This window comes from Leptopilina heterotoma, unplaced genomic scaffold, assembly GCF_015476425.1.
Source record: "Leptopilina heterotoma isolate Lh14 unplaced genomic scaffold, ASM1547642v1 Lhet_228, whole genome shotgun sequence".
NCBI lineage: Eukaryota > Metazoa > Arthropoda > Insecta > Hymenoptera > Figitidae > Leptopilina > Leptopilina heterotoma.
This window is the reverse complement of record NW_025110946.1, coordinates 2,306,412-2,378,500: the sequence shown is the minus strand read 5'-3', so window position 1 is coordinate 2,378,500 and position 72,089 is coordinate 2,306,412. Positions and strand designations below refer to the sequence as shown.

General features: G+C 29.1%; 2 protein-coding genes across 2 annotated transcripts in view; one reads left to right on the top strand and one right to left on the bottom strand.

Moving 5' to 3' along the window:
• Nucleotides 1-8,554, top strand: part of LOC122502373 (putative mediator of RNA polymerase II transcription subunit 26) — a 10,767-nt gene extending 2,213 nt beyond the window's left edge. Inside the window, exon 4 of the mRNA XM_043612393.1 lies at nucleotides 8,238-8,554. Coding sequence (XP_043468328.1) covers nucleotides 8,238-8,554 — 317 coding nt within the window. The remainder of the gene's footprint in view (nucleotides 1-8,237) is intronic.
• Nucleotides 8,555-14,110: 5,556 nt separating this feature from the next.
• Nucleotides 14,111-47,378, bottom strand: LOC122502372 (coiled-coil domain-containing protein 1-like). The gene is made up of 6 exons (XM_043612392.1): nucleotides 47,250-47,378; nucleotides 15,794-15,847; nucleotides 15,369-15,630; nucleotides 14,636-14,869; nucleotides 14,295-14,530; nucleotides 14,111-14,116 (listed from the first exon to the last, which is right to left on the bottom strand). The coding sequence occupies exons 1-6, from the start codon at nucleotides 47,376-47,378 to the stop codon at nucleotides 14,111-14,113; spliced, it is 921 nt and encodes a 306-aa protein (XP_043468327.1).
• Between the last annotated feature and the right edge of the window lie 24,711 nt (nucleotides 47,379-72,089).

Here is a 72,089-nt window from a genome sequence, read left to right as displayed (position 1 = left end):
CTCATACATACATGTACTTACACACACACGCAGAATATACATTCATATATCATCTAAGATACTGACTGACTGACTGACTGACTAAATAACTAAATGACTGACTAGATGAGTAACTGACTAACTGATTGACTAGCTGACTAACTAACTAAAAGACTGACTAGATGAGTAACTGACTAACTGAATGAATGAATGACTGACTGACTAAATAACTAAATGACTGACTGACTAACTAACTGACTAACTGAATGAATGACTGACTGACTAACTAACTGACTAACTAAATGAATGAATGACTGACTGACTGACTGACCAACTGATTAGCTGACTAATTGACTAACTGACTAATTGACTAATTGACTAATTGACTAATTGACTAATTGACTAATTGACTAACTGAATAAATGACTGACTGACCAACTGATTAGCTGACTAATTGACTAACTGACTAATTGACTAATTGACTAATTGACTAACTGACTTACTGACTTACTGACTAACTGAATAACTGACTAACTAACTGACTAGCTCACTAACTGACTGACTGACTGACTGATTGACTAGCTGACTAACTTACTTAAAACACATGCACACAAAACTTATACATACATGTACTTACACATACGCAGAATACACATTCACATATCAACTAACAAATATACACGAAATTCAATTACACTTATATTTATACATACACACAAATCAATTACACATATAAAGCAACACGTGTATACAAGACTCATACACATAAAATACATTTACATATAAAGTTACACATATACATAAAACTCGTACATCATTATTATTAGTAATAACATCTTAAATCTGTTTTTTAGAATGGTGGACCTTATCCATTGTTCAGCAATTTGCCATGGACTCAAAACTGATCAATTGTTGAATTTAAATTTTTAATTTCTTTTAATAAATATTTATTACATAATTTAATTATCTTATATTATTCGTTAATTTTATTTTTTGTATTGAAAATGTTATTGTTTGTAAAAATAAATGAATATTTAACTTTTGTCCTATTTTGTTGGCAGCCAAACTACAGTAAATAGAATATGTTCTTTTAACAACACACTTAGAAGAAAGTTTATTTAAAACAACCAAATTTTGGTTGAATCAACCAAATAAATGCAGTGCTATACATTTTGTTGAATGTTGACATATTTCAACCAAATTTATTAATTAAATGTTTTTATTTGCATGAACCAAACACTTTATTGCACTCAACAATATTTTTGTTTTCTTAAACCTAATATTTCGTTCTATACAAGCAAAAATTTATTTGAATAAAATAATATATTTTTTAAAATTATTCAATCGGTTTAACTACATATATTATATTTCTCTGATTAAAAATCTTCTAGTGTTTTAATTTTAACTTATTATTTTATTTTATTATACATGTTACAAATTAATTTATATTAATTTATAACAAGCAATATAAATAAAGTAATTCTGATATTTCTTTATTTTGCTAGAAAATAACTTGTTTGTATTAATGATGCTTTTTAATGCTTAATAATAATAATTGCAAAAAATGTGAAAAACATTTTCTTTTTTATCTACTTTAGTAAAAATTATGCCAAAAACGACATAAATAATTCAAGGTGCCTTGCAAAAAAAGCAAACCATGTTTTCAAAACGAATCTTGACTGCTATACTTTTCTTTGCTTTGCTTTGCTTTGCTTTGCTTTGCTTTGCTTTGCTTTGCTTTGCTGATCTGTACTTTGCTTTGCTAATCGATTCTGAAATGATTCGATCAAAGTACAGTATACACTCGAATGTGTATTTAGAAAGACTTTCTTTCTCTGTAGTTATTATGCTAGGAATTGTTGATTCAGTAATAATGTAATTGATTCATTTAATCAAAAAATTCAAATTTCAGTGCTGAATAAAGATGTTTGCAAAAATTATGCAATAGTCTGTGCTGCTTTTCTGTCATGAAAAATAATTGACTTAGTATAGCATTGTTGTATATTCTTTTAGCTACAAAATAAAGATGCTTTTGAAAATAGGACTTTATTCTGATTGCAGACTTTTAAATTGCAAACTTTTTGAGTAGAGCCAATGCTAGATTGATTATGCACTGTAAAAATTTTGCAAAATATTTTGATTTTCTTTATTTGAAATGATTAACTAAAAAAAATTGCTAATATCAAAATATGTATTGTTTGCTGAAAATATTTATAGAAATTATTGTGCGTAACCGAATTTTGATTTGTATTTTATTATGTATCTTCGCCAAATACATTTGTAGAATTTATGATAAAAATAATTCTTGTCTAAAATTGTACAAAAATTAGTAAAACGTCTTGGAAAAAATTCAAAAAAGATTCTTGAAGTACTTGACTTGCCGTAAAACTCAAATATATCAATCCACTTTCCGGTTCCGATTATATTTCTCTTTGTAAAAATTTTAATTTAGTATCTCAAGCTGAATACCAATACACTTAATCTGTAACATAATTAATCTCATGTACTTACTCTTAGAATTTGTTGCAGATTTACATAATACATCACAAAAGAACTTTTAAAAAATAATATTAAAATACATTATTTTCAGTAGAATAATCCTTGGTACTAATTATTTATTTACTTCAATCTTACATGGGTTTAAAAGAAACCCTTTTGTTCAAAAGTAGTAAATTAATTTTTTTATCATAATAGATCATTAAAAAATTATTAATGGTAATCTTTATTAAATTAGTAGGTTAAGTTACATATACCTAAGTTTTAATAACCTAGGTTTGAATTTTTTTCCTTAATATAAACTCCAAGATTTAATTTTTCAAATAGCAAAGAAGAAAGAAGAAATCAAATTTGATTGTAGCATACTTACTTAGAATACTGTACACGATTTATTTCAGAAGAATGTGTCCATTTTCTTTTCTTGTATTTCGGACCACGAACCAGCACATTATAAAAAAAGAAAAAGAAATCTATCAAATTTCTTAAAATATTTGTTGTCTTCCGGGAATTTGGATATCCATGATATTTTATTGCATGGATATCCCTAGGTCGTCCAAAAAAGATATTTTATCCGCTCGAAGTCGTTTGAATATACCATGAATAAAATCCGGTAATATAAATGACACCATTTGCCAGTATTGATAATTTGCAGAAAATAATAACAATAATTATATTTTTTAATTAATTAACTAATTCATTTATAATATTTATATGGCTTACTTCCTTAAATTAAATGCAATATTATAAATATTTGAAGAATTCTTACCACACGTGGGAATCGATACCTCAACCTCACGCACCAAAGCCAAATACTTTGGTCACTCTGCTACGCTGAAGACGTGAAGTTGTAAAAGCGAAATTATTCTTTTAAATTGCACTACTGTCCGATAATCTACCATTATTGGTCCATGCTACGTTACATTTCTGGCAATAGTAATTTATTATCAAAGATACAAATTTTAGTGGCAGCAATTATTATGTGCCAATAACGATATAAAATTCTTGCCACTACTGAAAATTATATTCCGGCATTACAGATTTAACAACTTTGCCGTAAACGCGACATTACTGTGCCAAGATTTGGACCAATCTTGAAAAATTAAATTATCTGACAATCGGCACAGCTTTATAAGGGGCATTAATACTGGTCCAGTAATTTTTGCCATTTTTAGGCAAATTTTTGCAGTCTTGTCATTTGATAAAAAATGTTGCTGTAAAGGTATGTAAATTAATAAAAATCATGTAAAAAATGATTTTATTTAAAAAGTTTCTGTTTTAAAAAATAATATAAATAAATATATATATATATATATAAATATATGAACGCTATTGCTGATTAACTTAATATATTGATTCATTATAAAATAATTTCTTCATTATATGTTGCAATTTATTGTTATACATGTACGATAAAAAATTTAAAAAATTAGTTTTATTTATACTTTTAAAAACCGTCTGTACTTCACTTCAATTTTTTTAACAATAATATTGTAACTCTGAGTACAAAAGTTAATGCATACTGATGATAGAAATAATAAATAATCAAACAAAAAAATGTTTTTTATTTTTACTTTACTTTTTTTACTTTTATACGATACAAAGTTAAAAAGTATCATGCTTACTATCAATGCTTTTTCTATTTTATAAGATACAAAATAATAATAAGAAAAATTTATTCAACAGTCAAAAATGCGAAGCAAGACTGCAAATTATTATTATCATCGAATTATTCTTTAATTATTTTACATTTATTTATAATCATATTGTAAATATAAATAAAAATAATAAAGCGATATTGCTTTCAGAATTTTAGTACCATATTTTTCTTAGTGTACATTTTTATTAAATATCCTATTTTATATCTAATCTTATGTTCAGAAAGCTTTCTATGATAAATATTTATGAATAAGTATTTCTTCACGACAATTTTATTGTATAATTATTATAGATTTAATAAAGAATCAATAAATAAAATGTTTTTGCACAAAATTTACTGTTTCAGTTTTACTTTTACGTCAAACATTTATAAATAATCATTTGCTATAAAATAATATATTTGTCCCTGGTAATAACACAAAATCATTTTTCTCGCAATTTCTTTTTGACATAAAATAGTAATTCGTACAAATTTCTTAGTAAAAACAAATACAGAATTGATAAAAAATATATTCCACATGTAAATTTGCATGGAATTCTGCCTGTAATTTATACGGTAAACATTTGTGAAATTCGGGTTCAATTTTCTATCCGGACTTTTTCTGAATGGAATTACTTTCATATATTTGTTGAAATTTCTATCCAATTTCTACAACAATTTTCGAAAAATTTAATAAAAAATTTCTTCAGTAATTAGCACGAATATTGTATAACATTCGTTTGAAAATGTGGTTGAAATTTTTTAGACAAGTATCACGTAAAGAATTTGTATTGAATGTCCAGCGCAATTTTTAAAAAATTTCGTCAATAATTCGCACGAATATTGTACAAAATACGTTTAGAAAAGTAGGCAAATTTAATAGGAAATATTTTCAGCAAAAATTACGTGCGTAATTCCTTTCAGAAAACGTCCAGAATTCGTACAGCAAATTTGACAAATAGAATTATTTTTCATTCATTATTCTTGTTTACAATGTGGTTTTATCGAATTACTAAAAGAATTTTCATTTTACTTCAAGAATATACTAATTGTCATCTACAAATAATGCAAAATTTTTTTTTTTTTTAAATATTTTAAACTATATTGTGTAGTTAAAAATTATTAATTCAATTAAAGTAAATTTGTAGTTAAATTTTGTGACGACCCAGTTGGTCTAATACTTCTTTTTTACTAATAAGTCACCAGAATCATCCGCCGACGAATCGCTCAGCGACAAAACTCTCACTCAAATTTTGAGCCTGCCGTCTCGAGTCGTTTCCATCCCCGAGATTTTAAATTAAAAATACTCTAAATCCAATTCTCGCTACTGGGTTGTCACATTTTGGGCGCCAAACATGTCTTAGTCTTAGGAACTAAGACTAAACTCAAAAACTATGCCTGTGGCACATTTTTGTCAAAAACGTGTTTTTAATTTTGACTTAAAAAAATCACGTCTTCATCTTTAATTTACCGGCTTTCATCACGGAAAACTCCGACATGCTGCCGAAAATCGCATCGCCATACGGTCTTTATAAGTGTTGAAACTCCATTCCTTTTAGTGTTTTAATGTCCATTTTGACTTGCCGCACAATCAAAAAAATAAATTAATTTTTCACATAAACGCGACAAAACACCACAATTATCTTGAGTGCAGGTTCCACCGTGTGCTTTGCTACATTTTCGCTTTTTACGGTAAATTATATTTTTATTTTTATTTCGATGAATGTAAGCATAATGATAACTTCCAATGATGATCACTTCGGGAGTTAATGCTAAATTTTCCACTCAAGCCACAAAGGTTCGGAAAATTACCAAACCCTTACTCGACATGCGCAACCAAAACACAGCTGTGTTTCTATAAATTTTTTTTTCTCAATGAGTGTTTACTACTGCTCTATTTTTTTGCTTGTCTCTGGCCCAATAAGATAAATTTAATTTAATTTCCTTGAAATGAAAAATATAATTTATCACAGAATAAAATCTAATTAAAATTCTCCCAATTAAGAATTTTTAATTAAGAAACATTATTTTTTGCAATAATATTATACAAAAAAAATCTTTTTTTTGTTTTGTTTAACGATAATAATAAAAAATTTTTGTATTAACTTAAACTTTTTTCAAAAATTTTTTTCCAAAAAAATCCAAACCCTCAACTGCTCTAGGATTTACTATCAGATCACAAAGAAAATGAGCAGACATGTTTATAACACCACCACAGAACAAGGCTTCCGTGGTGGTGTTATGATTGCACAAGACTCTTAGACCGACTTCAGAATTCGACAGAGGCTACTACGACCATTACGTCAACCACCCCTCCTTTAATTTCTTTAGCGAGTCACATTGACAGAGAAAAAACCGAACATTCCTATAGCGACAGTCGAAATGATACAGGCGCAAATAATAGCGCCCTATAGATGGTTTTTTTATATTTAGGGGTTTCTCCCAAAATACCTTTAATACGGGTTCAAGCTTTAGAACGGACTCGGGTGCAATTTCTAAAGTCATACACACGCCACCACGACGGCAAATTTCACAAATCGGTTCTCCTTTTACAGAACCCAGACTTACAAACACAATAAACACCCTCCGCGCTGAACAGAAGAATCACCTCGACGAACTTAAAGAATTAATTCAATTATCATCTCTGGAGCAAACCCAAACCTCCACCAACTTAATTTCGTTATTCCATTCTAAAACTCTAAACGAAATCAACAATTTCAAAAAAGAAATTCTTAACATAATAAGCCATCACCGTATTGAAACAGCAAAAAATATAAGCGCATCTCGCCTGCAATCGAACAAAGCAATTGATATCCTATCTTACGGCCTGGCAGATATAAACAAATTAATGGTTTTCCTTACACGAAAAATCGGCGCATTGCAAATGCACCAAGATGGGCATTCGATGAGAGTGAAGACCGCTTGTTTAGTCTCACTTGTAAACCCCCTACCCTCATAACTAATACAACTACGACGTCAATAGTAGATACTAACAAAGCGACATTAACCGGAGCGACGACATACATGTACCGTTACCCCTATCACATGCAACACCCACTAGGCATATTTCTCCGCCTAATCGCACCTTATACTTTAACGATAACCTACAGTATCATGAAGCCCCACCCTCCCAACACACTGATAAGCCTTACCACTTCACACAACCAATTCCTGCACCGATTGATCCTCCACAACCGGCACCAAGAACCGCAATCCCCAATTTACACAAAATTATTAAATCTTGGGACCTTGCATTCCCTGTCATATTGGATGTCCATTATTTCATCGCCGAATTCGAGAGCAGGACGTTGTCCACTGACATCGATCCCCATGAAACTTAGGTGTTAGTAGATTCAGCTTACACTTGGTACACCACCTTCCGGTACTCATGACACATCTGGGCCGAATTTGCAACAAAATTCTGCCTCTCCTTCAGTCACCTCAATGACGACCAATCATTGACAAATAAAATCCAACGAGCGGTTCATCAATCTAATGAATACTGCTTTGAATAGAGATTGTCAAATAATTTCTTTGTCTTTAACATTTTTCGTATTTTTTAAATTTGTTTTTTAAGTATAAATAGGATTTATACAATAGTAAAGTGAGTAGAGAGGAGTATTTTTTAAATCGTCTTCTTATTCAGTATCAGCTTAAAAAAAGAAGTGAGATTTTTATTTTTTTCTCCTTATGGTTGCTGAAATAACAAACGGGAAAAGTTTCAGTGACGCACAGGAACTAAGAATTTTTTCTTCTCTATCATTAGCTGTTATAAAAAAGGGGATTATTATTATTTTTAAATGTTGAGTTACAATATTTAAAGAAGTGAGTGTTATTTATTAGTTTTTTTCTTTCGTTTTCTTTATCTTAGAGTAAAATTCTCAGCGTGAGTACCATTTGATTCCACCGTGTCGTCTTTAAATTGTTTTCGTTCCTCATCGCGGGGTATTAAGATATTACGATGCATCCATCAGACACTTATCGTCAACAATTTATTAGGCTCTTCGGAAATGAGAAAGTCAGAAAAATATGTCAAGAAATAGAGGGCATGCCGTTAACGGAAGTGGTTCAGGAGTTAGTCACGCAGCATTGTAGTACAAAAGGAAATAAGAAAATTTTACGCAAGCATCTTCTACGAGCACAAATGATGATAGTCAAGAGGAGAATATTGTTATCACCACTGTACAGTCAGGTAGTGAGATGAGAGTAACGATAACTACAGCACCTATAGTCACGTCTACAGTGTCGAATTACCACAACAGTGGTATCGTGGGCTTTACCGTGCGGCAGTATTGCAACGTTGGTGCGACAATCGCACCAACGATTTGGACCTGCAGCCCGATACAGTTGCAACAAGGATGGGGTACCAGTTTACCTCAACCGGGGTTGGAAAACCGGACGAGCGAGAGAACAGGTGCAATTCCCAAATATGGTGGATTTTAACGTACTGAAAGTGACGGTCATGGGGCAATACCAAAGAAGGGAAATTTACAATTTAAAGAAATCGAGAGAAACATGAATTTTTCGAGTCAACAGCAAAAGCATGAGAATTGGCTAAGACAAGAGATAAGAAGAATGTTAAATCTTCTAGAGCCGGAAAAGTGGGGACGAAGAAGTAGAGGGGAAGAGACACCAGTGTAGAAAGGGGAGAGACATAAGGAGGTATACAGTGCACAGAACACTGAGCATTATAAGCGTGAGAGAGGGGACAATTGAGCCTGCGCATACAATAACAGCAAGTGCGCTCGGGCTGTCTTTCCCAATCGCTGTATCTACTTCAAATTGCGAGGTGGGGACAAAATCTGGCCAATAAGAAGACTATATTTTTTCTATATTTTTTCCGTTTTCGACTAAACAGAAGTCAAAATTTCCGTTATAATTAATATCTTCAAGTGAATCAGAAGATGTTCAAGAGGTACTTAGGCCGCATACACATCGTCATCATGGATCTAATGATGATAGAAATTCGAGAACTGTGAAGCGTCTGAAAGAATGTGATTTTAAATTTTGAGGATCGGAAGAAGATGATGCCGAAGAGTTTTTGAATCGTCTCCAAGATTGCAAAATATGCAATTATATCAACGATAGCGAAATTTTGAGAGCAATTCCGAGCGTTCTCAAACATTCGGCGAATAGATGGTTCCGTTTGTGAAGGAAGATATTACATCATGGAAAAAATTTAAGAAAATGTTTAAAGAGAATTCGAGGCAACCATCGACGAAGAAGATATTTGGGACGAATTTGTGGCTCGAACCCAAGCGAAAGGCGAGAAGATTTCCAGCTATTTAATGAATCTTCGGTTAGTAACGGAACATTTTAAACGGCCATTTTTCAGAGAATAAAATGTTAAGAATTGTGTTTAAAGGATTAACTCCGGAGTATCGGCGTTACGCATCGGGATTCGAGATCAACTCTTTAGCTGAATGAGAATTTCGGCATCAGCACCAAAATATATTACAAAAAAACTACTTAATGTTATTTATTGTCGATCAACCCTACTTCGCGCTATTCGACCCGGAAGAAGGAATTTTAGTAGTTGGTTCTAAATTAGCAGAGAAATTTTTAGAGAGATTGATGTCAGCGGATATTGAGATACAAAGTGCCATAGGGGAAACAACAAAAACTTTAGGTAAACTGAGACTATGGCTTACTATGGTAGGAAGTCAAAAGTGCCAATGCCAAATTTCCAAAAGTATTCTGTGAAAGAATGTCGAAATTAATCGATTCAATGATGTCATGATCTCTACAAAATGCAAAACGAGAAATTTCTTATGAGTAGATTTATTAGGTTTATTCAATGTTTTTTTACCACAAGAGTTCTATACATAAGAGTTCAACATTTGATTATACATAAATATATATAAATTACAAGAAATTCATAAATAGTGAAAATTAACGATCACTCCGAGTCAAGGAAAATAAAAATAAAAGAAATTCAATTCTTTTTACGTTTCGGCAGCACAGCTGTCCTCTTCAGAACGAAAAAAAGAAAATTAGAAAAATTAGAATTATAAATTAAGATAGGTACATCTTTGTCGCTACGATTACAATATGACACTCAATATATATATATATATATATATATATATCTCCCTATATTACAAAAATATATCGCTGTCGCCGCTGTTTCAAGATTCCATCCCCCCTCCTCAAAGGTCAAAGGGCAAACATAACCTCAAACCCCCTTCCCACTCACAGGTTAAAGGACAAACATAACCTTAAAACCCCCTTCCCACTCACAGGTAAAAGGGCAAACATAACCTCAAAACCCCCTTCCCACTCACAGGTCAAAGGGCAAACATAACCTCAAAACCCCCTTCCCACTCACAGGTCAAAGGGCAAACATAACCTCATAACCCCCTTCCCACTCACAGGTCACAGGGCAAACATAACCTCAAAACCCCCTTCCCACTCACAGGTCACAGGGCAAACATAACCTCATAACCCCCTTCCCACTCACAGGTCACAGGGCAAACATAACCTCAAAACCCCCTCCCCACTCATAGGTAACATGGCAAACATAACTTTAAACCCCCCTCCCTACTCATAGATCACAGGGAAAACATAACCTCAAAACCCCCTAACTACTCATAGGTCACAGGGAAAACATAACGTCAACTCCCTTCCCCATCTTCCCCAATTCTATTTCGCTGGAAACATAACCTCAAACCCTCATTTATATTATTACATTACACCCCCTCGTCCCACTCACAGGTCACAGGACAATCATAACATCAAAATCTCCCCTCTCCTCTATTCCCACTCCACTATTATTTGTTAACTAATTCTACATTTCTTACTTACTATACGTGTTAGTTACAATTGAAAAAGACTACTTAAAAAGTATCAAATTATATTAAAAAAGTTTTTTGTTGGATTTAAGATAAATTTTAAATTAAAAAATCTTAGTATTTTACTTTAAAATAACCTATAATTCTTTATATGTAAGGTCCTTTTTACTGAAAAGCGAAAAATATACTTCATAAATTTTCGTAAGTAAATTTATTAAAACATTTTTAGTTTAGGTGAGATGGTAAATTGGTTTGTAATAAAATTTAAATATGCATTTAAATTTTATTATACCTCTATTTGTCTTGGAAACAAATTACTTTGAAATTATAGAAATTCACGTAAATAATTTTCATTAAATTCTTAATCAAAATAAAAAAATCTTTAATTTTCTTAAAGAATTTGGCTAAAAACCAATAATTATAATTTTTAAATATTAAAAGATATTATTGACGTAAATTATTAAAGAAAAAAGAAGAAAAAACAAGGGGGCTGGCGCGCGAAGCGCGCAGGGGGGCGAAGCCCCCCTAGTATATATATATATATATGGGGCAAAATTTCTCAAGTGTACCAATGTCAAAATTGCAAGTTGTTGTATCGGGCTAATATTTTCACAATATTTAGTACTATGTATGAGTACTTCAACCACCAAGTATTATGAAATTTTATAACAAATTGTAGAGGGGGGAGGGGGTTGAAGATTTTGGATAAGTATGAACAGTGAGTTTTCTAAAAAATCGTAGCTTCTATATAATAAAGCAAAAAAAATTTTGACCCATATGTTTTTGGTAGGTTTTTTTAACGCTCTTTCAAATAATAAAAATTTTTTTTTTAAATTTTCAAAATTTAACCCTTTTTTTGAAAATTAAAAATTTATTTGTTTTTTTTTCAAGAAGGACCCTTTTTTTTCTTTTTTTTGTACCAAAAGGAAGCTTAAGATGTGTACTTTCAATAACTAAAATCAACGAGTCCAATATGAAATATTTTGGATAAATTGACGTTTTATATATAAATATTTATAAAAATTAATTAACAAATAAATATCATTTATAAAAATAAAGATAAAGTGTTAGTTTTTTTTACACAAATGTTTATACAATTCTACTTTTAAAAAAATGTATTCCAGTTATTTGCAACAATTGTTTAAATAAAATATTCATCACCTTATGCGTGTGTTGCGCTACATAACTATCTTCCCGGCTTAATATTATTTCACATTTTTTATAGAATATTTTTTTATTTTTTACATTTTTAATGTAAGAAAAGATGGTTTCTTTTTTACATTAATAATGTTTTATTATTTTAATATCAACAAGAAATTTTTACGTAATTCCTAATAAATTAATTACAAAATAATTTAATAATAATAAATAATATTAAAATAATAAAAAATTATTGATATAAAAAAGAAATAATCTTTTCTTACATCAAAAATGTAAAAAATAAAAAAATATTCTATAAAAAATGTGAAATAATATTAAGCCGGGAAGATAGTTATGCAGCGCAACACACGCATAAGGTGATGAATATTTTATTTAAAGAATTGTTGCAAATAACTGGAATACATTTTTTTAAAAGTAGAATTGTATAAACATTTGTGTAAAAAAAACTAACACTTTATCTTTATTTTTATAAATGATATTCATTTGTTAATTAATTTTTATAAATATTTATGTATAAAACGTCAATTTATCCAAAATATTTCATATTGGACTCGTTGATTTTAGTTATTGAAAGTACACATCTTAAGCTTTCTTTTGGTACAAAAAAAAAGAAAAAAAAGGGTCCTTCTTGAAAAAAAAATCAAAAAAATTTTTAATTTTCAAAAAAAGGGTTAAATTTTGAAAATTTTAAAAAAAATTTTTTACCATTTGAAAGAGCGTGAAAAAACCTACCAAAAACATATAGGTCAAAATTCTTTTTGCTTTATTATATAGAAGCTACGATTTTTAGAAAACGCACTGTTCATACTTATCCAAAATCTTCAACCCCCTCCCCCCTCTACAATTTGTTATAAAATTTCATAATACTTGGTGGTTGAAGTACTCATACATAGTACTAAATACTGTGAAAATATTAGCCCGATACAACAACTTGCAATTTTGACATTGGTACACTTGAGAAATAAATTTGGTACTATGCACAAATGAATTTTTTATTTTCAAGTTTAAAAAATACACATATTTTTTCTAATTCGTTAGTTGATATTGCTTGAATACCATTCTCAAATCCTACTATTAATTTAATTTTACTACAATGATTTGCAAATGCATTTTCTACAATAAGAATTTTTGCAATCACATATTCTTCTTTTGTTAATTCGTCTACTACAAATTTTCTAATTTTGATATATGTCCCATTTCTTAATATGGCAAAACTATTATTAGAACGTTTTCTGTTGCTCGTTTTAATTGAATAAATACATTTATTTTTTACCATTTTGTTATAAGAAACCGTTTTATTTGAAAAATTGAATTTTTCTGTCCATGCTGCATTCGTTGCTTTGGGCACACCAAAATATCTACATGAGTTGTTTTTATATGTCTTTTGTGTTGTTTTTTTCTCCAAATTTGAGTAATATAGTTGTACACGTATATTACAATTTTTATATAATTTGTTTCTCAAAAAGTAATCAGCTTGGCACATTGAGAGTTTTCGACAAACTTGATTTGTTACACCGTTTGCAGCATTTATCATGTTCAATAATTTACCATTACCAGTTTCAAAAGGAAAGGCAGTAAGTGTCCAACTCGGACCCCAATTTTCTATGGTTTTAGGCCAATGTAATAGTTGATGAACATTGTAAGTCATGGCTGCTATTGTGTAATTACTTTCAACGTCGATAACAAATTTCTTTACTAAATTTTCTATAGAAAATTTAGTAAAGAAATTTGTTATCGACAAATTACAACGCTTATAAGCGTTGTAGGTCAATACTTGTGATTATAGGCTGTAAAGAAATGTGGAAGGCTTCTACAATAAGTGCCCAGTGCTTTAATAATTTCGATTTTATAAAATTTGCCATTATTGGTAAACTAAAGTATAAGATCCAATTTTCCCATTCCTTTGCCTTCCAGTGTCCTCTATCTGATATTGAACGAGTAAATCGCATAGCTTGATTTGGAACAAGAATATTGCTTAAAAAATTATCTATTGTTTTAATTTCTTGTGGTTTCAATTTCTTTAACCAATAATCAGTCAATTGTAGCCCTATTCCTAATCGAATAAAGTGCATATTTTCTGTTACAAAACCTGATATTATATTAAAATTTTGTAAGTTTATTAAAGGTGAAACGTGTTTTACTCCATAAGTACAATTCGTATCTTCTTCTTCTTCTTCTTCTTCTTCTTCTTCTTCTTCTTCTTCTTCTTCTTCTTCTTCTTCTTCTTCAACATCGTTATCATAATCATCAGTATTGTCTTCATCATCATTATCATCAACATCAGTATTATCTTCATGATTATCCGCATCAGCATCGTTATCAGCATCATTATCATCATCAGTATTATCTTCATCAAATATTTCTTTTCTTTCTGCATTAACTATTTCTTCGTTTTCAATTTCTTCAGAAGTAAGCATTTCTTCATCTTCAGTGGCATCAATTTCATTTTGAATAAGCATAAGTCTATCTAAACACATCATAAAGTTTTCTTCATTTCGTTCTTCAGGAATTGTATTTAAAATTGGCTATTTTACGCAGCCACCTGTATTTTTTGCATTTCTCACATATTTACCACGATGAAGGCACCAACTGCAACCATAATAGCCATTGTACTGTGAAATACCCTGCATAGGCGCACGGACTACAGAATCCACACAACAACAAATAGCGAATGGTTTAATTATTCTATTTTTACCTTGAATTTGACATTCAACTCCAGATTCTGATAATTCATCCATTTCGTCGACAAATCCTGTTAGTAGAACATTCATATCCGGTTTTGATTTTCCAAACCATAAAGCAGAAACTGTCATTTGAGATGTTCTTACCTCCATTGGTAACTCATTTACCATTAGTTGAATAGGGTAAACTGAAAATGTATTACTCTCGAATGTTGGTGCTCCATCACAATTAAAAATAAAAGAAGCATAATTTTTTTATTTTCTTCATTTAAATTTCTAACGAAATGGCGATAAGCTTTTCCATCATATATATCTTGGTATATTCCCCTTTTATGTCTTCTACGGCGCACTACATAATCATAATATGAATCGTTTTGTTCCAGTATAAATATTTAAGTTCATTTTTAATATTAAATGTGACAAAAAAACTATTAAATTTAGTATCATTAATTTTAAAATTTTTTTGACAATTAGAACAATTTTTTTCATTATCACTTCGCAAGAAAGTTCCTGCGTAATGACCGCAATAAGGACAAACTGCGTGATACTTTACAAATTCTTTTGAGAAAAATAATTTGTCTATAAAATAACGAGTATTGGGTAACACAGGTGTTCTAAACATACAATTTAAAGCTGTAAATAAGTCTTTAACAGCTGTATGAGTTAATTCATGAGTTATGGAGTATTTTAGAAACATCATTAACATTTCTCCCTCACTAATTGCTAACGGAGTTTCAATTATATTTAATATATTGGGAGAATCTACTTTCTTCTGCAACCCTTCTGTAATAATATTCGTTAATATATCTCCATTTTCATCCTCTTCTATGGAATTTTCTTCTTCTATAGAATTTTCTTCTTCTATGGGATTTTCTTCTTCATTGAACTGAATTGTTCATTCATTTTAAATATTTTCATCTGCATCATAAAGTGAAGAACTCTATAAGAAAAATGTGAAAAATAATTAATAATTACTTAATAAATTTTTTTAAGAAATTCATAATTTATTTGTAATGAAAATCTTAATTTATATTTTATTAATTAATTACCTCACTGTCCTGTATTGTTTCAAGGTCCATTGCCTCCTCAAATTGAAGAATATTCTAAAAAAAAGAAACATATTTCTGTTACTCGTTTTAGATAATAAAAAGTATGTCATTTCGGGCACTTTAAGGCTGGCGCAAAGTAACTGATTTTTGCCCGGTGACAGGGAAACGGGCGCCAAAGTACTTTTCGTCCGCTTGCTCTACCACCGAGTAAGAGGAATAGTATATGAGGCCTCGGATCGAAGAATTCGACCGCCGCTCGGTTGTAATGAATAATAACAGTCAGGTAACAGTGTGTGGCCCAGAGGCGCTCACTGCTACCTGGCTGGTATTATCCCTTTCGATCGCGCGGCGGTCCAGTTCTTCGATCCGAGGCCTCATATTATGATACAAGGGTGACAAGACCGAGTTTATGTGCTCAGTTCTTCAATATTGATTGAGGCACTTAAGTGAGGTTATTTCCCATGTTGCTTACTACACTTTATACAACAAAGATCTATTATAGTCACTGTATGCTACATGTGACTGTGCATGCTAAGTTTCCACATACAACACAGCTGGTAAATAAAGTGTCCGTTATTGCATAGGGCAATAATAGGCATTTTATTGACTGCTGAGTAAAGTATGTGCCTGTACAGATAGATAAAGTGACTGCTTAAGTTGTATAAAATAATTTTTATTTACTGTTAAGAAGAAAAAATTTATCAGTAGTTTTATTTATTCATATTATCAGTAATTAATTAATTTATTTATTTAATTATAATAATTATTTATTTCCTACTGTCCAATTGTCTAACACTAGACAGAAAGCTAACTTAGGACATTTGAGTCCTAATTTATGGAATCATTTTCTTATAACGACGGATCTTATAACGACACATAAAATTTATATCCCTATATTAGTTGACCTCTGACAGTTTACACTGAGAAAACTGGAGGTTTGGACTAAACATTTGGAGGGACTAATCGTTCATATTTGAGAGTTGACTATTGGAAAATACTCTATATATTTAAATACACGATTCACATATAATCGAGTCATTTCTCTTGGAGGGAAAATAAGTTTATGGCAGAGGGAGAAATTAACCATCTTGAAAAATCCCTTCTTTACCCAGCATGGAATGAATAAATATGGTAACCTAATGCATAAATTAAATACATTAAATGTCACAAAAACAAAACAACTTTTTTTATTATTAATTTCTTTAAAGATTAAAGGAACTGTTTTAATTAATGAATTATTATCTTAATTATTTAGTAATTCATCTATTAAACAACAAAAAATAATAGAAAAACCTTGGTGTTGTTCGCACGCATCAGATCGTTCACATTTTCTGCGCAGCTTTTAACCCTCATATATAATTTGAGAGAATATGCAAGCAGATTTCCTTTATCAATTCAAAATTATTTTTAGAAAAACTATCAAACTCTCTTTATAAGCAAAGGAAACATACACTTTTTGATTCTCTGAATTTGACTCTCCAGTTTTCTCAATGTAAAAATGAATAAAGAAAACATTTTTTTAATAACTTCTGAATAAGAAATTTTATTGTGCCCCTTTTTTCTTCTATTAAAAATTTTCGTATCTGTTAAGGTTTCTGAAGAAAACATTAAAATTAATATCGCCTTGAAATTTTATGTGATGTTATAAGATTTAAAATATTTAATTTTGTATTTCCATTCTACCTCATAATTTTTATAAGTATTTAGTATTTTTATTGCTATACTGAACATTCAAGGAACATTATATGACAGTTGAGAAATAAAAATAATCAAAAGAAATATATAAGAAAAACATTTATTTAGTTGGAAGAGATTTCTGGAAGTTATTTAAATTTGTGAAAAAACTTATTTATATAAACGAACATGTGTAAGGTAAAAATTATTTTTTTTAAATTTAATATAATTATTTCTTGACATAAAATTAATACCTACTAATTATTTTAATAACATAAATTAAAAAATTATTTCGTAAATGATTTTTATTTAAGAAAATGTAATTTTGTAGGGTAATTTTGGACATGGGCAGATACACACATAGGGAGGAATTGCCTGCCTGGTTGCAGTATTTTTTAAATAAATTTTGTTTCCCTCATTGCAAAATAAAATCAGTTTCTATATCTTTTGACGGTTCCCTCTTCAACACATATCTACAAAAACATTTAGTTTAAACATTATTTATTTTTAATTATTAGCGCCTCGTCGACCGCTTCGCAGTCTACTTCATTGCTTTTCCATTTCCATTCAACATGTCCCATTTATTTAATTTTTTTTATTTTATATAATTTATTTAAAATTACTTTAATTTTTATTTAATTCATAAAAATAAATTAATTAAAATTTAATTAAAATTAAAACTTCCATGATATTTATGATATTAAGGAGGTTCTTTCTCTACATTGTTAATCAAAGAAATGCCCCTTTAACTTTTCGTTTGATTCACGCAGCATTAACGCAACGCTCGGCAACGTTGGATTTATACTTTTCCTGTAATTTCATTAAATGTGAAATTATTTTCAAATTTCGCACTTTTTTGTACCTAACTTTTCAGAAGCAACGTTGCCAAGCGTTAGACTGTGTAACTTCTGATTGTCAAAATATGGTGTTTTTTTAAACAAAATAATTAATTTTGAGTCTCCTAGGTAAGGTCTGATCAATTTATTTGTAAATAAATGTATGTCTGTATGTAGGTATATGTATGTATGTATGTATGTATGTATGTATGTATGTATGTATGTATGTATGTATGTATGTATGTATGTATGTATGTATGTATGTATGTATGTATGTATGTATGTATGTATGTCTGCAAAATTTTATTCGCGTTGTTATAGGAAGTGTCCCCACTTTAGAGAACACGATGACAAAAATTTAGAGCGTAGCAGGAGTGGCGTTCCTTGCGGGGAAAAATAAAAGTACAAATTTTCTTACCTCGCGTCGTCTGCTTTTGTTATGACGCGAACACAACATAATAAGATATTATTATAAAATATGTATTAAAAAAGAAAAAAATATTATTTAAAATTTGAGTAGGGTAAGTCCGGGGGAGATGGACATATGGGAGAGATAGCCAGTTCGAATATTTTACAGAATTTGTAAAGAATTATCACTTTGTATGTGTAATAATTCTGGAAATGTTTGAAAAATAACAAAGTATAAAATACACATGTAATTACACGTGTAACAATTCTAGAAAGGTTTGAAAAAGTATCAAAGTTTAAAATACACGTGTAATTACACGTGGCCAAATCTACACGTATAATTACATGTGTAATTACACGTGTAATTACACGTGTAAATTTTTAATAGGGTAATAACAAATTGTTTACATTATAGAACAGTATGAAGCTAGAATTTCTTAAAAGTGACTTCAAATTCGTCATCAGATACGCTAAAAACCCCCGAGTAACACTTTTTAATTAAATCTGATCAAATTTAAAAATTTGTCCACCATATTGGATTCATCATTTTCAATTTCTACGAAGTAACTTCATATTCATAATCTGCGACCCCAAAAGCCCCCGAGTAACACGTTTTAATTGAATCTGATAAAATTTGAATTTTGTCCGCCATATTGGATCCGACATTTTAGATTTAAAAAAAAACTTTAGATTTATATTCGGGGACCTTAAAAAACTGTTAAAGAATGAGTTACAGAATAATTTACCTCGTTTTTTGCTTTTAATTCATAAAAGTATTTCGAGATTTATGGACCTTTTGACTTTTGACAGCTGTATTGGCATCGGAAATGAAAATTTACAAAAAACGCCCATCGGCATCTTGAAGTACATGAATGTAGAAATCTTTTAAGCCCTTGAACGGTTAAATCTATCAAAGCAATTTTTGTTTAGAGCTCTGTCCGTGCTGTCGTGCGGAATGCCCCATAAATATTTAGTTATTTTAAAAAAATTATTTTATTGATGCAAATAAATATTTATTTGAATTAAAATCCATGCATTACTGAATCAAATAATTTTCCTAATTGATTTAAAGCAATATTTTTTAGATCCAATTATTCCATTCATTTGAACTTAAATAATTCGAATTTGCTACAAATAACTATTTATTTCATACTACAAATTAATATTTTATCGAATGGCGCTATCAGTTTTTTAGAAAAATCAATTTTTCTTCATTTGTTCATATCAGATTGTTTAAAAAAATTTTTTTAACAAAATTTTTAATGTCAAAAAATATTATTAGACCACATGCCAGGATCCCAATAATTACTTTTTTTATATTTGCGTTCCTGTGCCCATATGGGCATTAATGGGTTAAAAAAGGAAAATAATGTTTATAAAAAAGTTAAAAATATATTGTTAAACTGTTTATAATAATAATAATATATACGTATATAATTAATAAATGTATAGGGGCGAGCAGTAAAGGTCATATCATCTTTTAAAATACACGGATATAGGCGCTGCTTAGTTAGCTCAACGCACAAAAACTCGTAAAGCAAACTTCAAAATTTTTTTTCTCAAAAACATCAAAAAGCACGTTTTTAAAAATTTAATCACTTATTAAGGAAGGTTTAAATTTTGTGAGAATAATTTTTTTAGGAAATTCCATGATGTCCTTAGCATATTTTTTTAACAATAAAAAATTACTGTTTAAACAAATTATTGAAAATTTAATTTTTCTTAACATTTTTTTTTAATATTATAAAAAATTGCCATTTTCTCTACAATTTTGAATGAATGAATTTTTCTCGTAGAATCAATAGCTTTCGAAATAAAAATTCTTAAAAAAGTCATTTTTTTCAGTTTCCAATTTTTCAAATCTAAATATCTTTAAAAAAAAATTTTTTTTTTTGAAAAACTGTTTGGCACAATTATTTAGTATCCCAAATACTACAAAATTACTAAATTTAAGAAAAATCGGTGATCCATCATTTGCTTTTGGTATGGAACTGCCCTCAAGTAAATATTTACTTAAATCAAATAAATAAAAACAAATAAGTTGAAATACAACCGAACGAGGGTTTATAGAAAATAATTATTTGAAAATGTTTAATTTTGCTATAAAAAAATTAACATTATTTAAACAATAGAAAATTTAGTTATTTTTCTCTCATATAAAAAATTTATTTTTATTTTAAGAAAATCAATATATTTCACTTGTCTGTAAACGAAGAAAATGTATTTTAATACTTTTTTCTGATAAAAAAGATTTTTTCAAATGCGCAACAAAAAACATTTAAACATTGGAACTAATAAAAATTTTAAAATTTAAGATTTATAAAAATTAAATTAATGTTTGTTTTACATTGTAATATTTCCAAACAAAATTTTTGTCCCAAAAAACTTTTATAATAATAATAATAATAATAATAATAATAATAATAATAATAATAATAATAATAATAATAATATTAGGGTGATGTGGGGTGATGTGAAACATGGGGGGATGTGGAACACCGCCGATTTCTGATCTACAGTTCGATATTGAACAGAGCCAAGTATTGCCATTTGTTTGTGTCCTTAATAACTTGTTTTTTATATAAAACTCACGAGACAGCTCGCAGTTAGGTTTGCTGTACGTAAGTTAACTTAAATTTCTCGAGAAGGAAATATTTCTCGCGCTTTACATTTCTAGTCGTTTCGTGAAGGGTTTTAATTTATTTTATAGATAAGAATGTGTTTATTGTTGGTTTTTTAAGGGTTTTTAAATATCTGTTTATATTTTGTGTTTCCATTGCATTGTATTGCGTACAAATCATTTTTCGCAAAATATCATATTTGGGGTGATGTGCAACACTTTTTTTTGGGGTGGGCGTAAATACTTTTTACGTGCCATAACTCCGATTCACATGATGAATAAAAAATTCTTAGTTATTTTCCTTTAATTTTATTCCTTATTCAGTTATGAATAAATAAAAAATTAAACAAAAAATTTGTTTTTTCTTTGGTGAAATCTTCACTTTTTAGAGGTCAACTATATCTTAATAAATTTTTTTTGGCAGATTTCGATTAGTTTGCATTGAAAAAGCCTAAAATTAATAATTAAAGAAATTTTCATCGACATTTATGCATTACATACCTGAATTTTACTGGTGTTGCACATCACCCCAACTCTTTTGGAAAATGCAAAAACAGACGTTTTTGAAAAAGCGAAAAATTTGTAGGATAAATTTAAAATTCTGGAAATCTAATAATGCAGAAATATTCTATTATAATGCCTCTAAGTCATTCAATTTTGAAAAAGTGTTGTTTACAAATTTAAAACAACCATGTTTAGTATACCTTATTTTTTCAATCTGACAGTTTTAGCTTGCGTTTGTGCGACGAAGGGAGCAAAAGTTTTTTTTTAGTTTTTTTCTACACTTTTACGAATTTTTTCTTAAGGAAATTCTGAGGAAATCGTGTAATGTTTCCAAATATTAGGTCTTAGGTTTTGAAGGTACACACCTCAGAAATATTTACTACCAAAAACTTTGATTAAATTGCAAAGCGTTTCTTTTTGACAAACATTTATTTTCAAAATGGGCCTGTGAGGCAAACCGGACCGTTTTCGGTGGGTCAAACCGGCCATAGGATATTTCTATTCAATTAAAGTTTCATAAAAATTATTTTTAAATAAAATGTTTCTTTCTTTAAAATATTTACTTACAATGAAAAATAATTGTCTTCCAATGAGAATCGGACCCTTTAATATTGTTTCTCTGATAATGAAAAACATTTTTATTTTTTTATTTAAAAAAATATTTATTTAATTAATATTCAATCCCGTATTATTATTTTTATTACTACAACCATTATTTACATGATTCTTTATGTTTTTTATTATTGTAGATTATGTAAATGCAATAGGTGTCTCTGGGAAAAAGTTGCGCAATTAAATGATCTTTCAAACAAGCCGTCGAAAAATGAAATCGGTTGATTCGTTTAGTCACAAGAGTCAAAAAACCGTTAGGGGGTCCGGTTTGCCCCACTTTCCCCTATACAAAGAATTTTTTCAACTTTTTAAAATAATCGTGTCTGTTAATAGGTAATTTTAAATATTTGATTTTTAAAGTTTATTAAAATTGTATTGAAAATAATTGAATTCCTCAGGAAAATTTTATTATTTATAAAAATTAATTTAATTTTTGCGATGAATTTTAAATATAATTTTTTTTTAAATTACTTTGATTTGAAATTCTATTTATTTTATTATTTTTCATGTTTATTTTTTATAATATATATAAAATATATCACAAAATAAACAAAAATTATAAATCAAATATAAATTAAATAATTTAAATAAAAGAACATCCATATAAAAATTACAATTCGAAACTTTTCGGCCCTGAATTTCATGGCACTCACACAGTCACAACTCTCACTGATATAATCCCTTCTACTTCTACCTGGCGAGTTTTCGCCGTATAGAAGTCCGCCGTAGCGAAGTTTGCCTGTATATAATTATATTTTTGTAAGTTCGTTGGTACTTAAATAAATAAATAAATTATAGTTATATATATATAATAATTTAACAATAAAGATGCTATTAAATAAATAATAAAAATTAAATATTATAATAATAATGTATAATAATAAAAATTTATGTAAGTGGAAATAAATAAGTAAAATGTCTTCCGAGCGAGCGTCAGCGAGCGAGGAATATGACGCTAGTAATATATAAATAATTAAAGAAATGAATTTGTACAAATACACAATGTATAATTATTAATAATTTTAAAAAAGTCATAAATATTATGTATTAAAATCCATTAATTTTTAATATTATATATTTGAAAAATACATGACGGGTTCCACGTCAAGTAACCCAAGTTAAACGGAATATCTGGGATCAGGATAAAATTCTATTCAAACTTTAGTCTTGCATGAAACAACTTTAAATACCATATTTGACTAATTTATTTAAACAAATGTAACATCTGGAGGGGATAAAAATTTTCAACTTTTGTTGAACATGTCATACTTTGATAAACTGTATTGTCTTTAAGGGGTTATATACAGTAAGGCGGTCGGAAAAATGCAGTTTTTCGGGATTTTTTTTTTAAAAGGAATATTTACTTATTAAAGCGAAAGTTTTTCTATAATGTTTTACATCTTTTAAAGTTTAAAAAAATATATTTCATTTGTAAAAATATTTTTTTTTTGGCCTCTGTAGCTTATCTCCCAAAGATCCACGAAAAAAAGTGGCCCGCGGTGAACAAGATAACAATTGATAGAATCATCTGAGATCAAAAAGTTAAATAGATTCTGTTAGTGTATGAAAAAATGTAGTCTTTGATCGTTGGAATTAATAAAATATCACTTTTTGACAAAATGGCAGCCAAAAAAAAAGTTCATTTTTATGAAAAAAAAATCGTCTTCAAATGTTGATTAAAATTATAATTTTATTTAAAAAACCAACGATTAAGGATAGCAAAAAGTAGCTGTTGAGCTTGTGTGAAAATTAGAGCTAAATCGGTTCAGCGGTTTTCGAGAAATCGTGTTCACCGACTTAAAAAACATAGTTTTGAGAAAAGCGAGGTTAAAGACGCTGGACCTGCTCTACACCCCACGGCGCGCCTTTTTAGTTTTGTCTGCAACTTCGAAAATATTTCTCGAATCTTAATAAAATTTTTTTTCACAACGGGCAAATATATATACTTTAAGAAAATGCAAAAAAAATAATCGATTTTTTGAAAATCGTGACTGTATATAACCCCTTGAAACAAAAAAAATTTTTAAATATGGATTTTTTTGTCTTTTTACTAGCTTTTTAATTATAAAATCACGGTGTGCCTGGACCAGCTTTAATTGACAGTGTTTTGTATATCAGATTTTTTTGTGGTATATTGTTCCCTCATCTCTTACAAACAATTTAAGACCAAAAACGTAATTATCCGTCGGGCGCTTTTTGAGAGAAGTAAATTTTATTATTTAATATTCGCCAATTGTCAATTTCTTTGATCAAATATGTTTAAATTTTTTCTGAAAATTATAAAAGACAATTTTAGATGTTAGTTTATGTAAAAAACATTAATATAATCAAAATTAGTTAATTTATAAAAACATCTTTTCACAGTTTTTAATAAAATTATAATTTTAAATCAAGTGGGGTATATATTAATCAACTCTTTCAGAATTTTAAATTAAATAAGTTAAGTACGTAATTCTGTTTTGAAATATATTTTATTTAATACACTAAGTTAACATTTAAATATGCAAACCATTATAGGGTAAGTGTACCAATTACCGAGGGTTTCCCATTTGTCGATGTTACCATGGTAATAACCAAAAAATATTGTCTAAAATATTTCATTTTTTTGTGGATATAATATTAATATATTTTTCACATTTATAACGCATAAGAAAATTAACATTTATCACTTTTTACAATTACAATGTGCTACAATGTTTAAATGAAATACAAAATTTGTTTACTCGACAACTGGAACCATCCTCGACAATTGGTAACGTTTACCCTATTTGCGAACGGCATTTAGCAAACGATGCATGTATAGAGGATTCTGAACATTTACCTTATATTTACTCCAAAAAGAATTAAAATCAAAATGGACAGATTCCAATTGCTCGCTCGCTAAATTAACCTAATGCTTTTTTATTTTTGACACAAAAATCTTCAACGTGAAAAAATACTCCGTGAACTTTGGTTGTTATTGGAAATTGTATGTAAATTAGAGTAACTTTTTTAAAATTAGCAATGCACTTTTTAAAATTTGGTTCAAGAGTTTGCGAAAAACAGGTTTTTACAACTGAACGAAAATCTACAAAAGCTTTAACATACTTTAAACAGCTAATTGTACACTTGCAGGAACACAAATTCCAGCAAAAAGTTGCTCGAAAAAATTGATATTTTACGCTCAAAGTGTCCAATTAGCTGTTTAAATTATGTTAAAGCTTTAGAAGATTTTCGTTCAGTTGTAAAAACCTGTTTTTCGCAAACTCTTGAACCCAATTTTTAAGTGTATTGCTAGTTTTAAAAAAAGTTACTTAGATTTACAAATTCCAATAACACCCAAAGTTCATGGAGTATTTATCAAGTTGAAGATTTATGTGTCAAAAAATAAAAAAGCATTAGATGTCTTTATCAAGCAAGCAATGGAATCTGATGTCGGATTTCGAAAATTGAAAAGGATGGATTCATAATGGTGAACGAGTTTTTTAAAATCCATCGAATTCGCACCTATTGGATCTGCCATTTTTAATTTTTGAAATCTGACATCAGATTCGTAATCAGCGACCCCGAAAACCCCCGAGTAACGAATTTAAGACGAATTTAATCGATTTTTAAAAACTTGTCCGCCATATTGGATCCGCCATTTTGAAATTTAGAAATCTAACATTGGATTCGAAATCTACGATTTCAGAAATCCTTTATTAGTGATTTTAGTAACTTTAGAGCTTAACTAAATTTTATTACTTCAATTTTTGCTGCAAATGTTTAAGGGATACTAAAAATGAAGAATGTAGTTTCGTTCACTAAATTTAGTGTAGAATTGTCATTTTTAATCCAATCGAGGTCCACAAGGGCTCAAAATTTGTGTAATGATATAGTCTATCAATAAAAAAATTAAAACCTAAACATTCTTTCCTGTTTGATGTAGAAAAAAATAGTAGAAGTTACTCAAATGTCTAAAAATCATCAAAATTGTCATGAAATTTCATCTTTAATCGACTGTAACTCTCTCAATTTTTGTTGAATTTTATTCTGTGACCTATGGATCGAAATGTAATTTAATAACCTTTCTAATGATACCTCATTTATTATATTTTTACAAGCTAATTTTCCTACAGGTAAGTTTAAGTGGCGTCGCACCTCGAAAATGCAAAATTTGAAGCTACAGAAAAACTGCACGAGGGAAAAAAATTAAAACTATGATTTTCTTACTCAAAAAACACCTACTATTCGAAAAAAAATTGTTTTGTTCGATTGGCAAAAAAAAGTTTTTAATTTGTAAACCTGTGTATTTTGATTATATTAATGTTTTTTTTACAAAATATGTATGTCTAACATAAAATAACATCTCAAATTGTCTTTTATAATTTTTAAAGAAATTGACAATTGGCGAATATTAAATAATAAAATTCACTTTTCTCAAAAAGCGCCCGGCGGATAATTACGTTTTCGATCTTAAATTGTTTGTAAAAGATAAGGAAACAATATACCACAAAAAATCTGATATACAAAACACTGTCAATTAAAGTTGCTCCAGGCACACCGTGAAAAATGATATAAAAGAAAAAAAAATGTTTAACCTTCAAAAATAAAAATGTATTTTTTTATAAAAAGGACAGTTTTTAAAAATTTTTTTTCAATAAGTTCAGGTATTTTCCTAAAATAATGTATAGGACTAAAAATGGGACAAAAACTTTTAAGTGGTCAAATTAAAAGATTATTTCTGCTGTACGCCTTTATAGTTATTGAATCCAACAAATGTTTGGTTAGTTCTCTGCGCGTCTGCAACTTAAAAGTTGCTCAATAATGACAAGATAATCGACTAATACTAAATAAACTAACCAAACATTTGTTAGATTCAATAATCGACTTTAAAGGCGTACCGCAAAAATAATCGTTCAATTTGACTACTTAAAAGTTTTTGTCCCACTTTTTGACCTATACATTATTTTTAGGAAAATACCTAAACTTTTTGAAAAAAATTTTTAAAAAACTGTCCTTTTTATAAATGCATTTTTATTTTTTTTTCATTTTTGAAGGTTAAACATTTCTTTTTCTTTTAAATCATTTTTATAATTGAAAAGCTAGTAAAAAGACCAATAAATCCATATTTAAAATTTTTTTTTGTTTTGTTTTAAAGGAAATACAGTTATTCAAAGTATGACATGTTCAACAAAAGTTTGAAATTTTCGCCCCCTCCAGATCTTGCATTTGTTTAAATAAATTAGTCAAATATGCTATTTAAAGTTGTATCATGTAAGACTAAAGTTTGAATAGAATTTTAACCTGATCCCAGATATTCCGAAATTTAACCTGGGTCACTTGACGTTCGAAATTTATTCAAGAACAAAATTTTCTGTGCGTGAATCATTTTTATTTACTGCTGAAAGCATTGTAATTAAAAAAGTATATTAAAATTTTGATTGGCAAGATGTCATTTTTGAACTGAAAAAACAAATGAAGACAACTGAAATATGTTTAATAATCAATTATATTCTAGTCGATTTTTCCAAGTAGAAAGTTTTTACAAATGTCTTTACCTATTTTTATTTATTTCTTATAATTTACTTCAATAGGAATGATTGTTTATTTGTATATTTATTTTATATTTCTTTTACGAGTTTTAAAGTGCAAACAATAAAATTATAACTCAATCTTTATTTTCATAAAATATTCTTAACATTTTACTTTTTAAAACTTTTTTAAATTGAAAATCAAAAGATTATTTGCTTACCATTGTTAAAAATATTTTCTAACCCGTATTTCTAGAAATTGACATTTCTGAATATAAACAAACATATTGACCTTCCAATAATTGAAAACTGATATATTCACACTTATGAGATCGAGTCTTTTAAAGATGAAAATTCCACAACATTTTTATATTTAATATTTTTAAAATGTTTTAATTGGAATACATATTTAGCATTTAGAATCATGAATATTTATAATAATATCTACCGTTCACACAAAGTTTCAACTGATTATTTTTTAAGCTATAAGTGTGCCATTAAAAAAAGTATAAATTTATAATCATTCACGTTTGAAGGTGTAGACATAATTATTGTTTTATTATCTTTATTTTTAAAGGCACACGGTTAAGTAAGGTCTAAATTTATTAATTTTTTCATAAGGAATAAGCTCTTTCAAAAAAATTAGAATTGCATTACCGCTGAAAGCACAAAATGAAGAAAACCTTGGACTTCCTGTTACTGAAAAATGGGAGTAACATTGCTTGAATTGCTGCCATTTAGTTTTAATAAAGGAGCACATATTTCTTTTGATATGGAATAGATTTTAAAATATTAGAAGAATTATTTACAACTTTTCTTGGACGATTTTAATTTACGCTGAAAAAGTTATACACGTTTAAGTCGAAGAGAAGCCCAAAGTAACAAATCAAATTTAATTTTTTAAGTACACATATATGACTATTTATTTTACATGAAGATTATACAAATTATGGTTTTATTTGACTATTTTGTTTTATATGTTATCTAAGAGACATTGACATTAAAAAAAATTATATAATGTTAAAAAAAATTGTTTAAATGAGGAGTAACATGAAATCACACAGTTCCATGGATTTGCCCATTTAACAAACTTTAATTTTGAAAGACTTAAAAATAAAAAAAATTTGATATTTCAGTTGAAAATTCCTACGAAAGTGGGAACGGGCGATAAAAATTTTAAAACCTATTATGTTAATGGATCTTAAACTTTTTGTTAATTTGATGTTGTGCTTTGTTTCTAAAATTAGTAATTTTTTCAAATGTTGATAACGCAAAAACGGTTCTTTAAAAAAAATTTTTTTTGAGAACATGAACTGTTCCTTCTTTTATGTAGAATTATAAAAAAAAATTTTTAGCATATTTTTTAATAAAATTTTTTTTACTTTTTTTATATTTTTAAATTTTAATTGTAGAAATTCGCAATTTTTACTCACTACAACAACCTAGCTTTGAAATGATATACGTGTGATTAATATGCGACGATTTTCTAGAAAACTGTATGAAAAAATGAAAAATTTTGTTTTACAATTTAATTATTTAAACATTAAAAAATTCATTTTTCAATTTCTGTTTTATATAGTGATAAAGCTCAGAATATGTGCTTTTAAATGAGACGTTTATGAGCTTTTTAACTTTAATAATAAACAAATAACAAAACTTTTTGTAGGGGAGACCGGGGCGTAATGGCTAAGGGGCGTAATGAATAATTGTAATTTGTTTAAAAACCGTAAATTGTAATAATTTCGCACAATAGACAAGTTATTGTACTTGGTATACTGCAAGTTTGTCGGAAGTTTCATTAATATTTATTCATTATTGTAAGAAATATAGTAGAAAAACTATTTTTGACATACGAAAGTAACTTTTCAAAATTTTCGTTTTTTCGTTCTATTTTTTTCAAAAATAGCTTTTAAAAAAAACTGAAATGAGGTTTCGATCTTGACACGTTTGTTTTTAAGGGACAATTCGAGATTTTTGATTCACACTTCCGGTATTGTTAAAAAAAAGCCAAATATTTGCCGAGTACCCCCGGGGCGTAATGGCTAGTTTTTCCCGGGGCGTGTTGGCTAATGCAATACGCTATGTATAAAAAGCAACCTACCATATCGGCGAAGTGTAGGTTTGTTTTCGCGATTGCTTGTCACTTAGTTTAAGTATGTTTAGGTATTTTTAACAAAATTTTAAAGCTTTGGTCTAAAATTTACAAATAGTAGATTTCAAGCTACGATTTTAATGAGAAATTACAAAAAAAATTGAGAGAGTGCCAATATCACAGAATATTATTGAAAAAGCGATAGTTGAAGTATTGCTGAATAAAAATAGCATTCACGGAATACCCAGGAACCTTAATTTACAATATGCAATAAGATTGGAAACTGTAGATAATAATTAGCAATCATTATTCATTACGCCCCGGGAGTTATCCATTACGCCCCGACTCGGGCCGTATTTTGGAGCTCTGCATTGCTCCAGAAAAACTGTTGTAGAATAAAAAGTAAGAGTCATATCGGGACGTTTGTAGTCTTAAAAGAAAGCTGAGATACCAGAGTAAATTTTCTGGAAGATAAACATTCAATTAGAACAAAAATGTCCCAGTAAAACAACAAAGAGTGAAAAGTTAGCCATTACGCCCCGGTCTCCCCTAAAGTGTTTAATTGCTGTAGGGTGGGCAAAAGTTAATGAGCAGCACTGTATCTACTGTCAATGTTTTATGTTGATACGTTGAATAGATACGTGGAGAATTGGAATTTTTCATTTGAATTGGAAAAAGAATTGTAATATTCAACGCTTGGGAAATCACAGCGACTTCTTTAATAGGTTGGCGTGATTTGAGGATATAATCCACCAACTGAAAGGTGGCAGTGCACGTGTAATAGGTAGTATAATAGCTTGATCCGTGGGACTACTGTTAGGTAATAATGCTGCCATATCAAACATTGATTAGAAATTTAATGCGCCAGCAATTGTGCAACATCCATTGCAAAAATAATGAAACTTCCAAAATATATATTCCACTAACAGTAGAGAAAATTCGAATAAAATATAAATTTATATATTTTTTATAAACAAAATAATTTTTTTTAAATTTGGGCGTTATAAATTTTTATTTTTTAAATTTATTTATACCTGATAATATACAGAAAATTTTAATAACAGACACGAGATAGGCTGATTAATTTTAAGGAGTTTAAATTTTTTTTCAAAATTCGCTTGCAAATATTTTTTTTATAAAAAATTTTTAAAATAATTTTTTACATTACTTAAAAGTTGAAGAAAAACCAAAATCTTTTTTCTTTGACAACTTTCTTCTAAACTCAATACTTTTAAATTTATAAGTTATTGAAAATAGGTCAACTTTTAAAAATCCAAAATTTCGTAAATTCATAACTCGAAAATTTTTGCAATATGGAAAGTAAAAAAAAAACGTTTTTCATATTATTCTCTAAAGAATGAGAAAAAATATGTTTAACCGATTTTAAAATTCCATAGAAAAATTTTACGTAAAATTGCCCATATATATTGTGACACGGCTATTAATAGCTTGCCGCCGACTAATGTTCACACTTATTGTTGTCTAAATAAAATCAGTGTCTATTATATTAAATGCGTGTTGTTCAGTGATCTATCTTTATTTTTTATATTTATTTTAATTTTTATAAATTTCAAATCATGTTTTCTTAATATGAATGCATCATAATAAATTAAAATAAATGATAAAAGGAAATATTAAAAGAAGAATCGGAAATTTTAAATTGGGTTAGTAGCCAAATTCCTTGAATTTGACAATATAGAAGGTATTATTGGGAAATTCCATGTTACGGATCCTTAACGTGACAGGCCCTTTAATCCATAGGTAAAAAATATGCCAACTATTACTTAAATTTTATGTAATAAGCCCTTATGAAGGACTACTCTTATTAGTTTATAGGGCCTATTTTTAACCTGTAGATAAAAATGGATCAAAATTGGTATAAATGTTAACTTACCATAATGGCCCTTTACGTGCTCTTATAAGGCCCTCTTTGGATCTAATGGTCGAAAATAAGGTTAAATTTGACATAGATTTTGACGTATCGTAAATATCTTTTTTGGGACCCCTTTTGACCTGTAGGTAATAAATACATAAGGAAGATTGGGGAATTGTGGGCCACCTCTAATATTTAATAATATTTACAAGTTTTATCATTCAATTTTTTTATATTTTTTTTTGTTCGTCAAAAGTAAATTTTTCATTAGCATTTTATGACATTACAATGCTTTACAATTACCTATAAACCGTTAACAAAAATCATCTAAAAATTGCATTCAAATATTTATTTTGGGCCTTCATGTTTTTATTGTTTTTATAAGGATTTTCAAGAATTAATTATGGAAAATATTTTTTTAATTATTGTGTGTCATTGGTACTTTGACTCCAAAAAGAAATTTTGCAATAAATTAAAATGAATAAATAATAAAGCTTTTTGTAAAATGAAGCATTTTGAGAATTGTGGGACACTTTTTTTGGGGAAGTATTTGTTCCTTGTTTTTAGCAATTTAATATTTTAAAATTGAATGACTTAGAGGCATTATAATAGAATATTTATTCATTATTAGATTTTCAGAATTTTTAATTATTTCTACAAATTTTTCGCTTTTTCAAAAACGTCTGTTTTTGCATTTTCCAAAAAAGTTAGGGTGATGTGCAACACCAGTAAAATTCAGGTATGTAATGCATAAATATCGATTCATCATGTAAATCGCAGTTATGGCACGTAAAGTATAAAAAAGAAATAAGTGTTGCACATCACCCCAAATGTGATATTTTGCGAAAAATGATTTGTACGCAATACAATGCAATGGAAACACAAAATATAAACAGATATATAACAACACTTAAAAAACCAACAATAAACACATTCTTATACTATAAAATAAATTAAAACCCTTCTCGAAACGACTAGAAATGTAAAGCGCGAGAAATATTTCCTGCTCGAGAAATCTAACTCATTAGGGACAGAACTGTCCCTTTGTACCTCTTCGACAAAAAGTATAGGATTAATATACCTAGTAGAGAAGATTGGATAAATAGACTGACAAGTATTCCAGCTGACTGTGAAGTCTGGTACACAGATGGATCAAAAGGCGGGAATGGAGTTGGTGCAGGAATCTATCATGTAAACTCGCAAGTGGGACACTCCTTTAAGTTGGGGACCATTGTTACTGTGTTACAAGCCGAAATTGTGGCAATATTTTATGGTGCTGTTGAAGCCTTGAAAAATTGTCACAACAAAGATATTTTTATCCTTTCGGATAGCAAGGCGGCCATTTTCTCCTTGAAACGATACGTATCAACATCACTGCTGGTCGGTGATTGTCATGAAGCACTTAACAAACTAGCTGAAACGAACCGCGTTACCCTCCTGTGGATCCCTGGTCACAGTGGATTCGCGGGAAACGATAGGGCGGATGAGCTAGCCAAAGAAGGGGCTAGAAAACAACTTATTGGACCTGAACCTCCCATTGGTGTTTCCAACAAATGCTTGACACTGGAAATTAAACAGTGGATAGCTGCGGAACACCAAAAGAAATGGCACACGGAAAGAAAAAGTCTAAAGAATATTCTAATATATTATAGAAAAGTTGGACAAGATGGACAATTTATAATATTTATTTGATTTCCTGAAAATTATTTCAAGATGTCTAAGAAACTTTATGTTGCGTATGATAAAACGTTTGAAATGTATTAAAAAAATTATAGATTATAAATATTCTCATATAATAAAAAAAATGTTTTTAATTGTCGTAAAATTATTATTATATTTTATGAAACTATCAATATACAGAAGTAAAATTATTTTAATACTTATAAGAAAGATGAGTTCAGATGTGTATTCCAGACAAGTTTAAAAAAATTACTATACTGTATGAAATATTTTGAAGAATCGCGCACGCGTCAGTTGCGCAGTAGTCTGCTGCGCATACATTTGCACAGTGAGAATGTCCTCTAGTATCGAAGGACCACCTGCAGCGTGCGTTGCGTAGCTAGTTGGTTAGGGTTGCGTTCTATTAATATTAGGGTTGTGCGTTCGATTCCAGTCGTTAGTAGATTTTCTGTTAGGTAGGCTATCATTAAGTATAAATAAATGTTTAGAGTTTATAGTGTATGAATTCTGGGTGCCATATCAAGATACGTGGTGCTTTAAAAAAGTTTAAAAACTAAAAGGTAAACTATATACATTTTTTTATAATAAATTTTCTGTATGATAAGTTATTATACATTTCATTGTCAGGTTTTACATTTATATACAGTATAGTAATTTACTTTATATTGATTCAACGTATTTACTATACTGTATTAAGAATCTTTCAATGAATGTAAGGATTAAATATTTCATAGAAAGGCTTTGTATTTTAAAACAGTATTGTAATTTATTTCATATTGATCCAAATTTTATTCATATTTGTATTTATTTTCTTTAAACTTTATTGTAATTGTTATGAATATTAATTAGAGATACAGTATTGAAACATTTTTAAAAAGTGACTCTTGTCCAACTTTTTAATACAAACATTAAAATATTCTTTAGACTTTTTCTTTCCGTGCAGGTAACTAAGGGCTGTAGACAAGTCAAGGTACTCATGGGAAGTAGTATTAACCCTATGAGGAAAGCGGAATTCCGCAAATTAAATAGAAAAGAGGCATGCAAAGATCATAACAGGGCTATTAACTGGCCATGGTGATCTGCGCTATCATAGGCACAAAATGGGGATCCTAGACGACCCGAAGTGCCGTAGGTGTGGAGAGGAATATGAAACCCCGATACACATCTTGTGTCACTGCCCTGCATTTGTGAAGGAGTGGGAACACATTACGGGCTACTTCTTTCTGGGGGAGACCGTTATTGCTACCAGAAACCTGGCCGAAGTCCTCCTGTTGTGGAAAGGACTTCGGATATAGGGGTGGTTATGGGGAACGTAAAGGGATTACCCAAGCGTTAGTGGCGTTGACCTGCAAGGTCCTAAGTCCACAACCCTCCTCTTAATAAAAAAAATAATAATAATAATCTAACTCAACTTACGTACAGCAAACCTGGCTGCGAGTTGTCTCGTGAGTTATATCAAAAACAAGTTACTCAGGACAAAAACAAATGGTGTTTGTATTGATAAATATATTATTATTTAAAATCATTATTTAATTTACTGATTTTATTTACTGATTTTCAAGTAAAACTCATAAACCTTAATTGCGTTGACATCTGTTCGGTTTATTGCAAATTGCACTTAGGCTTACAATGGAAAAAAGGTATATCTTTATTTTCAAGATTTAAAGAATTTCTATATTTTATGATGTTGTACGGTTAATCTTAATCTTTTCTCAAAGTGCACGTCTAAGTTGTAAAGTGGGTTTATTTCTTGACCAAACATAAAATTTAAATAAAGAAAAGCAATCCTCAATATCTAAACAAATGGCAATACTTGGCTCTGTTCAATATCGAACTGTAGATCAGAAATCGGCGGTGTTGCACATCACCCCACAACACCCTATTATTAAAATAACTCATAGTTATAGTAATTTAACAAAGACAATTATATTCATTGCGATTCAAGCGATAGAGCTGTTCACTTAAAATGTGTAATTAATTGAGCCTATTTTACTTGTCTAAATTGTGATTCCGATTAATTTCATTTTCTTACTTTTTGTTTTCTAATTTTAAACTAATAATTAAACATTTATAACATTTTTAATATTTCTAACCATTTAATAAATATATTTAATCGTTATTTTGAATTTGGAACTCAATTTTGGCAGTGGCCCACACTGCCGTCCAGTTTAAAAAAGGCAATATCTACATATTTTATGAAAAATGAGTTTTTTATACCGTTGGATTCGTAATGAAAAGACGAATCTAATAGTCGTATTTGTAATTGAAAATTTTAATTAGATTAGAAGATAATTAGCGGTCAATTAAACTATCTACAGAGATTTTCGAGAAATATTTTTTAACCCTCCATCCGTCGCATGGTGAGAATTTCCCTCACCCAGTTTCTTTTTTTATTTATAACTTTTAAAATACAAAAAATTATAATTTCATATTCTCATTACCTTTCACAACACTCTTCTTCTTTACATTAAAACAATTTTTGTGTTTTTTATATTTTAATTTCTTTGTTATTGAATTTTGAAAGCAGCAAATGTCGAGGATTTTTGACGCGAAGTGAGGGAACTTCTCACCATGCGACTGACCGCGTATACTCGATTTCATTTGTCATTAATTTTTTATTTAAATAATTAACAGAAAATAAAAGTTAATTTTACTGCCAATAGGTTGTTTAGAAATTCTAATAAACATTCAAAAAAAAATTTGGCATTTTAGAACAAGTTTGGACTAATTTATGAGGGTGAGAATTTCTCTCACCTGCGACGGATCGCGTTACAAAAAAAGGTGCGACGGATGGAGGGTTAAAGTGTCACTATCTGCAGAAGGAGACGACCTACAAAATTTTCAGGATTTTCAACCCACTTGACCCCTGAAATCCTGATTCACGAGCACTATGTACATAGGTTAGTCAGTAAACTGGTCTCAAAAGTCACAAAAGTAGAGAACTATGTACATAGTGACGTTTTTCGTACATATTTTTCTCGAACTTTGGTTAACTTTCCTCGAGAGAGAGCACTATCTACAAGTTTAATTATGCAAATGAAATAAAAATAATACAATAATTTGCCAATAAAGCTTTTATTTTGTATTAACACATATATTTTATGCAAATTAAAAAACAATTTTAATTATTCTTTTTTTAAAGTTAACATTTAATTTAATACAAATTTCATGCAGAACATAATAATCAAATAAAATAAAGTTATAATGGTAAATAAAATTTATGTATTGAGGGGCTGATAGTAAAAATGGTTTAAAATAATAACAGGAGCAAAAGTAGAATAAGTGACTCAGAAGCAAAAACAGATAAAAATGATTGTGTAATTTCTTGATAAATTAATTATAATAATTACAAAATATTAATTCAAATAAAATAAGTTTTTTTATTATTGACAATAATTTTTAAGCATTAATACAATTAATTTATCAAGAAATTACATAATCATTTTCACCCGTTTTTGCTCTCAAGTCACTTATTCTACTTTTGCTTCCATTATTATTATTACAAACCATTTTTACTATCAGCCCCTCTATTGTTCGTCATTTTTCGTTCGGTATTTTCAAAATTAAAAAATATAATATAATTATAAATAAAATAAAATATAAAATAATGATAAAAATATAACAGAAATAAAGGATTGGGTTAGAAAATAATGTAGATAGTGACGCTTTAAACAGGAAAGTGGACCGACAAAGCAATTTTAAACGTACTATCTACCACATAGTGCACTTTTCATGTTTTCTCCATAATTTTTGGATAAAAAATGTGCACTATCTACAGTTTTATTAATAAATAATTAAAATTAATAAATTTTTTTTGCACCAATGAAAAGAGCGTGTCCGAATTCGTCAAGAACATAAGTTTGCTTACAACATTTTTAATTTTATTAATAGATCCAGATGCAAACGCGTTTCCTTCAATATTTCCGATTGAGCTAAAATGTAGATAGTGTCTTTTTTAAAAAGGACGGCAGCACAATTCCCCAACATTTTTAAAAATCATAAAAGTACACTCTTTGGTAAAACTGAAATTTCTTTTAGATAAGTGATAATTTTAATAAACTGACTATGATATATGATAGGTTGGACCTCCTACTAACCCTAAAAATTTGAAAATTTGAAAAAAAAATTTTGGTGTAAGATATTGAGCAAAGAAAAAGTGTGTCCCACAATACCCCAATCTCCCCTATAGATTTTGACGTAATATAATGGTTGTTATTGGACCTTTTTTGCCATGTAGTTAAAAAATTAGGTCAAATTTGACACAGACTTTGACGTATCATAAATGTATTTATTAGGATCGTTTTTAACCTATAGGTTAAAAAGTAGGTGGCAATGGTACAGCAATTTTATTAAGACGACTTTTATTTCTTACATATTAAAAACAATATATTAGAGTAGGCTGTAGTTCTTGAGGTAAATAAACAACGAGTGTGTTCGATTTTTGCATTTTAACTAGCAAAATTTGCCTAAATCTATTAATCTCTATATTTAAAGCTTTAGAACTTATGCAATTATAAACAAAAATATAAGTATACTAGGTCATTTTAAAGGTGAAAGTATGGACTTTAAAAATCTTCAAACCGATTTAAAAAATTTTAATAAGGTGAAGAATTATTTTAGAAAAACCAAAAGTTCAAAAAATCCCATGTATTTTACATGGGAAAAGTAGGCGCTTACGGGAGAGGGTTAATCAAACTTAAAATTAATTCCTTTAGCAAATTTTTTCATAATCCCGTGTAGAAATCACCATGCTATGCCTAAAATGATTATTGGCCCTAGCTTGGACCTAACTTGGCAACCCCTTTTTATATATCCTGGTCTGGTCCTAACTTGGTACTAGCTAGGAGATCCAGTTATGACTTAGAAAAATTTTTAGGAAAATAAAGTGTCAAAATTGATACATGAAAAACATGTAAAAATTGATAAATATTCTCAATTAATATTTATAAAATTAATTGATAATCATATTTGTTTAAATAATTTATTGTTTGACATAAATCAGAAAATTATACAAATACTATATATTACTATATATTATTACATATTATATTATATTATATTATATTATATTATATTATATTTATTATTTATATTTATTATTTTTTTTATTATTTTATTTTATTTATTATATTTATATTTATTATATTTATTATATTTTATATTATATTTATTATATTTACATTATATTATTATTTATATATTATATTATTATTATTATTATTATTACTATTATTATTATTATTATTATTATTATATATTATTACTATATATTATTTTAAACAAATAATTGTTATTTACTAACTTTTTACACAATCAACCTAGAAACTAGCAGTTTTTTCTAATTTTGCAATAAGTAAATACTCATATTAGTTAATTGCAAAATTTTAAAAGACTACAAGTGTCTAGACGCTTTATTGTCTTAAGAATTAATAAATAAAAACAATTTTTTGTTTAAACAAATGCTGAATTGTTAAAATTATAAATTATCTTCATATTTCACTACTCAAGTGTAATAATCGCGAAGTTAGATAAAAAACTGCAAATTTTTAAGTAATTTGTTACAAAAGTTAATAAAACAGCAAAATTTATTTATTTATTTAAACAGATACAGACTGCAATATAATTATCATTAGTAAAATATATTTCTAATTTCGTTCGCTGATTTTAAGTTTCGTTTAAGTTGATGCTAAACACTAAGAGATATTGCAGTTCGAATGTAGGCTGACCCACCCAGGTCCAACCCAGGACCTACCTGGGCTTCCTAGTTTCATTAGCAAAAATTTCTAAGTCCAAGTCTAAAAAATTTTTTGCAACAAAAAATTAATGCTTAAAATGATTTAGAATAGTGAAAAACGTGTTTTTAACATATATTTTTTTGACATTTTTTTTAAAAAGTGGATCACCCGCTTAATTAATTAGGAAAAATTTCCAAGTCCAAAAGACGAATATTTTTTTTAGACCAAGAAATTAATGTTAAAAATGATTGAGAACAATGAAAAACCTGTTTTTAACGAAAATTTATAGATATTTTTTTTCTTGATATAATATAAAAATATTAATTTTTGAATTTTTATATTTGGATATTATTTTATTATTATTGTTGTTGTTAAACTATTTTTTTTATTTATTATCGTGTAGTAGTGTCAATAATTACTATATTGAATCATCAAAAGCAAGTCCACAAGTCACTGACAATAAAAATTTTGATCTCAACTAGTTTCATTAGCATAGTGGTTAGGGCGTTAGTCTCGTAGTCCGTAGGTCGTGGGTTCGATTCCCGCGAGCGTTAGATTTTATTTACTTCTTAGGTTTGCGTTTATTCCGATTTTTCTGCATTGTATTCGTATAAGTATGCAATTTAATGATTATATATTCTGTAAAATAATTTAATTAACAAATTTCTCATTTTTTTATAATTTTTGATGTATATATTAGAGGAATATATATTAATCTCTACATATACTAACATTATTTATAAATTCGCTTTTGGTCATCATTTAATTGAAAAAAATAATCTATATTAATAAAATCAGACTTTTGTCTGTACATTGCACGAAATTAATTTTTTCTAGCATAATTTATTTATTTGAACAACGGAGAATCCAAAAATGGTAATAGAAAATTTCCTGTCTGTATGTATGTATGTGTGTATGTATGTATGTATGTATGTCCGCAAAATTTTGTTCGCGTATAACTTGAAAACGTCTTGACCGATTGAAGTAAAATTTGGCAATCTTTCAGGTATTGGTCTAACTTAAAATATTAGCTATATTTGATGAAAAAATATTGAGCTGAACAAAAGTTATGAATTTTTCAAAAAATTCAAAAAAAAAATTTTTTTCAATTTTTGCAGATTGGCATAAATTTTTTAATTTATTAATAATATAAATGATTTTAAAGATATATAAAAATAAATTGAATAAAAAATAATATTGATATGAAAAAAAATTATGAATTTTCCAAAAAATTCAAATTTTTTTTTAAATTTTGACAGATTGCTGTAAATTAATCAGTTATGACTTTTGTAAGATATATATAAGCAATAAATTTGCAGATTTTAAATATATTAATTAGAACGGGAGGTATTCAATTTTTTCAAAAAATTAAAAAAATGGAAGATTTCCAAATTTTATATTTTTTAATGTATATTTTTTAAACTTTCTGTAATTAAATATTTTTATTGTTTATACTCCTGCCCTATTGGCCTTACGCACTTCGACAAGAGTCCCCGAGAAATACTTTTTTGGATTAAGCATAACCATTCTACTTTAGAAATTTTCTATATATTAACCTAATTTGCGTCTACAGCCGACTTTATTAGGAGTACTCAATTGCAAAAATTTCGAAAATATTAAAAATGGAGATTCTTATGATAAAATTGATACTGCAGGAATTCAAGAATATGTGATACGATACTTGCATTATGCTACTGGGAAAAAACTTAGATAGTAAAAAGTTTGGTTATTTTAATTCTAGATTTAACTTTTAGGGATGTTTTGAGCATTGTAAAGGCAAAAGTTAAACAGGGTGTCTATTATTATTTTTGTTTAACAAACTATCCGGTTTTTCCCAGCTTTGTCCAAATTTTTCCAGGTGTATCTTTTCTCATCAAATATAAATTTTCTTGATAAGAATTAACAATAAATAAAACTACAAATGGCTACAAAAATTCACTTATTTTATGAAAATACTCTTCGACGGGTTTTTGTTTTTACTGATACTTTTAACAGGGGTTCTACCAACTGGAAAAAACGGGAAATATGCAGGAATTTAATTTAATCGGGAAAAACTGTGAATTCAGCCTGCAATATAGGTCTTATTTTAGATTTTAGCAATTATGATACAATTAGTTCGAATTTTACTTAACTCTAAAAACTGGTGGAAATTTTGGATTAACTTATAATAGAATAATTAAATTTCTACAAATAATTGACAAAACATTGTTCTCTGCATTTTAATTAATTAAAAATAAATTATTTGATGGTAAAAAGTCAATCACTGATTTAAAATAGTAATATTTTTCTAATGAAATAGTTAATGGTAGCTAAATATTATTTTTTCCGGTCAAATTAAATTCCCCGCTATTTCCCATTTTTCGAGACTGGTCGACACACTATAATTGAATGTATTTGTAGAAACTAAAACCCGTCGAAGACGGGTACGACAGCTAGTTATTAATAATTTAGGTTATTTCTTTAGCAAATATTATAAACTAATTAAAATTATAATAAAATATATAAATAAACTGGTCCTAACTAGGCTCCCAAGTTAGGACCAGGCTAGAATCGCATCACCACCCATTGTTGGTCCAACCTACACTGCCAACCTAGAACCAAGCTATTAACAGGGCAAAATAGGTAGGACCTGACTAGGACCAATTTTCGTTTCCCACACGGGATGTTGGCCAAAAATTGGATGTAGAGGTGGGCTTAAAAGTTATCTTCAACTTGGTAAATAAGAGTCATCCTAGTATACGTAAGAGAGTATAGTCGAGATTGGCCCACCTTTTGACTTTTGTGTATAACTTTTTTTAAACATGAATTTGGTCAATTGAAGCATATTGTTGAAAAGTCCTGTTTAATAGGGACATTTTTTCTGTACAAAGTAAATTGATAGGTTTTAAAATGAAAAAGCTATAAACATTTTAAAGAAATAAAATTTGTAGTGCAGGTTGGCCCTTACAGACAAGGTCGGTCCATGTTTAAAATTCAAAGGGCATTACCGTTTAAAAATAAAATAACATGTTTAGAGTTACGGGAATTTGATCCTTTATTGTTTATAGCTTGTAATATAATGAAATAATAAAATAATGAAAATAAACAATATAAATAAATATAAATAAAATAAAAATGTTGCACTGAAATATTAATAAAATTAAATAAAAATAATAATAAGATTATCAATTATATTATGAATTATTTAAAATCGCAGTATTTGCAAATAAAGTAGTTCGTCCTCATCTTTGCGCATTTTAAGTACAAAGTGGCCAACCTTGACAGAAAGTAACATTACCGAATTGTTCTAACCATAAAGAAATACGTTTCGGGATTCGATTTTTCACTTTGTTTTTCTTTCAACTGTCATGAGTCCCACAAAACTTTGGCATGCTTGCCTTGACGATTCAATTTTTTTATCTTTTATTAATGGTTTTTCACATAATGCACAAAACTTTTTTTGAGCTTTTTTTGTACCGACGTCATAGAAAACACTATTTTCGATTTTCCGAAAATGTAATTGAACAAAAAGTTAGGTTTTACTAAGACAAGCTTCGACAAGCATGCGCGTAGGTGGCGCTAGTGAACTTGTCTAAAAAATCGCGAATGGCCTACCTAGACAGTGGTCCAACCTCGACTATATACTCCCCTATAAATTGTTAATAACCAAAATCAACTTTATAAAATATTTAAATAATTTTCGAGTATGTATTATATAAAAACGACTCTAAAGGGGAATAAGCAACGCATAGTAATAACACACTCAAAGCTGAGTACAGCCACCTACGGCGTCTTCAGCTAAAATAACTCGTCCCCAGAATGGCTTAGAACATGACATACATTTTTCTAATATCTGAAATGTCTATTCACTAATTTGGGTCTTTTTCCGCGATGATGGGGAATTTTATATAGATTTTGTTAACGCACTAAATGAAAATGATGGATACAATTATTATGCAACAGTATCGTTTAATACTGATGGAGCACCTTTGTTCGAAAGCTCAAAAACGTCTATTTGTTCGATTTACTTAATGATTAACGAGTTACCTTACAGTGTTAGGACAAAAAAAACATTTTAGCAAGAATTTGGGTTGAAAAGGATAAACCCAAAATAAATATCTTTCTTAAACCTTTCGAGCGCCTGTCCAAGGATTTGTACATCCTGATGCTTTAATGCCTTCCTTCCGCGCATCGTTTTTCCATTTATTTTTGATGCGCAGAACTCAACCGGAAGGAAGGCATTAAAGCATCAGGGTGTACAGTGTACCTTACATTACGGTTGTCCCATATGCTTACATAAAGGAAAATGGGTTCGCAATTTTTTCAAACCAGATTCTGGCGGCTGTATTACCCGTGCAGAAATTAAAATGTGGGCCTGATAGGGTACTGGACAGTTTTCCCGATCTCTGGTGTGGCTCTGGGTAGAGAAACTGACCAGTGCCCGACTAGTGTGTGACGCTGTTCCCGACAAATGCCCTACTTAGGGAAAAACTGGTCAGGGCCTCGTCAGTTTTTCTTAAAATTGCCCTATTTTGTGAGGTTAATTTTATTCAAAAGAAATTACAATAAAATTACTGTAATTAAAAATATTATTATATTAGAAACATAATGAACACAACATATTTATACATAACATAATGAGGTATTATAGTCATTTTGACTAATTTAAAAGTGAAAATGATAAAAATAATATAATTTCTAGAATAGAAAAACTTAAAAATTTTTGAAAAATATAATTTTTGGTTTTATGATTAATTCATTTTTCTTTTGGAGGTTGTCGCTCCTTTCTGCCTCCTTAATTTTATAATATTAATAAAGGTTATAATTTTTTATTTCAAATGTATAAGTAATAATTAATATTTATTTAATAAATATTTTATTCAAATTTATTAATTATGTTTAAAAAATAGTTATTAAATATTGAAGGTGTTAAATTTAACAATCTCTCCGAATCATTTTCTCACTTTAAGCTAATATAATATAAAATAATTATTATTATTAATATATATATATATACAAACCAAATGATAAATTCATCCTATAAATTAACAATTATTAAAATTCATGAAGTATAATTTATTAATAATTGTTTATTTATTATTATTTTTTAAATTCATAATTTTTATTTTTAAATAAATGTATAATAATTAATTATTTAATAACTATTATTATTCGTTATTTATAATTTAGTTGTTATTATTAATAAATAGACTTTATTATAATATTGTACTTAAAGGAAAAAAAATTATATGTATTTTCGTTTTTTAAATATATTACCATAATTATTTTATAAAGTATTTTAAAAGAACACGCTTTTTTAACTTAAATAACTGTATTAAAAAAGTTAATTTTAAAAAATTAAATTTATTTACATGCTTTTAAAACGAGGAAAACTGTCGAGGCCCTGATCAGAGCCATATTTCATATCTTGTGAACACCCCACTTAGGGTTTTGGCCAGAATTTCTGGTCAAACCCATAAGATAAAAAAATTCTTAAAAATGTAGTATAATTACTCCGTTTAATTAATTTCTTCAATTGTTTATAATTTTATTATAGGGACTAATTTAAAAAACTTAATTCATTTACACTTTATTCAAACGAGGAAAACTGTCGAGGCCCTGATCAGAGCCCTATTTAATATCTAGTGAACACCTCACTTGGGGTTTTGGCCAGAAATTCTGGTCAAACCCACAAAATAAAAAACTTATTAAAACGATAGTATAATTACTCTCTTTAATTGTATTCTTCAATTGTTCATTATTTTTTATTGAAAGTAATTTTAGAGATTTAATTTTTTTACACTTTATTTAAACAAGGAAAACTGTCGAGACCCTGATCAGTACCCTATCTAAAATCTAATGAACACCCTACCTGGGGTTCTGGCTAGGAATTCTAGTCAAACCCCTAAAATAAAAAAATTATTAAATAACTAAAATAATGATTGCCTTTCATTGATAATAGCTTCTACAACAAAAAGGAATTCTAAAAACTTTATTAAAAAAAAAAATTAATAGGGAAAACTGTCCAGGCCCTGACCAGAACCCTGTTTTAAATAGGGCAAAGTGGGGCATTTTCTGCACGGGTAAATATCGAGACGCATGCTTATTCCCGAAATCTTTTTTGACCAAATAGTTATTTGATATAAAACTACTTAACTTAAAATTCACATAATATATGAACATTATTTGACATAAATTTTATTGCACACAAAAATAATTTAACATAAATATCATTTGTCATAGAATTCATTTAACAGAAATATTATTTATTTATTTAAGAAACATAACGGGACATGCCCTTTCGTACATAAGTACTCCTAAATCTAATATAACAATGAATTTTTAACTTAAATCTAGGTTGAAACTTTTTATGTGCAAATTAAATAATCTCAGTTTCTATTAAACATTATGTTACGCAATGCCGTTGTGAACCTTGTAACATTATTATCAAAGAAGTTTATTTCATTAGAAATTAAATTAGCTTCTCTAGTGAGTCGATCAATTAATGAATTATTACCATAGTTCGTTCTATGAAATGCCACTGAGAATAACGTATAACGTCTAGTAAACATTCTAGGAACAGATAAATTTACCAAGGATAAAAGTGAGGGACAATAGATAGCTCCGTTCATCAGTCTGTACAAAAAAGACATATCAGAAAAATGAAATCTAGATGTCAAAAGAGGAATATTCATTAAAGTTCTTAAATTTTCATAATCATGCGTACGATAATCAAATGAAATATTAAGTATTCTTGCAGCAAATCTAAGGAATTTATTTTGAACACGTTCAATTCTGATTATGTGGAAGACATAAAAAGGAGACCAGATTATACATGCGTATTCAATTATTGATCTGACAAGCGTCAAGTATAATATTCTAATTGTTGCAAGACCACGAAATACAGAAGCACATCTCATTATAAACCCTAAGGATTTCGAGGTTCTTGAAACAATTTCAGTGACGTGATCATTGAAACTAAGATTACTAGTGAACAATACACCCAAATCACGCATCCTAGTTACTCTCTCCAAGTTCTGACCCTCTAAAGTATAGTTATGTGAGCTAACTTTACCTTTAGAAAATGAAACAACATAACTTTTCTTAATATTAATACTTAGATGATTTTTACCACACCATTTTTGTAATCTCTTCAGATCCTTTTGCAGATCTGAAGTGTCTTTTTCTGCTGAAAGTGAATTAATTATTTTGTAACACTTAAGGTCATCTGCATAGAGCAAAAGTAGGAATGCCTTAAAACAGGTTTTACATCATTCATATACAAAATAAACATTAAAGGACCAAGACGCGATCCCTGAGACACCCCAGAGGTCGCTAAAAAAGGTTCACTATATTCGCCATCAACTTTTACAACTTGATATCTGTCAGACAGATAACTTTTAAAAAATGAAACCATGTTGTCAGAAATGCCTAGTGAATTTAATTTGCTTAATAGTATATTATGGTCTACCTTATCAAATGCCTTCGACACATCAGCATAAATAGTGTCTATTTGAAGACCCTTTTCAATATTACTAGTTAAAAAAGTAGTAAAAATACCAAGATTAGTTAGTGTGGATCTTCCCCTTACAAATCCATGCTGTTCATCGATTATAATTCCTGAGACCGATGCATAAAAGTTATCAAAAATAATACTTTCAAAGATTTTAGCAAATGAACTTAATATTGTTATAGGTCTATAATTTTGAGAATTATTTTTATCGTCAGACTTATGAACAGGAACTATCACACCCTTTTTCCACTCAAAAGGAAAAATGCATGATTTTAATGATTTATTAAAAATAATAAATAGTGGTTCAATAAATGAGTAACCACATAATTTTATAATAGAGGGAGGTACTGTATCCGCCCCTGAACCTTTATTTATATCCAAATTCTTTATTTTTTCAAAGATATCGTTCCTAGAAATTGTTATAAAATTTAGACTCACATCTGCATAGCGATTAAAGGACAAGTCTGGGACTTCTAATGACGGTAGAGTATAAACAGCTTTAAAATGTTTAGCAAAAAGATTAGAGATTTCAAGAGAAGTGTCACCAGATTCATCCTTATAAAACATATGCGTCGGAATATTGTGTTCTCGTCGAGTAGAATTTATATAATTCCAGAAATGCTTCGGATAAGTCAATATTGACTTTTCAGTATTAGAAATGTAATCATTATAACAAACCTTTGAGAGTTTTTTACACTCACTTCCTAATTTACAAAATTGTGTATAATTGAATTCAGTTTTATTTTTAATGTAATTTACATGAGCGGTTTTTTTAGAATAAACAAGATGTTTTAATTCATTAGTGAACCAGGGTGGGAATTTCGATGAATTGGCATATTTCAATGGCACGCATTTCTCAAAAATACTATACAAAAGATCATAAAAAACAGCAACATCATCATTAACATTCTCATTAGATAACAATAAATTCCAATCAATAGAATTCAATAGGGTAACTATACCAGCAATATTAGCATTTTTAAAATCAAATACCATATTAAAATTCTGCAAATAGTCGGAATTATAAATATTTCGACTGTTAGAAAGAAAGTTAATGAGTAATGAAGGATGATAATTATCCAATGGCAGTATACTGTCATTTAACAATTCAGATGTGAAAAAATCACTATTACAAAAAACTAAGTCCAAGATAGAGCCATGTGTATTAATATTTTTATTTATTTGCGATAAACCAACGAAGTCTATTGTATCAAGCAATAAGGAAGCAATTTGTATCTGATTATTTGTTAAACATTTATTTAAATCAATTTGTGAAACTAAGTGACTAAAAAATTGTGTTAAAAATGGTAAATTAAAATCCCCAAGGATTAAAAAAATAGCATTAGTATAATTATCGTGGACTTCTTCAATAATGTTGCAAACATCAGAAAAAGCTTTAAGAGACGAATTAGGAGGAATGTAAAAACACCCAATAATATAAAAATTGTTATTAGCTCTAAATTTAACAAAAACATGCTCAACAGTATTTAATGAAGTTTCAATTTGAGAGCTTCGTAAATTTCTACAGACAGCTATCAAAACACCCCCCCCCCCCTCTCAGTTTATCACTAGTAACACTATTTCTATCAAACCGAAAAATATCATAATTAATAAAGCCTAATTCCTGAGAACGTACACTATCATTTAGCCAAGTCTCAGTTAAAATGTATATATTATATTTAAAAATTGAAACACTTTGTCGAAGCTCGTGAGTTTTTGTGCGTAAACCTCTAACATTCTGATAGTTCGCTTGAATGAAAGAAAACGATTGAGAGGAAGGGATACCACTCAACACATAATGGGGAGGAGTCACTTCTGAATCACAGATGGGCTAGCCCCCACCTGCAAAGTTAAGGTTGCCGTGCGTTTTCTTGGGGAAATTTTGATGATGGTGGGAACTCCACAACGATATACCATCGTTATGTTGGTTTCTCCCTCCTGTCGTCGCACTGCCAGCTGCTCCTGTACGTCCCGAATTTCCTCTCTCTGCCTGACTGTCATGTCTCGCGTCATAGACAAATTTCTCAACTTCAAGGACTGAGTTGGATCTCGTTTTGCTGTTACGAAAGCTCTTAGTATCTCCTGCGCTTTCTCCTCCGTCACACAGACTATCTTCACAGGTCGAGGCTTGTGAGAGACCTGCGCATTTGAACCAAGTCTAAATATCCCACAACTGTCTATATTTGAAATTTTAGTGCATTCTTTTAGTTTGTTAGCTACTAATGTTTTTAAATTGTCAGAGGATGTATTGTTAGTGTTATCAGTGTTGCCAGTGATATTTTCTGGAAAACCAAACAGAACGAGATTCTTCTTTCTTTCAAATCTATCACTAATTTCCTTACAAACATCAGTACCAAGTTTGCGACCAATGTTTTCGGGAAGATTAGTCTCACACCTGTCAAGTCTCCCTTCCACAACCTCTAAACGATTCGACAAACTAGTCACCCTACCTTCAATATTTCCAAGTCTTCCCAGAGCATCATCTAATTTGTTGTTCACATCATAAAAATTCTCCTCCATGCCGACTCTCAAAGCATTTATGCTATCCCTCATAGCATTTAAGGCAGTCATCACAACATCTAAGTCAGACGTAGATTGAGAGTTCAATGAACTCGCAGATGGAGATGTTGATCTGGGCTTACAGCACCTCGCAAAAGAACCATCAGGTAAGGTAGGCAACTGTACTGTACAGCTGAGGTGGTAAGGCAGGTCGCATTTAACACAATGAGTTGGAACAACACGTGTGATATCCTTGCCGCACTTTGCACACTTAACAGGATCCATTTTAATAAAAATTGCACAAATAAACTAAATGTTAATTAATATAAGACTTTCTCGGAAAAACAAACCTCACTAGATATAATAAATGCTCACAAAGTTCAGCAAATAAATTGAGGTTAGAATGACACAGCGGCTAGACGCCGACAATTTATGTGCAAAAAAAACAGCAAAAAAGTCTAAAACACAAACCGAAAACCAAAAAGGCACTCCGAATATATACAATCCTCGTTCTTTTATTAAAAAGAATAACTTAATACAATAGGAATAATGAATATTATAGACACGTAACGTATAAGCGTATGCACAAAGTAGCCACCTAGCGGCGAATGTTACATGTTACATAAAACTCAGATAACCTAATTTCCATTTGACATAAAAATTATGTAACATAAATTTCTATTGACATAAAAATCACCATTCGAAACTCGACTGTCGATAAACCTGTACTCAGGAGAGGTTTTCTACAGTTTCCCTCTCCACTGGCGAGAAAACCCATTAGACGGGTGGTCCAGGCAAATGCGAGTACTCCTAATTTTTAAGTCATTGTGTAGGCGCAAAATTAAGTATAAGAAATAATTATAGAAATATTGTAAGAGCGAAATTTGTAAAGAGACACTTGTATAGCCAAGTATGTAAGGCTGAAGATAGGTGTATAAACCAATAAACAGTTTTATTTGGCATAAATGTCATTTTTATCCCACATGCATAAAAACGGCGCTTTCTGATAGCAGCCGACAGGGAGGAAAGTCATTCATTTCTTCGACCGTATGAAAATGGCGGCCGTGTTCTCCCAAGGGCAAGAAAGTTAGCTGTTCACATGCATTTTTCTTGCCCAAGGGAGAAATCGGCCGCCATTTTCATACAAATCGAACAAGTGAATGACTTTTACTCCCTGTCGTCTGCTATCTGAAATCGCCGCTTTTGTGCATTAGGAATAAAAAATATCGTAAGTAACACGAGAATAAAGGCAGCCAATTTCTTTACAATGATTTTTGTGACACTCGTTCCGGTCTCGGGGCGCCTACGGCGCCCTCGACCTCCACTCGTGTCACAAAAATCACCGTAAAGAAATGGCTGTCTTTCTCCTCTTGTTGCTTAATATACTATTAACGTAATTCTCATTTGACAGAAAATCCATTTGACATAAATATCATTAGACATAAAATTAGCTTGACGTGAATATCATTTAACATAATTATTATTTAACGTAAAATTAAATTTATATAAATTTCATTTAGCATATATGCCATTTAACATAATTATCATTTGACATTAAATTTACTTGACATAAATTTCATTTGGTAAAAATTCCATTTAACATAATTCTCATTTGACACAAAGTTCACTTGATATAAATTTCATTTGACGGATAAGTCATTACACATAATTCTCATTTGACACAAAGTTCACTTGATATAAATTTCATTTGACGGATAAGTCATTACACATAATTCTCATTTGACATAAAATTCAGTTGTCATAGATTTCATTTTACATAAAGATTATTTGACATGAAAATATAGGCGCGAATTTCAAAGTTGGCAATCACAATGTTGTTGATAATATCTAATTAGTTACTTTTAAAATTCGCGCCGATATTTTTATGTAAAACGTAATTTGTGTAAAATGATTTTTATGTCAAATGAAAATTTTGTTGAATAGCTTTTATGTCAAATCTAATTTATGTCAAATGACTTTCATGACAAACGAGAATTATGTTAAATGACTTTTATGTCAAATGAACTTTATGAAAATGAAATTTATGTTAAATGAGAATTACATTAAATGACATTTATATCAAATAAAATTTATTACAAGTGAAATTTATGTCAAATGAAAATGACAAATGAATTTTAGGACAAAATAAAATTTATAAAATGTAGATATATTATGTCAAATGACGTATATGTTAAACAAATTTTACCTCAAATTAATTTTCTGTCAAATAAAACTTACGTCAATTGAAATATATGTCAAGTGATTTTATGTGACATAAAATTCAAGTCAATTGTATTTCTACGTTAAATGGAAATTATGCTAAATGGTTTTTATATCAAATAAAATATATGTTGAATTAATTCTATGTCAAATGACATATATGTTATATAAATTTTATGTCTAATGAAATATATATATATCAAATGTATATCATATTAAATGCCATTTATGCAATATAAATTGTATTTTTACTGAAATGTATGTCAAATAAATTTCAAATTAAATGTTTTTTATACCAAACAGATTTTTTGTCAAATGAAATTTATGGTAAATGGTTTTATGTCAAATGACTATTATGTCAAACAAGATTTCGGGAATAATCATGCGTCTCTTAAATATCAATTATTGTATAATATTCCAAAAAGTCGAAATGTATTAAATACTGTAAAATATTCAAAAAAAAGCTTCAAAGAACAATCCAATCAAAGGTGCAAAATCAAAATCACCTTTACTGAAATTAAAAAAGTTGAATTTAATTTACAGATGTGTTCCAGATAGAATGAACATTAGCAGTGTTATCGCCAAACAGATTGCCAAAATGTGGTTTGGAAACAAACAAAAAGAAAAGGTTTATTATCTCGTAAAGCAACAAAAGACATTGATGCCATTTTGAATAATATTAAAAGTCCTCATCAAGTAGGTAGACTAACTCGCCCTCTGTCCTAAAAAGAATTCTGGAAGGCTCGTAAGTGGCATAATTGGATTTTTTATTATAGTGTAGGTGAGACTAGGTGCGGTTGTTACGCTGTACAGTTGTTACAAATGGAATATCTCAGAAATAGTTAGTTATAGAGATGGGGTTCTCGAGAGAAAAATGTTTAGTTTTAATGTCCTTAATATGAAACGAGTAGATATGCAAATTAGGTAAAGAGAGACAGTCTAATGTTACTTATCCTCGAAAGAGAAAGAAAGCAATAGCGTTAGATTTTCTGCGTTATAAACAAAGACCGATTTATGTTATTTCTATTTGGAAAGAGGAAGAAAGCAATAGCGTTAGATTTTCTGCGTTATAAACAGGGACCGATTTATGTTATTTACTAGAACCAAAAGGGCGCGCGTTGCGCGCCCACTCCTGGTCCTTTGACACACCAAATAAAACCTTAATGTAACCTTACATTAAATCTTAATTTAATAAAAACATATATGTTTATATTTTAATAATTATTTTTCTGTTAATAAGATTGTTTAAAAAATTTTTAATTTTTTTAATCTAAGTTTGACGAATTGAATTTTCTATAAAAAATTACACGTTAATGCCTATAAAAAATTCTCATTCTGGAGAAAATCACCTTTAAAATAAGCCTAAAATCATTAAAAAGCATTCAGTATTTTAGAAGTCATTAAAATTTTTGTAAAACATTGAAAATTATCATTTTTTAGAAATGTCTAAATAAAATATTGATTAAATGACTTGAAAAATTATGTACAAACTCCAAGGATTAATTTAAAAAGAGAAAAATCAGTAACCTTCTATATTACAGAAATTGTGTAGATTTTTCTGACAAAATACAGGCGAAATTTTTTTTAAATTAATACTTGGAGTTTTGCACATCAATACAGGGTAATTTAATTTTCCCAAAATATTGAGAACATTCTTGAATTTGCAATTGTTTTAAAGAATTGTTAATAACAATTTTAAAATTTCATTTTTTAACAATCCCTTTATTTTATCATTAAAGTATAGACTTTAAGCTTTAATTAAAAAAAATTACTTAATTATTACTTCCTCATAGAGAAAGTATTGTAATACCAAAATTTTTCGAGTTCGATTTTTTGATATAACTTTATGTTATTTGACCTCAGGAGTTGCGGACATAAAGTGAGCGTACTTTGTGATAGATTAATAAAGTTTAACTAAATTTTTTTTGGATTTTTAATTTTCCAAAAACACGTTTTTTGCCCATAACTTTAAAAAAATGTTAGGACACCTATAAATGTTTTTCCATAATTTTGTAGAGTTTTTTTAAACGCATCTTTTGAGTTCTAATTGAACATTTTTCGTCCATATTACCGGAGATATTAAACTTTTAAAAATCATAAATTTTAGAAAAAAATATTTTTTTGAAAATTTTGTTAAAAAATGTAGAAGTAATCTTAAAATTATCGTTACCAACTTGTAGAGCATTATAAAACGATTCGATTGACTTATTTTTGAACCTAATTCGATAATAAATTTCGAAATTATTGGTATTTTAAAAACCAAAAATTGTGGAAAATGACATTTTCTCAACTTTTTTGTTTGAAAATTTTTGTTTAACTATTAAACTATTATAACTATCTTGTAGAGTATTTAAAAATACATTGATTGACCTAAGATTCAATCACTTTTACCATATTTATAAAAAGTTATTCATATATTTTCCTATTATTATTAGGGGAGACTGGGGCGAAAAGTTAAATTTTGCATAAATGATTTTTTTTTGGCAATATAAGCCGCTTAGATGCAAATATTTGTATATCAATATTGTAGGGCAACTTGTCCTCTACAACTTTCAATAAAAAAGTTCCTGATATTTTCGCAAAAAATACATGTTTTGTCCTTTCTTGAAAATTTTGTTTTTTTTAACTTTTCGCCCCAGCATGGGGCGAAAAGTTAAATTCTATTTTTAGCCTACTAAAACTATTTTCTGATAGGTGATAAATAGTAGATAAGTTAAAGTATACGTAAACAAGTAATTTAGTAAATAAAAGATCTTTGTTTATTTGACAAAAGCTTTAGAATAGTTGTAAAGTTAAAAAATTGAAATTTCAAAAAAAAAAAAAAATTTTTTGGTTTATTTCACGTGAACCGGCTTATTTTTTGACAGAGTACTTGCCAAATGTCAAATAAATAATGTTTAAACAAATAAACCCAAAAAAAACGAAAAATAAAAAAAAAATTTTAACAACATGTAAAAATACATTTAACTTTTCGCCCCACCCATTATTTAACTTTTCGCCCCAGGGTGCGTTTTTGGCTTTAACAACAAATATAAAAAATCTGACTAAAGATATTTAGAAAATACATGTAGGTATCTCTTCAGGGGACCCAAATAATGAAGTAAAAAAATCGCGGTGAGAAAAAAAGCAAAAAATATACTTAAAAGTTGATATTTTCTTTTTCGAAAAAATTTTCAAAAGTAGGTTGAAAAAAAACTTTTAATATTGACACCACAAAAATAAACAGAATTGCACACAACTCCGGACATTTATTTAGGGTGATAACACCCTTCTATAATTAAAATTGCAATGCTCTAACTATTTTCGTTCGAAAGATAATGAATTTTAACGGTTTTGGTAGTTTAACTTTTCGCCCTAGTCTCCCCTATTATCTCTATGAGGAAGCAAAGTGTTCATAAAATGAGCGCACCAAAATTATAAAAAATATACAACTTGGCAGCGGTTTCTTTATTTGTTTCAAAGTAATAATAACATGAAAATAAAATGATCTAAAACTTTAACACCAAATTACTTTAACAATACAATTTTTTTTTTGAAAAAGTTTCCCTTATTGGAAAAAAATTTTTTTTCCTTATTGGGTCAAAACCCGTTATATTAAAACATCAAAGATGTTTTTGTTGGGATTAAATTATTCTCTAATTAATGATTTATTACCATTTATTAAATCAATTTTAATTAATTGTACACTATCTGCAAAAATTATGTAAATGCTACATTTTAGTGCTATAAATAATTTTTTCATTTTGCAAAATGTATTAATTAACATTTTTCCCGTCTAAGACACTAAAACTCAATATAAGTATTCAAAAATTAAACTTAAAAGTAAAATTTAATTAACTTTCCAAAATCATTAAAAAATTTCTTGACTTTGTCTTGTTTAATAAAATTAATATAATTTTGGAAATACTTTACATGTTATAATGTTCTTTAGATAAAGCTGAAATAAGCATTCAGTTTATTTTAATACAATTAATGTTAATAGTATTAATTTATGCTAATAGTATTTAACATTAAAATCTACAAGTAAATATGTAAATAAAAAAGCCAAACATGACAGAATTTTATGTATTATCCTAACTTCAATGCTTGGCCATTTCTAGTTAAAAAAAGTATCAAGCTAAAACAAAAATTGTCTGTTTCAAAACATTTACAATATAAAATGTTTTTTGCTGTTTTTCGCGAATTTTTTTTTTAAAGTAAGAATTTTTTTGAATGAAATAAAACATTTCTACTATGTTGTTCATATATTTAACTGTAACTCATATTTTTTATAAGAGTTTATATCAAAAATCTTCCAAATTAGGAGCTATTGCATATAGAGCTGCTCCGCCGGAGTTCATGACTGCCGTGCAGTCCTGAGCCCACAAATTTTGTCCGAAAGCAAAAAATCAAGTTTATTCATATTTTATAAATATTTTATTATTAAGTGAACTAACTTTTAAGTGAAAATATTAAAAATTGATAATACTTTTAAAAAAATTCGATTTTTTGCCTACTTTTTTGCAACTTTTTTATTTTAAAAAAGGTACTAAAATTTTTTTTTCTTTTCAAGTTTAGTTCACTTAATAATAAATTTAATAACGAACAATTTCCAATTTTTCATTTTAAAATCGGTCAATAACTTTTTGAGCTACACTGCACGGCAATTTTAAAAATCCTGTTTTGAGAAAAACGCATTTAAAAAAATAGTATCAAAAATTGATATTTAGGGGAGAGTCTCCAGTTGTGAGACACCTCCAGTTGTGAGACAGTCAATTTTTTTTAACATGCAATATTAAAAAGCCGATTGGTTTATATAAAAACAATTCTTTTTATATGAGCCAACTTTTTCGTGTACGCCGAAGCGGATATATAAATGAATCTGAAGTTACCAACGTTGATTCAACGAAAAACTTAAAAAAAAATTTTCTCAGGATATAAATTTTTCTGGTATATTTTTAACCCAAGTAAACTCTCCAAAACCTAAAATAAAAAAAAACGTGGGAAAAAAAGTGATTTTTATTTTTTTTTGGCAAATTTTTTCCAAAAATCACGAAATTTCAATTAAATTTATAATTCCTTGCCTCGGTAGTGATTTTTTTCTTTTGATAATTGTTTATTCTAATGTCGAGTGCCATATAAAAAAATTCCAAGTAGTTCCAAGTCGGGGAAAGCAGTGATTTTGGTTTTTTTGTCACGGATTTTTGGAAAATCCGAGCATTTCAAGTAATTTGAAAAAAAAAAATAATTGTTTATTTTATTATTACACGTTATTTAAAAAAATTTTTAAGTAATTCCAAGTCGGGGAAAGCAGTGATTTTGAATTTTTTTGTGTCACGAATTATCCAAAAATCTCGAAATTGCAAATTAATCAATGATTCCTCGCTTCGATAGTCATTTTTTTCTTTTGATAATTGTTTATTTTGCCATTAGACGTTATTTTAAAAAAATTTCAAGTGATTCCAAGTCGGGGAAAGTAGTGATTTTTATTTTTTTTGTCGAATTTTTTCCAAAAATCACGAAATTTTAAGTAAATTAATAATTCCTCGCCTCGGTAGTCATTTTTTTCTTTTGATAATTGTTTATTCTAATGTCGTGTGCCATTTAAAAAAAATTCCAAGTAGTTCCAAGTCGGGGAAAGCAGTGATTTTGATTTTTTAAATGAAATTTCGGAATTTTTGGAAAATTCGTGACACAAAAAAAATTCAAAATCACTGCTTTCCCCGACTTGGAATTACTTAAAATTTTTTTTAAATAACGTGTAATAATAAAATAAACAATTATCAAAAGAAAAAAGTAACTACCAAGGCAAGGAATTATTAAATTACTTGAAATGCTCGGATTTTCCAAAAATCCGTGACAAAAAAAACCAAAATTACTGTTTTCCCCGATTTGGAAACGTACAAAAATTTTTTTTAAATTGCGTCTAATATTAAAATAAACAATTATCAAAAGAAAAAAATGACTACCGGGTCGAGGAACTATTAATTTAATTAAAATTTCGTTACTTTTGAAAAAAATTCGATAAAAAAAATAAAAATCACTACTTTCCCCGACTTGGAATCACTTGAAATGTTTTTAAAATAACGTCTAATGTTAAAATAAACAATTATCAAAAGAAAAAAATGACTACCGAGGCGAGGAATTATGAATTTAAATGAAATTTTGGAATTTTTGGAAAATTCGTGACACAAAAAAATTCAAAATCACTGCTTTCCCCGACTTGGAATTACTTAAATTTTTTTTTAAATAACGTGTAATAATAAAATAAACAATTATCAAAAGAAAAAAGTAACTACCGAGGCAAGGAATTATTAAATTACTTGAAATGCTCGGATTTTCCAAAAATCCGTGACAAAAAAAACCAAAATTACTGTTTTCCCCGATTTGGAAACGTACAAAATTTTTTTTTAAATTGCGTCTAATATTAAAATAAACAATTATCAAAAGAAAAAAATGACTACCGGGTCGAGGAACTGTGAATTTATTTAAAATTTCGTGATTTTTGGAAAAAATTCAAAAAAATAGAATAAAAATCACTGCTTTTCCCACGTTTTTTTATTTTAGGGTTTGGAGGGTTTACTTGGGTTAAAAATATACAAGGAAAATTTGTATCCTGAGAAAATTTTTTTTTAAGTTTTTCTTTGAATCAACGTTGGTAACTTCAGTTTCATATATATAAACTGTTTTTGTTAAATACCAACACTGTGTGTGATAATCGACTAAAAAGCGTTTTTTCAATAAATGCAAAGTACTTTTTTTCCAAGTTAATTAATTGGAAAAGGTAAATGTAATGCATTTTCTTTTAGTGTTTTCCTTATATTTTGTAATGCAATATTGCTTTGTTCCAATCTACGGTTGAAAATAATTTAATTTTCCTTTTTCAAAATAGCGCCAATTTCTGGGTGTGAGACACAGCATATCACCAGTTGTGAGACGGTGTCAACACCCATCTGGGCAGCATAAAAAATACGACTTTGCAGGCATACTATTTAAATGTTGTTTTTATTTTTTTTTCTAGTATTTTTGGGCATGTCAAGTGGAAAAAAGTCAATTGATTCAGAAGAAATCAATTTTAATGCTCTTGTTGAAGCTATTAAATTGTGTTTATTTGATAGTCATATTTTGTCAAATAAATATTAATATTATAATGATTCTAAAACTGGCACCTTATTATTATGGCACCTGTTTATTACCTTCAAGACTAATTTTGAACTGGAATAAAAAATATTCTTTTTTTGTTTAAGACAACATAAACTTTTTTATAATAAAGAACTGGGTACTGGTTTAAGATTTATTAAAAAAATATTAAACCATGTAAAGTATTTCTGAAATTATATTAATTTTTTAATAAAACAAGGCAAACTAAAGGACGAGATCAAGCATTTTTAAAATGATTCTAGAAAGTTATTTAAATTTCTTTACAAGTTTAATTGTTGAAAAAGTAGATAATGTTAGTGACTTAGACGGGAAAGTTGTTAATTTATTACTTGCATTTCTTAATTACAAAAAAGAAAAATCATTTTATATCACTAAAAAGTAGTATTTTACACAATTTTTAAAAACTTACCTCCTTATCCTTATTTTTAATCACAAAAATTTTTTTCGTCTTTTAATTTAAAAAAAATGTGTTCTTCACATTGCACTTTTATTTTTCTGTATTATATAATGCGAAAATCTGTTAATAAACTATAACTACACTGTAAAAAAAGAGAGTTAAATTTTAATTCCCCAGGGGATTCTATAAAAGTCGCACCCATTGGGGAGTTAATGCCAGGGGAGTTAAATAAAGAGAGTTAAAACTTCACACCCAAATGTTAACTCCCCAATGAAAAAATAACTCGCGCGGGTGTTGAATGAAGGGAGTTAGAAATTAACTCTCTTTTGGAGTTGATTTTTAACTCGAAAAATTTCACTCCAAACTCCCGAGTCCGTTAACTCCCTAAATGTTTTACAGTGTATATATGTATACTCAAGTATAAAATAGACTACCAACTCCCCCCCCCTCTCTCTCTCTCTCTCTCTCTCTGGTCACTTAATAGACTGCCTACTGGTTGAAAGAAACCCTTCAAACAATAGACCAGGTACTCGAGCAGACCTTTCGTTTCTCTTTAAATTTTATATATATATATATATATATATATCTTTCAAATATCTTTCTGTCTTCTTCTTTCTAAATAAATAACATAAATCGGTCCCTGTTTATAACGCAGAAAATCTAACTCTATTGCTTTCCTCCTCTTTCCAAATAAAAATAACATAAATCGGTCTCTGTTTATAACGCAGAAAATAACGCTAGAAAGATGTTTGAAGATATATATATATATATATATATATATATATAAAATTTAAAGAGAAACGAAAGGTCTGCTCGAGTACCTGGCTTATTGTTTGAAGGGTTTCTTTCAACCAGTAGGCAGTCTATTGAGTGACCAGTGAGCAGAGAGAGACAGAGAGAGAGAGAGAGAGAGTTTTATTGGTAGTCTATTATATACTTACGTATATATATACGCTGTAAAAAATTTAGGGAGTTAACGGACTCGGGAGTTTGGAGTGAAATTTTTCGAGTTAAAAATCAACTCCAAAAGAGAGTTAATTTCTAACTCCCTTCATTCAACACCCGCGCGAGTTATTTTTTCATTGGGGAGTTAGCATTTGGGTGTGAAGTTTTAACTCTCTTTATTTAACTCACCTGGCATTAACTCCCCAATGGGTGCGACTTTTATAGAATCCCCTGGGGAGTTAAAATTTAACTCTCTTTTTTTACAGTATAGTTACAGTTTATTAACAGATTTTTGCAGCATATAATACAGAAAAAAAGTGCAATGTGAAGAACACTTTTTTTCTCTTTTCAAAATTAAAAAAAATAAGACGAAACAAATTTTTGTGATTAAAAATAAGGATAAGGAGGTAAGTTTTTAAAAATTGTGTAAAATACTACTTTTTAATGATATAAAATGATTTTTCTTTTTTGTAATTAAGAAATGCAAGTAATAAATTAACAACTTTCCCGTCTAAGTCAGTAACATTATCTAATTTTCAACAATTAAACTTGTAAAGAAATTTAAATAACTTTCTAGAATCATTTTAAAAATGCTTGATCTCGTACAAACTTACTGCGATATGTTTAAAAATTATATGCAAGCTTTATAAGTAAAAAAATAGGTAAATTGGTTTTTAGAGGCCGAAAGTATGTAAATATTTCTCTGTCTGATATTTTTTTAAATAATTAATAGACCTTTATACTTAACAAAGTAAATTTTTTTAATATCAATTCTACGAGGAATAAGCTTTAAAAAACTGCCTTGGTTGTCTACATTTAGTGTATACTTTTTTAATAATGTGTTAAAAAATGTACCTGTTGTACAGTTGTTACAAGCGACGATAAAAACGGATATTTTTTCCAAAATTCAGCAGATTCGTTTGAAATGTTAAATATTTGTCAAAAATGTAATCACACTCATTTTTTATGGAAAATCTCATGGTTTTTCTAAATTCGTCTACAAAATTAATGAAAAAAAACTTTTTTAAGTTTCTTTCATTTCGAAACAATATTTATGCTGCCATCTCTATGGAACTGTCACGTACTATTACGATGAGTAAAAAATTATGAATAATTAGTAAAAGTTGTTATTATTACAAACCAGAATTTATTTATTGTTTAAAAATTGAGCTTTTGAGATGGCTCTAAATTCTAATTTAGGGAGGCACCAAGCTGTCAAGGTCTGAAGGACCTTGTTTAATTTGAGGGATCGTTATCCTACTTTTAAAAGAAACGTGCGATTGCTTCGTTTGATTTATATTTTAATTCTTTTGACTTTAATTAGTTCAGAAGTTTTAAAGAAAGTAAATCAGATTTAATATTTTACATGACATAATTTATTTAAACATTATTTTAGAACAGAATACAAAGAAGTTAACAAAACTTGGTAATGTTTGTGTTGCAGGATATAAAAATTTGTATAGAGATTCGACATTGGAACAATACAGAATTATTTACGTATATTCTCCTTAATCCTACCGACAGGGCATAATTCCTTTAAGACGGCGCAGGCGCTATACGTACGGACTGGCCGGTTAAGAAGCAAGATTTTCGAATTGTTTAATATTTAATTAACTGAAACCTCACTCAACACTGCTCGCACTGGATAGAAGATTCTATTTTATTTTCACGTCCGCCTTTCGCGTTATACTTGCTATGCAAAAGTTCTACGCGGGGGTCCGACGCGCAGACGGGCTTAGTCCCGTCATTTTTACGATCAACAAATCTGCCAGGCCGAAGCCAGGACAGATGTTGATCGCTCGAACGGAAAACTTGTACAGCGGCGATGGAAATTTTGCGACAAGTCTCTACTTCTTGTCTTGATGTCAAAGTGGGATAATTTTGTCGACTAAGGGTTTTTAGAATTAGAAGTAGGAGAAATCCTTCAGGCCCATTGGACGTTGCATTTTGATGACAATTTTAATTCTCACGACAGTCTCATGAGAACGGAAATGGTCTGGAATTTGATATTTTACTGAAATAGTTTTTATAACTAAAGGTATAAATTATAATTATATTGTAAAAGAAAGAATTATTTATTTATAATTATAATTCATTTATAGTTATAAGTAAATTTGGAATTGTGCTTGAAATAAAATAGAAGATTATCATAAAGCGTTGAGTCAGCCTCCAAATACATGTGCATTGGTTATTATATTCTAGTCCCTAAGCTTGTAGGCCCAAAGATGAAAAAGGAAGGAGAGACAAGGGAAGACAATAGGAGAGACAAGGCAATGAGCAGAGGCATGTGTAGCATGCTTGTATGTGTGCCCGTATCGCGAAGAACTCAAGGATGTGTTGGTTGTCGTAGCCAAGTCAGTGGATGTGTACGTATACACCCTGGTCGTCTCAATGCATGTGTGTGAAATGCATTACTTTTAATTATTTTCAAATGGAGGTTTCTTTTATTATATAAAATTTTTAAGTATTAATAATGTTTATAAATTTATGCATATAATTTATAAACAATATTATAAAATATATAGGGATTTGTTTTATAAATTCTGTCTTATCTTTTGTAGCTTTATTAAAAGGAAGATAATAATAAAATATTAGCTGTTAAGTACCTTGTACGTAACAGTTATAAGAAATTATTTGTCTTTAATTTAGAAATGTTATAGATGATTCTTGGTATTGTAACAACCGACATTCACTTTGTGCAGTTGTTACAATTTACACGCTGTCACTCAAATGCTTGTAGTTAATTAAATAATAGATATAGAGCTAAATCAATTATGTCCTTTTAAAGCTAGATAATATACCTTTGATTTAATCGTTTGACAAAACAAATTAGAGTTAAACTCTAACCACAGTAACGGTTTTTATCAAAATTGTAACAACTGCACCTAGTCTCCCCTACCAATTGTCCTACAGGTATTACCGTTAGATCTTGATGCAGGGCATGACAATGATTTACTTATATTGTAACTATGTTTTTATTGATTTTTATTTTATTTTGAATTTTTATTAACGGAATTAAATTTTAAGAGAAGTTAGAATTATTATTTATTTTATTTTTGAATTTAATTATAATTCGAATTATTTAGTTTTACCTACTCCATTTTAGTTTAGCATTCGGAATTATATTTTTCAAAACGTGAAAAGTGAGAGCGCCAGGTTATTTAACACTAAGAAAATGAGACACGGAAATAACCAACCGTAAGTTAATTTAATATAGCCGGCTTTACTCTGTACCGCGGAGAGTGCGGGGTTAGGAAAACTATACAGAGTTCATGATTATTAATTTTATCTTTAATTTCCGACTCTAAAAGAATGACACAAGAACATTTTTCAAGACCGATCAGATCGACCAGAAGTAGAACAATTAACAATTTAAATCAATGAAACTGACCGCTTATTCGGCGTCGACCTCGCATCAGGCCATGTGAATACATTGCTAATTTTATTTGGGCTTTTTTTCACTTTACTTTATCAATCTAAATTTCTTCTTATTATTTTTTTACAAAAAGAGCAGAAGGCTAAATTGACACCTCGAACGTCAAAGTAGGAATTTACAATATGGACGAATTTCATCATCAGGCGTCGCTCCTGGGCTACGACTGAAAAAAGGACTCTTCTCCGTAGCCAAACCGAGAATCTCTGATTTCGCCCACATGGTAATTTTTTCAACCGTCGGTATTGGTGAGTAACGATTTGAGAAGCAGCCGCGGTGATAACCGTCGAACGCTGAACTGCCACCAATATGGCGGCACCCGTTGTTTTGACAGCTGATCGTTTAAGGCAGTAGTCTCCTTTATAGGTTTAAAAAATCGACTTTTTTTTTGGTCTTTAAGCTATTCCAAATATATCGAAGATTATGTCTTTAAAATTTTAGAGGCCGCGCTCCGCTCCTTCATGGGTTTTATTGTTTACCTAACCTTGTGTACACCTGAAAAGGTGAATACACACACTCAAAATTCGAAGGAAGCGTTCAATTCGCTTGTATGGCGCCTAAACCCAAAACACGTCAATTCCGGCTCTAAAATTGTCGAAATAGCGGCAAATTTGGCTGCAGGCATTTTTAACGAGACCTATGCATCTGTGCTTTCCACAATGCAGCTCCTCGATATTGTCATAGGGCAGCAATGCAAGAATTTTGCAGACAACATCGATGCTGAGCGCATAACGCGGGAGAACCGGCGCGCATCATTTTCTAGGTTTTCGAGCAAGGAGGCTCGCGCAGCTCGACTATCAGAAAGCCTCCGCCAAAATGAGTTCTTTGAAGAAGAGGAAGGATTGCTGTGTGGCCCAGGAATATCTGATTAACATCTAATTAGTGTAAGTATCCAAAAACTTATATTTTTTTGGACCGAAAACTTTAAAGCGCGTTTTCTCGAATTTTCATTTTCACATGTCATAGTAAACGGTGCCGGCGATAGCAAAAAGAATATTTGTCAGATCGAAAAAAATCAAAGTGATCTAGCTTCAGTATTAAATTATCTTCTATTTGAACTAAAATAGTTGGACAAAAGTATTATTTAAACTACTTCTTTTGCAACTTAAAGTGAATTTTTTTTTCAAACTTTGAAAAAATTTGGAATTTTATAACTTCTTCGGTATTTTTTTAGTTCAAATAGAAAAGAAACTTATAAAAATTAAAAAAAAATTTGGTTTGACTGTTTTAGATGCATCGCACGACCTCCATCACCGGCAATCGTTATAACTTAGAAGAATTTCAATATTTTTTAGTAAAAAAATTGTTTTTACTACAATTTTTTTTTGATTTTTAGGTAATTGTAAGCGACAATATTTTGCCGCGTTACAGTATATAAATTTCACTGATGCATTTATATTGGCGAACACATAATTTCCACAAACACCAATTATTTAAATAATGTTCTTTTTATAGATTATTATTATACTTTAATTCATTCCAAACCCGGTTCGAAGGACCATGTTTTAATTTCAAATTAATATAATTGTTAGTTACTTATTGATTCGCAAGAAATCATCATAAGATACATTACAAACAGATCCCGTGTAGAAATTTCCCTACTATGGTCATATTAGGGAATGAAACACACGCCCCGACCTGGGACAGATCGGGGCGACGATCAAATGTGGATTTCCTGATCAGGGCCATGTCGGGCCGTGTGTTTCATTCCCTAATAGGGAAGGCCCGATCTGTCCCTGATCTGGGCCATAGCGAAATTTCTACACGGGATGGTCCCACCCCATGGCCTTAAGGGACCCCATGGTTCATTTCTTCCCTGAGAGTTATAACCCAGTCGATGAGATCTTACTATCTTGCAAAATTAAACGCGTTCGTTATATCTATTGTTACCAACGCGCAGAAGCTCTTCTTTTTCTTGATTCCAATCTGTTTTCTCCTTCTCAGGCTAGCTGTGAACCGACTATTACGAAAACCAAATTGGTATTTGGATAGACTATCCTCACCGGTTAAGTAGTTTTGCATTCTCTGCAGAACCATATTCTCTAGAAGTTTACCATAGTTTGTAACAGGCAGAATTGTTATTATTATTAGTTATATTAATAATATTAATTTCGTTTTATTAGGAAAGAGTTTCAACGGTGCTGAAAACTATCTGTATGACTGTGACGTGCTTGATTATTTTCATAAACTTATTTAAAGGGAACGAGAATGAGGCAGAAATAGTTGTTGTTGACATTTCGTCACCGGCTCAACAATCCCTGTGGCTTTTTCGCTTCGTGTTGACTAAATTGCTGTTTCTGTATATCTCGACGGCAATTGAATGTTTATTCCAAACTCTCTGATCGTTATTATACACATGCTTCTGTGACCGCTGCTAAACGAGAACAACTATTGACATTCGTTTATTTTTATTTTGAACTCGATCAACTCCATTTAAGTTTTACCACATTTTTGGTGAGAAACAGTATTCAAAGATAGAGAATTTTGTTATGTACTATATTTCAAAACTTCTTAATATGTTCTATTCACATGCAAATATTTTTTCGTTGAAAAGAAACTTAGTAATTCATGCCAAAGTATATTTTTCTATTTCATTAAAATAACTTCTATTAAACAAAACTCAAACCTTTTCAATAAAAATTTACATAAAAACATTTTTACATAAAACATGTAATATACGAATATACGTAAGAATTTTCAAATAAAGGTGAAAAATATTGGACAATAGAAGTAACAAAATTAAAAATTCCAGTTAATGGGTTAAGAAAATTAATCAAAACACCTATTAAAATAATGTTTGATTGATAAAAAATAAATTAATAAAACATTGTTTAATCAATTAAAAGTTATTATTTTAGTTATAAACTGTGCTTAGGGCTAGAAATTTAAAGTTTTTTCTGTATTGTGCATTTTCTTGTAATTAAAGCATTCAAATAGGGGAGAGGTACGCACGTTGAGACGGGTTCTGTTTTTCAGTTATAATTTTTAAAAAACAAAATTTAGCGAAAAATTCGAAATGCTTTCTTAAAAGTATTGTCCAGGGCTACAACATTGCCAAAGAAAGTTATTTTTTTTGGACAAAATTAAAAAATTTATAGATGATTTTTTAAACATGTTATTTTTGACCAAAAAAAAAGTGGTACGCACGTTGAGACACCCATAGTAATTTATTTTAAATTAAAACAGAATGAATAATTACGTCAGATTCTAATTGTTTGTTGTTTATTTACTTATTTTGATGGTCTTAGCTCAAAGAAAAAAATTAAAACATTAAAAATTATCTTAAAAAAAATAATCAAAAAATAAAATTTTATTTTGTACAAAAATAATTAATCGAAATTTTTATATTCGCAATTTTTACAGGTGAAGAACATGTAAAACGCTTAAAAATTGTGGATTCAAAATCAATCTTAATGACAGTACTATCTTCACACCGTGAGCGTTTTAACCTGCGTTCCACAGTGTGTCTCAACGTGCAGACCTTGCCGATATTTTTTTAAAGCTTTGAAATTATTTGTAGATGTTAACTTATGTCTAAATTTTTGTCGGAACTTTAAAGTAGAACCAAAATTGATATGTAAATGTTATCCGCAAATTTTTCTGCCACTACAAAATACATGGTAAATACACTAAACAGAAATTCTGAAAAACACTTTCTTTAACTAAAAAATTGGTTCGCTCTAGTTCTACCGAAAAAAACAGGAGTTATTGCGCTTTTTTTGAATAAAAAGTTTGGTATTAATGATACGACAAAATGCCAATAAAATTTTTGGTATTATCAGTTACACAGGTTATAATATCTTAGTGTCTCAACGTGCAGACCGTCTCAACGTGCGTACCTCTCCCCTATAAAATAAAAACAGTTTACGAAAAAAATTGCAACATTGTTTTAATAAATATTTTTTTATCCCACATGCACAAAAATGGCGCTTTTAGATAGCTGACGACAGGGAGTAAAGTCACTCATTTGTTCGACCATATGAAAATGGCGTCCATTTTCTCCCTTGTGCAGACATAACCGCTGATCCCATGCGTTATTTTTGCCCAAGGGAGAAAATAGGCCGCCATTTTCATATAAGTCGAACAAGTGAATGACTTTTTCTCCCTGTCGTCTGCTATCTGAAATCGCCACTTCTGTGCATTAGGAATAAAAAATATCGTAAGTAACACGAGAATAAGGGCAGCCTATTTGTTTACGATGATTTTTGTGACACTTGTTCCGGTCTCGGGGCGCCTACGGCGCCCTCGACCTCCACTCGTGTCACAAAAATCACCGTAAACAAATGGCTGCCTTTATACCCTTGTTGCTTAATATACTATTAATCATCAGTAGATATGTAACTCATAAAAAATTACAGAATTGAGAAGAAACTAGTAATTTCTAGGCACCCGTGCAGAAAATGCCCCACTTTGCCCTATTTAAAACAGGGTTATGGTCGGGGCCTCGACAGTTTTCCCTATTAAATTTTTTTTTAATAAAGTTTTTAGAATTCCTTTTTGTTGTAGAAGCTATTATCAATGAAAGGCAATAATTATTTTAGTTATTTAATAATTTTTTTTATTTTAGGGGTTTGACTAGAATTCCTAGCCAGAACCCCAGGTAGGGTGTTCATTAGATTTTAGATAGGGTACTGATCAGGGCCTCGACAGTTTTCCTTGTTGAAATAAAGTGTAAAAAAATTAAATCTCTAAAATTACTTTTAATAAAAAATAATGAACAATTGAAGAATACAATTAAAGCGAGTAATTATACTATCGTTTTAATAATTTTTTTATTTTGTGGGTTTGACCAGAATTTCTGGCCAAAACCCCAAGTGAGGTGTTCACTAGATATTAAATAGGGCTCTGATCAGGGCCTCGACAGTTTTCCTCGTTTAAATAAAGTGTAAATGAATTAAGTTTTTTAAATTAGTTCCTATAATAAAATTATAAACAATTGAAGAAATTAATTAAACGGAGTAATTATACTACATTTTTAAGAATTTTTTTATCTTATGGGTTTGACCAGAAATTCTGGCCAAAACCCTAAGTGGGGTGTTCACTAGATATGAAATAGGGCTCTGATCAGGGCTTCGACAGTTTTCCTCGTTTTAAAAGGATGTTAATAAATTTTTTTTTTTTAATTAACTTTTTTAAAACAGTTATTTAAGTTAAAAAAGCGTGTTCTTTTAAAACACTTTACAAAATAATTATGGTAATATATTTAAAAAACGAAAATACATATAATTTTTTTTCTTTAAGTACAATATTATAATAAAGTTTATTTATTAATAATAACAACTAAATTATAAATAACGAATAATAATAGTTATTAAATAATTAATTATTATACATTTATTTAAAAATAAAAATTAATAAACAATTATTAATAAATTATACTTAATGAATTTTAATAATTATTAATTTATAGGATGAATTTATCATTGGGTTTGTATATATATATATATATATATATATATATATATATATATATATATATATATAATATATATATATATATATATATATATATATTATATATATATTATATTTATATATATATATATATATATATATATATATATATATTATATATATTATATTATTTTAATAATAATAATTATTTTATATTATATTCAGTGGCGTAGCAATAGACGGTTTGGAGGGTTAGATTGTCCGGGGCCCCGGTGAACTAGGGGCCCCAAAAATGATAAAATTGATTTTTTTATAAGCAATGAAATAGTATAAGAGCATTGACAGAAGTGGGCCACTTGCCGTTTTTTGTTTTACAAGTGACATATCTGTGAACCGAAATTTTTTTTCTTTTGTTATTAACAGAAGGTCGATTTTCAGTTGGTCATTAAAGTGTGCGACGTACAACTGTGTTCTCAAGCAATTAGTGCAAAAAATTATCTACTTTTTCTTTTTTTCTCATTGTAAAAGTTATCGTTGTTTACATAAGTTATTCATCGAATTCAATCGGGTAAGTAGCCTTTATTATAGTATCAGACTTAATCTTAAAAAATTTAAAGAGACTGTTTTATATTGTTCGTAGGTATTATGACCACGTTATTTCTCGTCAAATTATGCTTGTGGACAGAAGTGGGCCACTGCATTGACGTTCCGTTTCGAGATTTAGTGATTTTGAATAAACTAATAAAGTGGTTCTATGAATTAATTTGTATTATTTAGCAATCATGACATTAAGAAAGGCTAAACCGACTGACTATGAACTCATTGTCTATAACAAATTACTTTATACTATAAATCAAATAAAAATTAATAAAATTTCGAAACGGACTGCTTGTGTTTGGTTTTACAATACTATTTATTGAAAAAATTAATCATTTAACATAAACAATCATAGTGCTTGATCCTTTTATTTATTTTAGATGAAAAACTTAGGTAGCCCACTTCTGTCTACAAAATCATGATATCGCGAATTTCTCTTTTTTTTGCAAAAAGATGTTAAACAATATGTTGAAATTAAATTTTTTTAAAGGACCCCGCACAATTATATGAAAAATCCGGACCCGTTCAGAATTGTCTGTAACTTTAAAAATAATTACTTTTTAATATCCTGACCAAAAATTATTACAGACAATTCTGACCAGGGCCAGATTTCTCATATGATTGTGCGGGGTCCTTTCATATTTTGGACATTTTGGGCTTTCGAAATTCTGTATTGTAGAAAAATAATTTTTAGATTGTGTGTAGATTAAAAAATTAAATTTTGAAGTTCTGAATGTTCTTCGCATGCTTTATAGTGATAGAACACTACTGCGCATGCGTAATAGTGATAGAACACTACTGCGCATGCGTAATAGTGATAGAACACTGCTGCTCATGCGTGATACTAATAGAACACTACTGCTCATGCGTTAAAGGCTGTTTTCGGCACTCGCCTCGAGTTAACTCCGGGATAATGGTGATTAGTTAGGCCAACAGAATGTTTTTGACGATTGGATAATATTTAACTCGGAGTTAACCCTGGGTGAGTGCTGAAAACGCCATTGTAATAGAACACTAATGCGCATGCGTGATACAGATAGAACACTACTGTGCATACGTGATACAGACAGAACACTACTGCGCATGCGTTATAGTGATAGAACACTATTGCGTATGCGTTATAGTAATAGAACACTACTGCGAATGTCTGACATTGACAGAACACTACTGCGAATGCGTAACATTGTCCGAACACTACTGCGCATGCCTGATATTCATAGAACACTACTGCGCATGCGTAACACTGTCCGAACACTACTGTGCATGCGTATATGTATGTACAATGAGTATATTTATATACAACACTGAATGAATGATAAAAGTCGAACAACCGAACGATGAAGTACGAAAATACACGAACGACGAACGACAAAACGACGACGAATATGTTAATATTATAGGAGATTATAGGCGATAGGAGGTAAAAGGAAAGGATATTTTTTGTCACTATACTTACTTCCAATTTTCTGCTTTATAATCTCTTTCATATTGGTTGTAATTTTTTCTTCAATTGATTTTTTGATAGATTGGGAAAGTGAAATGCAAGAAATTTTTAGATCACTCGTATAAATAGATCTGTTGAACGCATCAAGAATTCGGGCTTCTCTGCATATTTGACGGGCATGTGAGATCATATTTTTGCGATAAAATTTGTGCTAGGATTCAGAGACATCTTCGGCATAATATGCCATTGGTAGAGGAAACTGTCAATTTGGCATCGATGCATCAAAATTTTATGTAAAGAAGGATTCATACGAGATTCCCGAGAAAAGATTTCTAGCAAACTAAATGTAATTCCATTTTGCACTTAAATAATGATAAAGCTGTCGCAATATTCGTTACAATTTATTCAGCCAGACTTAAACATGATGCAAATTTTTCAGGATGTTGGAAACATTTTCTAGCTAAGTCTCCCGCATTACCACGTCTTTGCACAACTTGATCAACTCTTATACCGAACTCATAACACAGTTTTTCTTAAATTATTCATTTTTTAAACCTAACTTTAACACGATTTCTATTCTTCATTTCAAATGTGTAAGCTGATAAATTGTCAAAACAAGGATCCAAATGATGACTAAAACACACTTTTACATCAGCTCTAAAATTCTTAAATGCCTTCACATACTTCAAGCACTCTATATTACTGCTTGCACGATTTTTTTAATTGCATTTTATAAAAATATAACATTTCAAGAGTATTCTCTGAAAATTTGAGACAAATCGGACTATTATTTATGGAGATATAGAATTTTGAATGGAGCCGTCTCAGCCGTTACTGTGCCCAGGCGGCGGTATTCAAAACTTTGAACTCGTTTTTCTCAAAACCATGTTTTGGGAGTCGGTGATCACTGTAACTTGAGAACGGCTTTACCGATCAGTGTTAAATTTTTACCACTTATTTGTTATATAATTGGCCGGTACTTGGACAAAGGATTTTTTTTACAATTACTTTATTTTACAGCCGAAAATGTGAGTAAAATTTTAGTCAAAAAACAATTTTTAACTTTCCACATCCGCCATTTTGAGAAAAATCTAAATTTCTCAAATTCCTTTGTCCAAGTACCGCATAATATCATTAACTTACGATTCCTTCTTTACCATTTGAATTTTGATGATCCAGTCAAGAGATAGCGTGATCACCGCGAAACCG

Excerpts from the sequence above, each read along its gene's own strand:
- LOC122502372 (XM_043612392.1), bottom strand. The coding sequence starts at position 47,378 with ATGTTTTATAAGGATGAATCTGGTGACACTTCTCTTGAAATCTCTAAT. Across the intron at positions 15,631-15,793 it reads AAACAATACAGGACAGTGAG|TTCAATGAAGAAGAAAATCC; the intron begins GTAATTAATTAA and ends TGAACAATTCAG. Across the intron at positions 14,870-15,368 it reads CTTATTTACAGCTTTAAATT|TTTCTGCTTTATGGTTTGGA; the intron begins GTATGTTTAGAA and ends CTCAAATGACAG.